At 39.6% G+C, this 54,742-nt stretch overlaps 5 protein-coding genes across 5 annotated transcripts; 3 read left to right on the forward strand and 2 right to left on the reverse strand.

Annotated features, from left to right (window-relative positions):
* Window positions 1-2,176: 2,176 nt before the first annotated feature.
* Window positions 2,177-4,466, reverse strand: LOC125247460 (olfactomedin-like). The gene is made up of 5 exons (XM_048158775.1): window positions 4,214-4,466; window positions 3,939-4,097; window positions 3,612-3,824; window positions 3,351-3,483; window positions 2,177-3,208 (listed from the first exon to the last, which is right to left on the reverse strand). Exons 1-5 carry the CDS (start codon window positions 4,244-4,246, stop codon window positions 2,400-2,402), a joined length of 1,347 nt encoding a protein of 448 aa, XP_048014732.1. The 5' UTR covers window positions 4,247-4,466; the 3' UTR covers window positions 2,177-2,399.
* An 8,526-nt stretch (window positions 4,467-12,992) lies between these two features.
* LOC125247497 (olfactomedin-4-like) lies at window positions 12,993-17,989 on the forward strand. Its single transcript, XM_048158829.1, has 5 exons — window positions 12,993-13,256; window positions 13,401-13,523; window positions 13,612-13,830; window positions 15,888-16,041; window positions 16,133-17,989. The coding sequence occupies exons 1-5, from the start codon at window positions 13,200-13,202 to the stop codon at window positions 16,960-16,962; spliced, it is 1,383 nt and encodes a 460-aa protein (XP_048014786.1). The 5' UTR covers window positions 12,993-13,199; the 3' UTR covers window positions 16,963-17,989.
* Window positions 17,990-22,465: 4,476 nt separating this feature from the next.
* Window positions 22,466-27,692, reverse strand: LOC125247732 (olfactomedin-like). The gene is made up of 5 exons (XM_048159183.1): window positions 27,516-27,692; window positions 26,897-27,055; window positions 26,608-26,820; window positions 23,657-23,789; window positions 22,466-23,500 (listed from the first exon to the last, which is right to left on the reverse strand). Exons 1-5 carry the CDS (start codon window positions 27,657-27,659, stop codon window positions 22,689-22,691), a joined length of 1,461 nt encoding a protein of 486 aa, XP_048015140.1. The 5' UTR covers window positions 27,660-27,692; the 3' UTR covers window positions 22,466-22,688.
* A 107-nt stretch (window positions 27,693-27,799) lies between these two features.
* Window positions 27,800-33,633, forward strand: LOC125247733 (olfactomedin-4-like). Its single transcript, XM_048159184.1, has 5 exons — window positions 27,800-27,982; window positions 28,101-28,235; window positions 28,345-28,563; window positions 30,160-30,313; window positions 31,933-33,633. Exons 1-5 carry the CDS (start codon window positions 27,926-27,928, stop codon window positions 32,760-32,762), a joined length of 1,395 nt encoding a protein of 464 aa, XP_048015141.1. The 5' UTR covers window positions 27,800-27,925; the 3' UTR covers window positions 32,763-33,633.
* Window positions 33,634-36,508: 2,875 nt separating this feature from the next.
* LOC125247008 lies at window positions 36,509-50,964 on the forward strand. The gene is made up of 3 exons (XM_048158173.1): window positions 36,509-40,891; window positions 44,438-45,134; window positions 45,263-50,964. The coding sequence occupies exons 1-3, from the start codon at window positions 36,516-36,518 to the stop codon at window positions 49,715-49,717; spliced, it is 9,528 nt and encodes a 3,175-aa protein (XP_048014130.1). The 5' UTR covers window positions 36,509-36,515; the 3' UTR covers window positions 49,718-50,964.
* The last annotated feature ends 3,778 nt before the right edge of the window (window positions 50,965-54,742 follow it).

Below are 54,742 nucleotides of genomic sequence, written 5' to 3' on the forward strand. Positions count from 1 at the left end.
CCTTCAATTAAACAAAGACAAAACTGAAATCATTGCGTTTGGAAACAAAGATGAAGTTCTCAAAGTGAACATGTACCTTCACTCTAGGGGTCAAAGAACTAAAAATCAAGTCAGGAATCTTGGTGTGATTTTGGAGTCAGACCTGAGTTTCGTTAGCCATGTAAAGACAATAACTAAATCAGCAGATTATCATCTCAAAAATATTGCAAGAATTAGATGCTTTGTCTCCAGTCAAGACTTAGAGAAACTTGTTCATGCTTTCATCACCAGCTGGGTGGATTATTGTAATGGGCTCCTCAGTGGTCTTCCCAAAAAGACCATAAGACAGCTGCAGCTCGTACAGAACACTGCTGCCAGGATTCTGAGCAGAACCCGAAAACATGAACACATCACACCAGTCCTCAGGTCCTTGCACTGACTTCCAGTTGCATTTAGAATTGATTTTAAAGTACTGTTACTTGTTTATAAATCACTCAGTGGTCTAGGACCTCAACACATTGCAGATATGCTCATAGAATATAAACCTAACAGATCACTCAGATTATCAGAATCAAGTCATTTAGAAATACCAAGGGTTCACTCAAAGCAAGGAGAGTCTGCTTTTAGCTGTTACGCCAGCCGCAGCTGGAACCACCTTCCAGAAGAGATCAGGTGTGCTCCAACAGTAGCCACATTCAAATCCAGACTCAAAACACATCTTTTTATCTATGCATTTGCTGATTGAGCACTGTGCTATGTCCAAACTGTTTGCACTTTATTTTATACGTATTATCTTTTTATTCTTTTAATTCATTTTCCTGTTTTTATTTTCATTTTTAATGTATTTTATATCTTTTATGTATCATCTTGTTATTCTGACTTTTAATGCATTTTAAATATTGCTGTCTGGTTGAAAGAGCTGGGAGAATTAGGAAGAAAGTGATTAGGTTAAAATTTGGTAAATTTGGATAAAGGGACAAACCATGGGGAAATTTAAGCTGTAGTGCATGGTTAAGATATCTCTGGATTACAGTCAGGACACTTTCCAAAGGGGGAAATTTGAACTGCGTTGCATAGATAAGATATCTCCGGAAGAGGGATTAGGGCTGTGTGGTGCAGTTTGAGGTGTCTTGGCAAAAGGGGAGATTGAAACTGTGTTTATCAGTTTGAAGTGCCTTAATAGGTAGCAGTCCTGTCGTGTGAGGAAGATCCATTCTGATCCGCTCTGATGGACAGATCTGTTTAGATCCACTCTGATAGACAACAACAACAACAAACTCTCTGAGACTTCCTAGCTCTTCCATCCAGATAGCAAAATTCTCTGTTTTTACTGTTATTTCTATTCCTTATGTTCTATTTTTATTATTCTTTTTTTATGTAAAGCACTTTGAATTACCATTGTATATGAAATGTGCTATACAAATAAAATTGCCTTGCCTAATCAATAACGTAAATCTAACTCAGAGATTGGGCTCTAAAAGAGTTCCATGATTCAGATCAAATGATGATGTGAAAACATAACCAACACCACCTGATCATCTCTTAACTTTGCTTGTCTGGTTGGTTTTAACTCAGTTAAAACAACCCAAACAAAATTTAATATTAAAAAGACAAGGGTCAAGAGCTCAACTAAAACAAACCCTGACCTCGATGATGGTAACTTAAAAATAGTGATTTTCTCCATTGGTGATTCTGCTTGTTATCATCAGGTGTCTTCAATAATGGTCAATCATCACTCAATTAATAACTTATTTATCTCATTAATGCTTCAGTGGGTGGAATAAAAATATGGCAGGACTTTTACTCTCTGACCCCTGGACTTCCCACCTCTGAGGCCTACAACATACAGTAGCAGTTCTGGAACTTTTCTCTTCACACTCTGGGATCTCGAGTTTATTTTTAAGAAAAATAGCGCCAGGTCGTATGCAATAAAATTATGGCACAAATGCTAAAATGAACTTTGATTGAAAAATTAATTTTGATTGAGCAAATTAAAAGGCCTTTCTTTTTGCAGCAGTGTCATATATGATAATGACCATCGACTATAAGGTATTAAACTGATGAGATCGCATTTTGTCTCTTACCAGTAGCTTAGGCCTATGTGACGTTATAGTACTGAAAGAAAGTGTGGAGTTCGCAGCAAAGTTTTTATTAAAGTTATAGAAAAGGTGAGTTAAAAAAAACACTGTCAGAGAAGTGCTGTATAAGAGCATTTATTGTAATAACCAAAAAATAATAAAATTAGACAAAACACTCCAAAAGTCTCGCAGTCGCATAATGATATAGCGCAACAATTTAGTTTAACCACTGCTCATATTTTGAGATTTTCTGCATGCTGTGCAATTTGGACTGACATAAACTATAAACTACAGCATATGATAGGCTACTGCATTTTTTTCTTAGCTGAGTATGAAAGACCCTCAGTTGAAGGTGTTATATGCTAACAGATAACCATCATTATACATGTAAAGTCTCCTATCAACAGGATTGTAGTTGAGATTGGCTATTCCAGCAGAAACCTTCTCAAAAGGCAAAGAAAGAGTGTTTATCTCTTGGCCAGTGGTTGTATCGAAAGCATAAAATACCTCTTCTTGGTAAGTACTAACAAAGCGTGTAGCGTACAGGACCCCGCACACCATAAACGTGCTGGTGACAGACCTCTTAAAGAGATGTGTCTTCCAGGTATGTGTGATATTGAGCTCCAGCGGATCTAAGCGACTCACAACAATGTTGCCGTGATTCTCCTCTGTGGCATATATCACCCACACGGCGTCTTGATCAGCCTCCAGGTCGATGTCTGTCCAGTCACGGCAGCTATAGTAGCAGAAAGGGAACTTGTTGTCGATTCCGGCACCATCCAGTTTCATACGTTTGGTTGATTGTGATGTAATGTTGAAGCTGCAGATCTCAGCAGTTTCATAGCACTGGTAAAATACGGTATTGTCATACAGTATAGTGCCAGAGCCCTGAACGGCATTTTCGTCACTGTAGGATGATGCTATCTCCTCATCCTTGTCGTTCTTGCTGGCCATGAAGTCTTCATATGAGTTGTACATCCTGATTATGTTCCCATGCTTGTTTTCACTCTCCAGACAATGTTCCCAATAAAGGTTATTGGTTAGTAGGGCATCACGACCCCAGGCACCAGAAATATAGGACTTGCTAAAGGAATTGAGCTTGGTGACACTTGGAGAACTTATTCTGGTCATGATGCGCTGATGACAAGTGCCTGCAAGTAATTGCAGTAACACATTTTAAGATTTTTCTTAGTTTTTTAGAAACTTTTTGAACTTCATAATTCAGAAAATGGCATTACATTCTTTAAAAGTTCCTATATCGTATAACTCACAGATAATCAGTAATGTACTTACTTCTGAAATCATTTGGTATGGTTTTGCAAGCCTGTGCTCGGTTGTTGAGGTCTTGTAACCTCTTCTTCATGGTCTCTAGGTTGAAGAAATCATCTTTGTACATCCTTTGGACATCATTTTTTGCCTTATTTAACTGAGAACAACACAGATGTATCATAAAAAATGTTTTTATATTGTTTAAATAGTTCTGTCAGTTCTGATCACTAAAGAAAAGAGTTATTAGAAAAGAACATTTGTTTGTATTCATGTTGCCATGTCTACCTCACTTAGCAGGTTATGTGTCTCGTTGTTGGGGTTCTCCATGTGTGCTTCATTGACAATTTGATGGATTTCCTCGAGTTCCTGGTTCAGCTGTCGCAGGTGAAGGCTGTTGTACAGTCCACTTGTGTGAAGGTAATTAAATGCTTTCAGACGGGCTGTGATGTTCTGAAGAGTGGCTCCCATCGACGGCAGTTCTGCATCTGTGTTCCTCAACTGGAAGTAATTAATTGATATAATTCAAGATTCTTCTCAATTTAAATGAACAACATCTAAAAATCAATGCAGTGTAGTTGCAACTGTTATAAATAAGCTTAACTGATACCTTACCTTTTCCTCAAATTCATTCAGATTCTCCTCACAGGTCTGGACCTCTTTTGTGACTTCCACAAACTGTACAGCAGGGAAGGTCCAGATAGAGCTGTTTATTTTGCACAAACATGAATCTGTCTTCTGTAGACCTGGAATTCTCTGAGCTTCAACAGTCGCCTTATGTACAAACACAATCAGATTACTATATCATACATACATACATTCTCTCATATTTTTTACATATTTTTTTAGAGATGTTGTCAGCTAATTCAAGACACAAAGAGAAAACTTACAATGACTGTGAGGAGCAGCAGGTAGATGAACATGCTGACAGAATGGGGTGAAAGACTAAAGATCTGCTTTAAACCACATACAAACACTAAGGTGATGCAATTATGTTATGCAAGTTATACAAATTTGCCGTTTTGGGGATCTGTTGAAGAGGATGTTAAAATTGCACATATGGCTGATATCAGAAATTCACGAAGAAATTTGGTTAAAAAAAACTTCATCCACCAAAAAAAAAAAAAAAAAATCAACCACATGTTCCCCCTAAATATTTTTACAACCCCATCTGTTTTATCAATGCAAAAATGTTTTACCGCAATTGCTGATAAAAAAAAAAAGCTCAACAAAGGTTCAAGAGTTCAACTAAAGCAAACACTGATCTAAAACTGAGCAAACACTAAAACTAAACATTTTTAATAAAACATCTAAACCTCTGTTAATTCTGAATAAGAACTTAAGAACTTCTGTAGACGTGTGACAGAAAAAAAAGTCATTCTGGTTAGTAATAAATGAAGCTGTAATGCTGTTTGTGGAGTTGTTTAGTCAGATCTTGAGATATTTAATGTCTTTTATCTTCAGTTCATCTAAGGCTGTGGCTGAAGAAAGTTATTTGTGTTCTTATTTCTCTTTCTTTTAGTGCTTGTTCACAGCAGGTGTTTGAATGATTGAAAGAATGTTTCAGAAACATCAAACTAACCTATAATTATTTTTCTATTAACATTAAGGAAGGATATTTTTATGTTCTTGGCATGTTACAAATCAACGCTCCTAGAATGCTGAATGATTAATCAAAGTTAAGTTGAAAGAACGTTTGAGGAACATCATAAAACACATTCCTCTAACGTCAAGGAAAACTGACATTTTTTACTTTCCCAGAACCAACACTGAATATTTTGAGAACGTTCTTATAACAAAATTCTGTTAGCTTGGTAGGTTAATACATGTTCAAAATAATCAATTTAACAAAGTTTGTACTATTTTCTGTTTATTTTGGCAAATAAAAGAAATCATTTTTGCTCAATAAATATACTGTCATTAAAATATGTTAATATAAAAATACATTTTAAAAATACAGAAACAAAATTAGTTTTAAGAGTAAAGATTCTGAAAGCATTGAAGGAGATCCCATAACATTTAATATAGATGTACAGTAGTAACAATAAATTATATTTTAATATATGATATGATTAATATCATATTTTTAAATATGATTGTTTCATTATAAATATGGGTATTATCTCTAAGGTGGATACCCAATTTGATATATATTTACCATCTGAATCTAACCATATGTCAACAAATGGAAAAGTTAGACAGCTGTTTATTATCATGTTAATTATTGTGTCTTGCAGCAGGTGCGCTTTTTACCTCATATGCCATACTTACACATATTCTTCCGTTATTGAAAAACTGTTGCTTGAATTACCTTGAATAAAACTGAAACTGAACTTAACATTGTGATGTCTGTCACACATCGGCAATGGACAATGGCATCATCTATTGGCCCAACCCAACTGACAGGTGAAGTGAATAACATTGATTATATTGTTACAATGGCACCAGTCAAGGAATGGGATATATTAGGCAGCAAGTAAACAATTCTTAAATTTGGCCAAATAGTGATGGCTAGATGACTGGATTAGATCATCTCCAAAATGGCTTGTGGGGTGTCCCCATTATGAAATGGTTAGTATCTAAAAAAAAAAAAGTGGTACACTCATTGATTGAGCTGAAAGACTAACCCACGTAGAAGGCGACGTTCTCAGGACCTTGCGCAACGTTCCCTAAAAGTTATCTAAAGGTGACGAAGATTCCGAACCTTTACAGAACATTCAGGACGTTCCTAAAATGTCCTCTTTTGATAATGAAAGTGCTGCAGTTTAAGGTTCCTTGACTTTAGAGGGACGTTCCATTTTGGTTATTTTATGGTCAAAAAAGAATGTTACAGTACTTTCAGAGACGGTCACGATGTGGAGTTCTTTTAAGAGTTGGGGGACGTCATTTGATGGACCTTCAGGAAACATTTAGGACGTTCTGGGAATATTTAGAGGACTATTAATAGGACCTTCTGTTAACTTCCCAAATGTCCTCTTTGTTACGTTCTCACATGACCATAAAATAACCAAAATATAACGTCCCCCTAAACTAATTTCAGGAACGTTATTAAATGACCAACAGAGGACCGTATGGGAACGTTCAGTTAATGTCCCAAATATCCTCATTGTAACATTCCTATGTGACCATAAAATTAACCAAATTGGAATGTCCCCCTAAAGTCATATAAGGAACCTTGAACTGCAGCACTTTCATTACCAAAAGAAGACATTTTAGGAACATCCCTAATGTTCTGTAAAGGTTCAGAATTTTCGTAACCTTTAGAAAACTTTTAGGGAACGTTCCGCAAGGTCACGAGAATGTCGCCTTCTACGTGGGTGTTTTAGAGAAAATAATAAAGTTTTAGGTGAGCGTTTGCTTTAGATAGGCTCTTGATTCTTGATGTTTTAATGTTAGATTTTCTCTGGCTGCTTTAACTGTGTTTTCAAAACATGCCTCTTACAGCAAAAATTGCAAAAGAAATTCTGATCAGATGATTTTGATTATTTAATGATGGTGTTTCAATCATCACGGAGTGTCCTGATTCACTAATTCTCCACAGAATCTAAATTATAGTGTGATCACTGTTAGTTTTGCATTAATTAATGGTTAATTTTTTCTTTTTTTAAATTCATTATACTGACAGAGTCTTGATCAGTGTCTTTTAGATACACACAGACATCATGAATCAGCGTATGAACCTCAACAATGGTGACAATAAACAAAAATCTTTTAGTAGCTTGTTTTGTGATGCCCAGAGCTGATCTGTTTATCTGAAAATTTTGTCACCATTGTTGAGGTTCACACACAGAATCTTGATGTCTGTGTGAGTCTGCACAATACTGTCTGAATAAGTACTGTACAATAATAAAAACGTTCAAAATATCAAAGCAAGATGGGGTTTTAAGTATCACAGGACAATAGCATGAAAAGAATATAATATTCAGGGATTACACAAGGCTACTGGCTGATCTTGAAAACCACAAGCAACCAAATCCAATTGATCAGATTTTTTTTTTTATTTATTTTTTGTTTTGTAACAAAAAACACCTCATTAAGAAGATTTGAATGAAAGAAACAAAGTCAGAGTGGTTTGTAATAAGTGAAGATGCTGACATCTAGAGAGATCCGTTAGTGTTTAATGTTTCTGTTATCTGAGTTTTGTGAGGTTATCATTGAGCTGGAGAGTAGATCCTGTGATTCAGTCAGTGATGATCCAGAAACACTGATGTTCTGCTGCATGTTGCTTTATGTGTAGTTGCTGATGCAGTGATACAGCAGTTACATTAGCTCATGCATGTGCTGTTGTCAGCTAATGACTTACTGCAAGAGATTTGCATTTTAAAGAAAAGGTTTCATAATATTAATCCAGGAATTACCTGTAAAGAGCTTTTTTTTAGTAAGACATTTAAGAAAAAATTGTTTTTGTTTGAATAGAGCTAAAGTTAGTCAATTTAGCTCTAATTTTCAATTCAATTCTTTGACAAGGGCAGCAGGGACATTCTGAGAACTTTTCCAAATAAAATATGTTTCCATAAACGTTCAGAGAACGTCCTGAATCTTCTGTGAAGGTCTGCCAAATAACGTCCCCCAACCCTTAAAAGATCTCCACATGGTGACCGTCTTTGAACATCCTAGGATCGTTACTACACAACGTCCTTAACACCAGTGGGGACGTTCTGAGAATGTTCTGGGAACGTACAATTTCTAGCGGGGAAAGATCTGCTTTAAACCACCATGCAAACACTAAGTGGTGGCAATTTTAGTCATTTTTAGTCAAATTTGCAGTTTGGGGTTGTCTTTTGAAGAGGATGTGAAAATTGAACTTATGGCTAATTTCAGAAATTCAGCAAGAAATTCAGTTGAGAAACTTCATCCACAAAAATATCCAACCACAAGTTCCCCCCCCCCTTTAAATGTCCAACCTCAGTTCATCAATTTTTTCTTCTTTTTTCTTTCTTTTTTTCTTTTCTTGCAAATGCCCAGATGCAGATATAATTCAGGCCCTAATACTGAAAAAGACAAGAATAGTAGGCCTATATTTTGGAAAGGAGCAGCATATCCCTCTGAAATAGTAGAGACTTGGGGCAGCATGTCCCTTACAGGATAACAATGGCAGCAAAGGGGTGCTCTTCTGTTATAAGCAGAGAAATGGCCATGCCCCTTTAATTGAATCAGAATCAGAATCAGAATCAGAAAGAGCTTTATTGCCAGGTATGTTGTTTACACATACTAGGAATTTGTTTTAGTGACAGAAGCTCCACAGTGCAACAGAGTAACAGCGACAAGACAAGACACATAATAAAAAGAATAAAATAATAATATACAAATTTACAAGATAGACAAAGTGCAAAAAAAGCAAAAGACAATATATATTATAGACAATTGTATGTACAATTATGTGTGCAAATTGAGATATAAATAAGTGTTTTAAGTAAATAATGTGCAATAGTGTTATGTGTTCCGTGTTCCGTGTTTGTCAAGTGTTCATGAGATGGATTGCTTGAGGGAAGAAACTGTTCCTGTGTCTGGTCGTTCTGGTGCTCAGGGCTCTGTAGCGTCGACCGGATGGCAACAGTTCAAAGAGGGAGTGTGCTGGATGTGAGGGGTCCAGAGTGATCTTCTTTGCCCTTTTTCTCACTCTGGATAAGTACAGTTCTTGGAGAGTGGGGAGGGTTGTGCCAATGATTCGCTCAGCAGACCGGACTACCCTCTGTAGTCTTCTGAGGTCAGATTTGGTAGCTGATCTGAACCAGACGGTAATTGAAGTGCAGAGGATGGATTCAATGATGGCAGAGTAGAACTGTTTCAGCAGCTCCTGTGGTAGGTTGAACCACTGCTGCCACAGTGCTGTTCATGATGGTGAGTGTGGGAAGAGCAGGGGGGTTTCTCCTGAAGTCCACGGTCATCTCCACTGTCTTGAGCAGAGGTGTATAGTCCAGGGGTCAGAAAGTAGAAGTCCTGCCATATTTTTCATTCCACCCACTGAAGCTGTGTTAAAGTTAATGAGATAATTAAGTGATAAATTGAGTGATGATTGACCATTATTGAAGACACCTGATGATAACAAGCAGAATCACCAAAGGAGAAAATCACTATTTTTAAGCCACCATCGTGGAGATGAGTGTTTGCTTTAGTTGAGCTCTTGACCCTTGACTGTTAACATTAGATCTTGTTTGGGCTGTTGACTGAGTTATAACAACCAGACAAGCAAAGAGAAAAAAATTATCAGGAGTTGGTTATATTTTCACATAATAGTAATTTGACCTGAATTCATTTAGAGCTCAATCTTTGAGTTAGATTTACATTATTGAACTGTGGTTCAACAGCAGATCATCAGCTTTATCAATATAATCTGATGGATTTTGCAAAAGATGTTCTGATAAAAAAAAAAAAAAAAAAAAATGCTTTCATATAGAGACACAGACATCAAGAATCATCCTGTGAATCTCAACAGTGGTGACCATCAAAAAGCATGTTGCAGTGCATTCTGGGTGCCACCAATCAAAATTCATCCATGGCTCCCATCATGCATTTCTGCATGAATAAATTATGAGCTTAATTGTTTTAGTAATTTCCTTTATTCTCACTATTTTATTTTTTTCTGTTTTTCTGTGACTTTTTAGTAGCTTGTTTTCTAGTGTTCAGAGTTGATCTGTTGATCAGAATATGTTGCTTGTCACCGTCGTTGAGATTCATATGTTGATTCTTGATGTCTGTGTGTGCCTAAAGGATTTCTTTTTTTTTTGTTTTATTCAGAACAACTTTTGTGAAATCCTTTGGATTATATTGATTGGACTGTATTATAGTTGATCTTCTGCTGTAGAATCACAGTGTTGCTGTAATCAATAATGTAAATCTAACTCAGAGATTGGGCTTTAAATGAGTTCAGTGATTTAGATCAAATAATGATTATGTGAAAACATAACCAACACCACTTGATTTTCTTTTTTCTTTGCTTGTCTAGTTGTTACAACTCAGTTAAAAGCCCAAACAAGATCTAATATTAAGAGTCAAGGGTCAAGAGCCAAACTAAAGCAAACACTCATCTCCACGATGGTGGCTTAAAAATAGTGATTTTCTCCTTTGGTGATTCTGCTTGTTATCATCAGGTGTCTTCAATAATGGTCAATCATCACTCAATTTATCACTTAATTATCTCATTAACTTTAACACTGCTTCAGTGGGTGGAATGAAAAATATGGCAGGACTTCTACTTTCTGACCCCTGGACTATACACCTCTGGTCTTGAGCGTGTTGAGCTCCAGGTTGTTAAGACTGCACCAGACAGCCAGCTGTTCAACCTCCAGTCTGTAAGCAGACTCGTCACCATCCTGGATGAGGCCGATCAGTGTGGTGTCATCTGCAAACTTCAGGAGCTTGACAGAGGGGTCTTTAGAGGTGCAGTCATTGGTGTAGAATAACCGAATGAGCTTAAGCACAAAAAAGCATGTTGCCAATACCAAAAACCTTAAGCAACAAGCATGTTGCCAATAATAACCAGAAAGCCTTAAGCAACAAGCATTTTGCCCATAACAACCAAAAGCTTAAAGCAACAAGCATGTTGCCGATAATAACCAAAAAAGCCTATGCAACAAGCATTTTGCCAATATGCGGACAGAGGTGGGAAGTCCAGGGGTCAAAGAGTAAAAGTCCTGCCATATTTTTATTCCACCCACTGAAGCATTAATAAGATAAATAAGTGTTTAAATGAGTGATGATTGACCATTATTGAAGACAGAGTAACAAGCAGAATCACCAAAGGAGAAAATCACAATTTTTAAGTTACCATCATCGAGGTCAGGGTTTGTTTTAGTTGAGCTCTTGACCCTTGAGTTTTTAATGTTAGATTTTTTTAGGTGGTTTTAACTGCATTAAAACCAACCAGATAAGCAAAGCTAAAAGATGATCAGGTGGTGTTGGTTATGTTTTCACATAATCATTATTTGATCTGAATCACTGAACTCATTTAAAGCCCAATCTCTGAGTTAGATTTACATTATTGATTACAGCAGCACTGTCATTCTACAGAATTCTTCAATCTAAAGTTGTTCTGATTTAAAAAAAAAAAAAAAAGTTTCATTTAAGCACACAGACATCAAGAATCAGTCTGTGAATCTCAACAGTGGTGAGAGTAATAAAGCATGTTGCAATGCATTCTGGGTGCCACCAATCAAAATTCATCAATGCCTCCCATCATGCATTGCTGCATGAATAAATTATGAGCTGAATTGTCTTAGTAATTTTCTTTATTCTCACTATTTAAATTTTGCTGTTTTTCTGTGACTTTTTAGTAGCTTGTTTTCTAATGTTCAGAGTTGATCTGTTTATCAGAATATGTTGCTTGTCACCGTTGTTGAGATTCATGCGCTGATTCTTGATGTCTGTGTGTGCCTGTAATGAATTTATTTTTGTGACAAGAATAACTTTCAAAAAAAATAATTTGTATTGATAAAGTTGATCTTCTGCTGTAGAATCACAGTGCTGCTGTAATCAATAATGTAACTCTAACTCAGAGATTGGGCTCTAAATGAGTTCAGTAATTCAGATCAAATAATGATTATGTGAAAACATGACCAACACCACCTGATCATCTTCTAACTTTCCCTGTCTGGCTGGTTTCAATGCAGTTAAAGCTGCCCAAACAAAATCTAATGTCTAATGTCGATGATGGTGAAAATAGTGATTTTCTCCTTTGGTGATTCTGCTTGTTATCATCAGGTGTCTTCAATAATGGTCAATCATCACTCAATTAAACACTTATTTATCTCATTAATGCTTCAGTGGGTGGAATAAAAATATGGCAGGACTTTTACTCTCTGACCCCTGGACTTCCCACCTCTGAAAACAAGCAACTAAAAAAAAAAAAAAAAAAAAATCTTTTTGTTGATTCTCACCGTTGTTGAGGTTCATACGCTGATTCACGATGTTGTTAGAATTGTAGAACTCTGTGAAAATATTAAAGAAAGACAAAAGCTCTTACAGTGGTATTCTGCAGTTCCGTTAACTTAAAATTATTGAATCTAAGTAACGGTCAGACTCTGGAACTAAGCCACTACATGATGACTGAATCATCAGGTTAGTTTTTCTCTTTACAACTTCTACTATAACAAATGTGCTTCAAAAGCACAGTTATAACAGCCAGAAAAACAATGTTATGAAGTCAAGGGACAGGAGCCAAACTAAAGCAAACGATTACCTCCATTACGGTGACTTCAAACTTTATTATTTTCAATAAAACAGCGCTATTGCTTCCTGGAGGCTCAGTGAGGACTGCCTATCAGAGGTAGAAAGTCCAGGGGTCAGAAAGTAAAAGTCCTGCCATATTTTTATTCCACCCACTGAAGCATTAATAAGATAAATAAGTGTTTAATTGAGTGATGATTGACCGTTATTGAAGACACCTGAAGTTAACATCAGGTATCTTCAATAACAGTCAATCATCACAAACAATTATTTATCAATTATTATCAAATACTGCTTATTTTGTGTTTTTTACTTCCAGCCCTCGTTAACAATTATATATAATTTATAAATGATTATATACAAAATTAATAGTTTTATTGAGATTGATGTGGATTGGAATTGGTCACGTGCTTGGAAAAAGAATTCAGAAAATCGACTTTCCTAATTATGCATGCATTGTGTGCGTGTATATATGATATGAACTATAATTTTTGTCATTTTCATATATAGGACTAAATTAGTTCATATCATGTCTCATTCAAAGTATTTAAAAAATTTGTAAATGAACTTCCTTATTTTGTTATTTTTCTCATGTCAGCACTGTTGGCTCAGTGACCAATCCTGTTTTTTGGCTTTAAATGTCTCCTTCTGTGATGCGAAACTGCTTTTCATAATCAAGGCTATCAGGATCCTAATCTTTCCATCTCAAACATGAGTGAGTCAAACATATTCGGTTTGATGGTCATCATTCCTCTAATTTTATCACAGGTAAAATTAAACTGTCCTTTTATTAGAATTATTATTTTTTACATTGTTTCTGACACTATTTTCAAAAAAAATATTTATATATCATAAGGTGTAATTTTGCTTGTATGTTGGAAATACTTACGCCCTGTTATTTCATCTCCACAGTCAGCGAGAGGGAAGGACTGTGTGTGTGAGCTGCAAAATTCTGATCCTGCTTTCCCTGAGAATAAACTCAAGAACGTTGAGTTCACTGCTTTACAATGCACTGGGAACATCACTTCAGAAAAGGTAGAAAAATTGTGCTGCCTACAGTTGCCATATAATTCTGTACAATCTGTTATCGAAGCAAAACTTTTTCCTCTTCAACTGTGTGCAGATGACAGAGATTGACAGCCTTTTGTTGGGTCTACAACACCGTATCTGGCAGCTTCTGGATAATGTGTCCATGCTGGAAAAAGAAGACAACGGAAATCTGTACGCAGCCGTGTCTCTACGCATTATTGAATTGGAGTTAGCGGAGATTCAAGACCTTCTGGATAAACTCAACAGGACCGCTAACAATTACAAGCAGCTTAGTGTAGAGGCTGCTGCAGAGGTGAATTCATCTACACCACAGAACTTTTACATTTCTAGAATAATTTTATGCATACTGTAAAACCTAACAGATCTTCTAACTAACCTTTTTTAGTAAACTTTACTTAATGTCAAAGAATTTGTTGAACTTACTTAAAACAATTTAGTAATCATTACTGTTTGCATGCTATGCTTTGTTACTCAGAAAACTCAAGTAAAAATTACTTGACTGGTTTGAGTACCATTTCGTCAAGCAAAAAAAAAAAGGGCGGGGCAAAAGGTTTTTCAGGCTATCAGGATCCTAATCCTGATAGTCAATTCTTAATAGACTTTTCATTAATTTTCTCCACTTCTACAGTTATCTTTCTTTAGTTGTATTCACTCATTTTCTTAAAGTGATCTTGAATGTTAAATTATCAGTACAACTAAAACGTTTGGGATAACATCACGTAAGTTGACCATAAATTCATGTTGATTTCCTAAAATTTCTTTTCACCATTTTAGTGATTAGCATTTCCTTTGGTTGTGCACTTGGAAATTCACTTATATTAATATAAGTCTCTTCTAGTTGTTTCCAATTGATTTCCAAACAGAACATTAGTGATTTGTGGTTTCAAAGGAAAAGCTATATTAAATAGATTGCTTTTAAAAAGTAATGTAATTTAGACTTTATGTTGAATTTATTAGTTTATAAATAGCATCTCTTGCTTGAGTCACACACAGACATCAATATTCAGCATGCAAAACACAACAATGGTAACAATGTTTTCTTGTTTTTTTTAATTAATAAGACCATTACAGTTGTATTTGCTGTCATTGTTGGGGTAACACTGACACAAGACAGCAAATAAAATTGTAAAATAAAGCCACAAACAGTAAAACAAAGCCATTACTTTATTTGTGCCGCAATGCACTCTACACTTGCACAATACACTTTCTCGGATCAGAATTAAGTTGACAAAACTGGTTTAAGTTAAAAATGTACTTAAAAATGGTTTAAGTAAGATCAACTTAATACAATTAAGTAAAGCTTACTTAATTGAATTAAAGGGTTAGTTCACCCAAAAATAAAAATTCTGTCATTTATTACTTACCCTCATGCCGTTCCACACCCGTAAGACCTTTGTTGATCTTCAGAACACAAATTAAGATGTTTTAGTTGAAATCCGATGGCTCCGTGAAGCCTTCATAGGAATCAATCACATTTTCTCTCACAAGATCCATTAATGTACTAAAAACATATTTAAATCAGTTCATGTGAGTACAGTGGTTCAATATTAATATTATAAAGTGACGAGAATGTTTTTGGAGCGCCCAAAAAAACTAAATAAACACTTATATAGAGATGGCCGATTTCAAAACACTGCTTCAGGAAGCTTCGGAGCATAAATGAATCAGTGTATCTAATCATGATTCAGATCACGTGTCAAACTGCCAACGGCTGAAATCACGTGACTTTGGCGCTCCGAACAGCAGATTCGACACACTGATTCATTTGTGCTCTGATGCTTCCTGAAGCAGTGTTTTGAAATCGGCCATCACTAAATAAGTCGTTATTTAGTTTTTTTTGGCGCACCAAAAATATTCTCATCGCTTTATAATATTAATATTGAACCACTGTACTCACATGAACTGAATTAAATATATTTTTAGTACCTTAATGGATCTTGAGTGAGAAAGTGTCATTGCTGGCTATGGAGGCTTCACTGAGCCATCGGATTTCAACTAAAATATCTTAATTTGTGTTCCGAAGATGAACGAAGGTCTTACGGGTGTGGAACGGCATGAGGGTGAGTAATAAATGACAGAATTTTCATTTTTGGGTGAACTAACCCTTTAAGGCAACTAGTTTGCACAATTGAATTGTCAACTGAACAAATTTGTCTTTTTTATTATTAGTATAGTATTTTTACGTTTCATGTCCTCAATTCCTCAATACTATTTTCCTGGGACATTTAGTGAATTAACTGGCCACGCTGGGATAGGCTGCAGAGGATAAAGCGATTTGGAGAATGGATGGATGGATTTTGTGAATTCTGTGCATTTTGTTAATTCTTATTTAATTCCTCATTCCTACAGCTTCAGGATATGAAGGAAAAGATGGTGGAGCTGGAGAAGTTTGACCACACACAGGTGATGGTGAGAGAGCGTGAAAACCAGCGTATAAAGAGCGACCTGGAACGCTGCGCAGATGTGCTCAATAGTACATCACCAGCCCCTACACTTTCCCCTGGTACATATAAACTAGTTTATCATGATTATGTAGCCACAGCTAAAGCGTTAACATATTACACTTACATTTTTGCTTTATTTTTATTTTTTAGGCCGCTGTGGTCTGGGTCATATTGTCAGTGTGGCGGGACCTAGAACGTATTCCCTCACTGTGTATGGAACTTCTTATTCTTACGGTGCTTGGGGTCGAGATGCAAATCCTGCTCCAGGAGACGAGAACAAGTACTGGCTGGTGGTGCTGTCAAGTAGTGATGTGTATGGCCACTATGTCCGCCAGTTCAATAGTATGGGTACTTTTATATTAGGTATAAAATCAACAGATACATATATATCAAGTTCCAACCCCACAACAAACACAATTCAGGGCCCAAACATGGTCATGTACGGCAATGCGCTCTACTATAACTGTTACGACATATACTCCGTCTGTCAGTTCAACATGGCGACTCGTGCTGTCAGTACTGTGGCTTTACCTAAAGATGCAGGTTACAACGACATGTTTCCTTTCGCACACCTCGACACCACATACAGCTATACAGATATGGATTTTGCCACAGATGAATCAGGCGTCTATGTTATATACGCGTCCACAAGCAACTTTGGAAATGTGATTATCAGTAAAGTTGAGACTAGCAACCCGCCTGCTTTGAACCAAACATGGTTCACTTCTCTTCACAAAAGGACCGTCACAAACACCTTCATGGTGTGTGGTGTGCTTTATGCTACTCGTTACCTGGATGAAGAAAGAGAAGAGATTTTTTACTCTTATGACACCAAAACCAATGTAGAGCGCTATGATTTGAGAATTCACATTAAGAAGATGCAGACTAATATTGAGTTTCTAAACTATGACCCCAGAGATCATCTGCTGTATGTCTACAGTGATGCCTACATTCTAACTTATGAGCTCATCTTTCAGTAAATCTCCAATGAACTTGATTTGAGACATTAGAGTATGGCTGCATCCCATTTCACATACTGTCTGTACTAGCATATATAGCATGCAAAATTAGATGCAACACAAATGATTATATGTTGAATGATTGTATCCTAAATGAAGGATTCTCAATAGCAACCTGTGTGTGTGTGTGTGTGTGTGTGTGTGTGTGTGTGTGTGTGTGTGTGTGTGTGTGTGTTACTTCAAGAGAACAACCATACATGTGTTTTCTTTTCTTTTCTTTTTGTGTTTAAATTTTAAAAATCATGTATAATCATTAGCCATTTATGTAGCTTTCTATTGATTGATCATTTATTCATATTATTATTATTTGATTTACATCATTTATAATTTGATCATTTATGTGTCATTTTATGTTTTAATATTTTGTATCTATATATTCCTTTCAATTGTTGTTTAATCCTATGATTGTGTGGTTTCAAGGGAGGTTTGTCTTCATAGAAGAGACAAAAGAATGTCTTTTTTTTAAATCACAGGACGATGTTGTGAAGCAGTAATTTTCCATTGCTTGTCATTGGTATAATAACAGTTGTTGGATTTGTACTGGTTAGATGAAGTCTGAGCATTGAAACATTTGAAACTAAGATTATTCAATAAACTGTGCTCCTTTTAATATCATTACTTTTACTCCTGCTTCAGGCTGAAAGAAGAATTTTGGGTTCAACACAAAATTTTATGAAATTATGTCCGATACTAGTTTCCTATTTATACAAAAGTATGTATTCAAAACTGCTTGTTTTGTGGGGGGAAATCATGTATATACTACAGATTTACTTAAATAAAATTCCTGCGTATTAAGGATGATTGGGGCAGTTTTTTCCACTTCGTCTAACCTTGCTAGTAATTTTACGTTCCCAGAACATTCTCAGAACGTCCCCACTGGTGTTAAGGACGTTGCCTAGTAACGTTCCCAGTACTTTTAAGGTCCCAGTCCCAGATCTTTTAAAGGGTTAGTTCACCCAAAAATGAAAATTCTGTCATTTATTACTTACCCTCATGCCGTTTCACACCCTTAAGACCTTCGTTCATCTTCGGAACACAAATTAAGATATTTTACTTGAAATCCGATGGCTCCGTGAGGCCTCCATAGGAAGCAATGTCACTTCCTCTCTCAAGATCCATAAAGGTACTAAAAACATATTTAAATCGGTTCGTGTGAGTACAGTGGTTCAATATTAATATTATAAAGCGATGAGAATATTTTTGGAGCGCCAAAAATAACAAAATAACGACTTATTTAGTGATGGCCGATTTCAAAACAATGCTTCAGGAAGCATCATGCTGCGTTCACACCGAACGCGTCTGGGGCGTCAAATTCGCGCCAGACGCGTCTAGTTGGACGCTTAAACATTTTGAAGTCAGACGCCTCAGACGCGCGTAAAATTCGCTCAATTCGCGCGTCTAAACAAAGTGTGTTCAGACGCGAATTCGCGTCATAGGAGGGGCTTTCATCTCTTTCTGCACAGATCCTCTGAATAAACACATAATCTCGTCAGTTGGAAACCTGTAGCGGCAATTTAACTCGGTTATGCCGGCCGGCTTTTGCTAGCTAGAAGGTGGGCTAGTATCAACGGCTAAAATCATGCAAAAAGTTGTACAACTAACCAGATTTCGCTTATTCTCTTCCAGGCAAGGTCCTTTTTATTCCTGTCTCGATAAAAATATATATCATAGAGCTCAGGGTGGCCTCACACAGCGACTATTATCTATTATATATATATATTATCTTTGTCTGGTATATATCTTTGTTCTGGTCTCCACCGCTGATCACGTCATAAACACGTTACTACCAAAGCAGAGTCCCTAATTGGTTAACGCGCCGCGAATTTACGCCAAAGTTCAGATTTTTCAACTCGGGCGTTTGGGCGTCAGACGCTCAATTCGCGCGTCAGCCGCGTGAACGCTCAATTCGCGCCGCGCCATTCGCGCGTCAACGGCCGATTCGCGCCGCGCTAGACGCTTGATTCGCGCCGCAGGACACCTAGACGCGCGTTTACATTGACTTAACATGTAAATCAGACGCCTCAGACGCCCCAGACGCGTTCGGTGTGAACGCAGCATCAGAGCACAGTGAATCAGTGTGTCGAATCTGCTGTTCGGAACGCCAAAGTCACGTGATTTCAGCCGTTGGCATCTCCGATGCTTCATGAAGCAGGGATTTGAAATCGCCCATCACTAAATAAATCGTTATTTTGTTATTTTTGGCGCTCCAAAAATATTTTACAACAACACTTTGTTTGCAACAAAAGTGCTTTAGAAACACACAGTTAAAACAACTGGAAAAAAATTAAAGTTAAATTGACAAGGGTCAGGAGCCCAACTAAAGCAAGTGTTTACCTCTGTAAGTTACAGACTGTAACGGTGACATTTATTCATTTTGATAAAACATCAGCACCTCATTGAGAAGATTTGATTGAAAGAAATAAAGTCAGAGTGGTTTGTAATAAGTGAAGATGCAGAGATCTAGAAAGATCTGTTATTGTTTAATGTTGTTTCTCTTATCTGAGTTTTGTGAGGTTATCATTGTGCTGGAGAGTAGAGCCTGTGCTTCAGTCAGTGATGATCCAGAAACACTGATGTTCTGCTGCATGTTGCTTTATTTAAAGACAGTAATTGTGTAGTTGCTGATGCAGTGATACAGCAGTTACATTAGATCATGCATGTGCTGTTGTCAGCTAATGACTTACTGCAAGAGATTTGCATTTTAAAGAAAAGGTTTCATAATAATAATACAGGAAATACCTGTAAAACATCTTGAATGTTCTGTGAAGGTCTGCCAAAAAAAGTCCCCCAAACCTTAAAAGAACTATCGTGACCGTCTCTGAACTTACTGGGAACTGTACTGGAAACGTACTGTACTTTTAAGAGTTGGGGGATGTTATTTGGTGGAACATTCAGGACGTTCTGGGAATGTTTAGGGGACTATTACTATAGGACATTCTGTTAACTTCCCAAATGTCCTCTTTGTAATGTTCTTATGTGACCAAAAATAACCAAAATAGAACGTCCCCCTAAACTCATATCGGGAATGTTATTAAATGACCAACAGTTAATGTCCCAAATGTCCTCTTTGTAATGTTCTTTTTTGACCATAAAATAACCAAATTGGAACGTCCCCCTAAAGTCATATAAGGAACCTTGAACTGCAGCACTTTCATTACCAAAAGAGGACGTTTTAGGAATGTCCCGAATGTTCTGTAAAGGTTTGGAATTTTAGTCACCTTTAGAGAACTTTTAGGGAATGTTGCGCAAGGTCATGAGAATGTCGCCTTCTACGTGGGCAGGTTTCTTGCCATAAATTTAAAACATAAAAGGCCTGTTGTATGAATCTGGTGTCAGTTCCTACCCAGGTAGGTTTGAGAATAGTTTGAGCAAACACTGTTTTTGTTGGATTTTATTTTAGCAGTGTTTGACACCGCTAAATTAGGTTGTTTTATTTTAGCAACATCCAGCTAGTCTAAGGAGATTTTTGTGGTTGATTAGGGGTTGCACAAAAGAAGAGGATGGGAACCACCAATTAAGAACAATTAAAAAAAAAAAATTACAAAAAAATGTAAGCTATTGTTGTTGAAGAAGAGTGACTCAGACAGTGTCTAGACTATAGAGCATATTTCCATTGTAATGTAGATTGTGTGCTGACGCTGCCCTCTGTTGTTTGCATGCAGTGCTGTCATTTCAGTTAAAAGTTGTTTTAACTGTAAAGGTGGTCAAAAAACGCTGAATGAAGTTTCCCTAGCAGACGAGTACTTCAAAACTTTAAATTAGCTTTTCAATACTCGGTCTATGGCAAGAAAATGTGGCATTCTACAACTACTAAAGCGAGATTTCGACATTATTAGTAATTATTATTAATGTACAATATTCGTGTTTAATAATATCACTTTAAAGCAGAGGTGGGAAGTCCAGGGATCAGAGAGTAAAAGTCCTGCCATATTTTTATTCCACCCACTGAAGCATTAATGAGATAATTAAGTGTTTAATTGAGTGATGATTGACCATTATTGAAGACACCTGATGATAACAAGCAGAATCACCAAAGGAGAAAATCACTATTTTTAAGTTACTATCATCGAGGTCAGGGTTTGTTTTAGTTGAGCTCTTGACCATTGATATTCACATACTAGATTTTTTTGAGGCAGTTTTAACTGCATTAAAACCAACCAGAGAAGCAAAGGTGAGCCTAGAGCCTAATCTCTGAGTTAGATTTCCATTATTGATTACAGCAGCACTGTGATTCTACAGCAGAAGATCAACTTTAACCATACAAAAATATTAAAAAAAAAAAAAAAAAAAAAAATGTTTCATTTAAACACACAGACATCAAGAATCAGTCTGTGAATCTCAACAGTGGTGAGAGTAATGAAGCATGTTGCAATGCATTCTGGGTGCCACCAATCAAAATTCATCCATGCCTCCCATCATGCATTGCTGCATGAATAAATTATGAGCTGAATTGTCTTAATAATTTTCTTTATTCTCACTATTTAAATTTTGCTGTTTTTCTGTGACTTTTTAGTAGCTTGTTTTCTAATGTTCAGAGTTGATCTGTTTATCAGAATATGTTGCTTGTCACCGTTGTTGAGATTTATACGCTGATTCTTGATGTCAGTGTGTGCCTAAAATAAATCTCTTTTTTTTGTGATAAGGACAACTTTCAAAAAAAAAATTTGTGTTGATAAAGTTGATCTTCTGTTGTAGCATCACAGTGCTGCTGTAATCAATAATGTAAATCTAACTCAGAGATTGGGCTCTAAATGAGTTCAGTGATTCAGATCAAATGATGATGTGAAAACATAACAAACACCACCTGATCATTTCTTAATTTTGCTTGTCTGATTGGTTTTAATTCAGATAAATCTACCCAAACAAAATCTAACATTAAAAACTCAAGGGTCAAGAACTCAACTAAAACAAACCCTGACCTCGATAATGGTAACTTAAAAATAGTGATTTTCTCCATTGGTGATTCTGCTTGTTATCGTCAGGTGTCTTCAATAATGGTCAATCATCACTCAATTAAACACTTATTTATCTCATTAATGCTTCAGTGGGTGGAATAAAAATATGGCAGGACTTTTACTCTCTGACCCCTGGACTATACACCTCTGAGGCCTACAACATACAGTAGCAGTTCTGGAACTTTTCTCTTCACACTCTGGGATCTCGAGTTTATTTTTATGAAAAATAGCGCCAGGTCGTATGCAATAAAATGATGGCACAAATGCTAAAATGAACTTTGAAAAATTAATTTTGATTGAGCAAATTAAAAGGCATTTCTTTTTGCAGCAGTGTCGTATATGATAATGACCATCGACTATAAGGTATTAAACTGATGAGATCGCATTTTGTCTCTTACCAGTAGCTTAGGCCTATGTGACGTTATAGTACTGAAAGAAAGTGTGGAGTTCGCAGCAAAGTTTTTATTAAAGTTATAGAAAAGGTGAGTTAAAAAACACTGTCAGAGAAGTGCTGTATAAGAACATTTATTGTGATAACCAAAAAATAATAAAATTAGACAAAACACTCCAAAAGTCTTGCAGTCGCATAATGATATAGCGCAACAATTTAGTTTAACCACTGCTCATATTTTGAGATTTTCTGCATGCTGTGCAATTTGGACTGACATAAACTATAAACTACAGCATATGATAGGCTACTGCATTTTTTTCTTAGCTGAGTATGAAAGACCCTCAGTTGAAGGTGTTATATGCTAACAGATAGCCATCATTATACATGTAAAGTCTCCTATCAACAGGATTGTAGTTGAGATTGGCTATTCCAGCAGAAACCTTCTCAAAAGGCAAAGAAAGAGTGTTTATCTCTTGGCCAGTGGTTGTATCAAAGGCATAAAACACCTCTTCTTGGTAAGTACTAACAAAGCGTGTAGCGTATAGGACCCCGCACACCATAAACGTGCTGGTGACAGACCTCTTAAAGAGATGTGTCTTCCAGGTATGTGTGATATTGAGCTCCAGCGGATCTAAGCGACTCACAACAATGTTGCCGTGGTTCTCCTCGGTGGCATATATGACCCACACAGCGTCTTGATCAGCCTCCAGGTCGATGTCTGTCCAGTCACGGCAGCTGTAGTAGCAGAAAGGGAACTTGTTGTTGATTCCGGCATCATCCAGTTTTACACGCTTGGTTGCTTTTGTCGCAATGTTGAAGCTGCAGATCTCAGCGGTGCTGTAGCATTGGTAATATACGGTACTGTTGTACAGTATAGTGCCAGAGCCCTGAACAGCATTTGTGTGGCTGTAGGATGATGCAATGTATTCATCCTTGTAGTTCTTGCTGCCCATGAAATCTTCATACGAGTTGTACACCCTGATTGTGTTTCCATTCTTGTTTCCACTCACCAGACAGTGTTCCCAATAAACTTCCTTGCTGTTCAGTTTGGCATCCCTACCCCAAGCACCTGAGATATAGGAACTGTGGATGGAATTGAGCTTGGTGACAACTGGAGAACTTATGTTGGACATAATACGCTGATGACAAGTGCCTGCAAGTGGAATTGCATTAATTGGTCATATGTTCAGTAATCAGGTAAACATAGTTTACCGTCTCTTTCATGAAAAAATCAAACCAATTTTCACCTTACTGTTGAAGACATCAATGAAGACATAATTTCTCCACTCACTGAGAGTTGTGTACTTACTTCTGAAGTCTTCAGGTATAGTTTTGCAGGTCTGTGCTCTGTTGTTGAGGTCGCGTAGCCTCGTTTTCATTGTCTCTAGATTGAAGACATCGCTTTTGTACATTTTCTGGATCTCCTTCTTTGCGTTAGTCAACTGAGAGAAACAGAAACATTGTCATCATATCATTGAATCAATTCGGAAATCTGTTTTTTGTATTCCATTTTTTGGCGAATGTTTTCAATTAATCTATTTTCAATTCATGGAACTTCAGTGAGGAGTAAACCGTAATCAGAAGTCATTTTCTGCCACTTTTGATTTTGGATACAATGCAGACTAAACATGAGCTTCATGGAACAGCAGTTATCATTAACAATGACTTAAATTTAAGTGTTTCTCACACAAAACTATCATATTCAGAAGACTTGTAGCGACCATTGTCATTTTTAAAGGGGCTCTATGTAGGAATAAGAATGACAGCCAGTGGTCGAAATAGGTACTGCAGTCCAAATTCAAAATATTGTTTGCCCCACCCCCTCCTTCAAAGACGCGGGTTGCCAGCTTGAGGATGTGCAACAAGAGGGAGCGCAAATGACAATGAAAGCTGAGGATTTACACACTGTAAGCTGATGAGTTGATTTATCTGTTTTAATATGCTGTCGTTCATAGAGATTTTTAGATGGATGCAGAGGCTTTTTAGGTCAGGTAGAATCTGCGATTCTCTGACCCAGTTTGTTTGCTGGTTTCCATGCCCTGACAGCAACATAATGTGGCCCAGATCTGGTACATGTGGATTACATGCGGACCAGATGTGGGCCAGATCTGGGCTGACACTATGTTGCTGTCAGGGTGGCTACAATACGCAGTGTTTTCCACCAACTGGCAACCTGTGATGTCGAAATACTATTGGATAAACTGACAGCACACAGTTTCGCACAGACCAAAACAAAGACAGACATTCCGACACGGAACGCGCATTTCAAAGTAGAATATCTGACTGTAGCAATGTTTTTCTGAGAAAAACGTAGGTGAACTTAGCATGTTTCCTAAATATCTGCAAACATATTGGGGTATTTTTATGCTTTATTAAAATGAAAATCTTACATATAGCCCCTTTAAATAAAACTGCCAAAAATTGTTATTGGTATTGAATTAAAACTGATCAAAACTGAAGCACTAAATAAAATAACACTGGTAGTGACAAATCATGTGGACTACTTTTATGGTGCTTTTTCATGTTGTTTGGGCATTTTTTGGAGACCTGGGGCCTCATTCATAAAATGTTGCACCGTCCTAAATTTGATCTTGCGATCATTTCTCAGATGTGCGTATACGTGTGATTCACAGAATAAACGTATGCGCAGAAAACGAGCGTACGCCTCTCTTTAAGATGTGAAATCTATAAATCGCAAATGATCTTGAACTTGCGCGCAGCTGGATGGTTTTAGTTCGCTGCCTTGTAAACGACACCTAATTCATGTCATTTACATATGAAAGATCACCAGTCATCGTCCAAATCCTTTAATTTAGAATTGCGGGCTGCAAGAATAACTTATTTACAAAAACCTGCAGTACACTGACAAAGAAAATTTCGTATGTCTGCTCAGACCCTGATGTGGCGCTAAAAACTTTTCCATGTCAAAAACCTTTTTTATAAATACAGTGGCATGAAAAAGTATGTGAACCCCTTGCAGAATCTGTGAAAATGAGAATTATTTTAATAAAATAAGAGGGATAATAAAAAAAATGCATGTTATTTTCTGTTTAGTACTGTCCTGAGTAAGATATTTTACATAAAAGATGTTTGCATTTAGTTCACAAGACAAAACAATAGCTGAATTTATTAAAATAACCCCATTCATAAGTATGTGAACCATTGATTCTCAATACTGTGTGTGGTTACCTGATTATCCACGACTGTTTTTTTGTTTTGTGATGGTTGTTCATGAGTCTCTTGTTTGTCCTGAGCAGTTAAACTGAGCTCTGTTCTTCAGAAAAATCCTCCAGCTCCTGCAGATTCATCAGTTTTCAAGCATTTTTGCATATTTGAACCCTTTCCAGCAGTGGCTGTAGGATTTTGAGATCTGTGTTTTCACACTGAGGACAACTGAGGGACTCAAACACAACTATTAAAAAGGGTTCAAACATTCACTGATGCTCCAGAAGGAAACACGATGCATTAAGAGTCGGGGGGTGAAAACTTATGAACAGGATGAAGATGTCACAATTTTTCTTATTTTGTTTAAATATCGTCGTTTTTAATTTAGTACTCCCCTTCGGAAACCAACAGAAGATACTTGCATGTTTCCCGGCAGAAAAATTAAGTACAATTTACCTTGATATTTGAATTCAAAAGTTTTCACCCCCGACTCTTAATTCATTGTGTTTCCTTCTGGAGCATCAGTGAATGTTTGAACCTTTTTTAATAGTTGAGTTTGAGTCCCTCAATTGTCCTCAGTGTGAAAAGATGAATCTCAAAATCATACAGCCACTGCTGGAAAGGGTTCAAATATGCAAAAATGCTTGAAAACTGATGAATCTGCAGGACCTGGAGGAATTTTCTGAAGAACAGAGCTCAGTTTAACTGCTCAGGACAAACAAGAGACTCATGAACAACCATCACAAAACAAAAAACAGTCGTGGATCATCAGGTAACCACACACAGTATTGAAATCAATGGTTCACATACTTATGAATGGGGTTATTTTATAAATTCAGCTATTGTTTTGTCTTGTGAACTAAATGCAAACATCTTTTATGTAAAATATCTTACTCAGGACGGTACTAAACAAAAAATAACATGCATTTTTTATTATCCCTCTTATTTTATTAAAATAATTCTCATTTTCACAGATTCTGCAAGGGGTTCACATACTTTTTCATGCCACTGTATGAGCGTTGGCGTGGATTTAAGTGTACGCACACTCACGCTTTATAAATGAGGCCCCTGGTGACTATTTTAAGGAAGATTTACCTCTTTCAGAAGGTCATTGGTCTCTTTGCTGGGGCTTTTCTTGTGAGCATCACTGGCAGTATAATAGATTTCGTCAACTTCCTTCAGCAGCTGTTGCAGGTGAAGGGCGTTGTACAGGCCGTTTGTGTTCAGATACTCGAACGGTTTCAGGCGGGCTGTGATGTCCTTAAGAGCGCGTTCCATCTTTGGCAGTTGTACATTTCTGTTCTTCACCTGAAAGTTACAATGCAAATTAGTTCACTGACATACTTCAAGAATGAATCTACAGTATGACTTTAAAGGATCTCACCTTTGCATGAAACTTTTCAAGGTTGTTCTCACAGGTCTGGACTTGTTTTGCGACTCCCTCGAACTTCACAGTGGGGAAAGCCCAGAGAGAGCTGCTTAATTCACACACACAGGAACCATCCTTCAGTTCACCTGTAATTTTCTGAGCCTGGACAGTCGCCTGATTACACACATACACACAACATAATACAATAATTTCTCGTTTTCATCCTGTTGTTTACTACATTTATTTTCTTGGTGTCGTTGTGGGTTTTGTTTCTTTTGCGGTTGTAAGCTGTAAGGACCTATTGAAATAACTGAAAATATTTGGCGAAATTATATGGAACTGCAATGCCTTCAAAACCTGCTTGCCGTGTGTTTCCCTGAAAATAATTGCACACCTTAGAACACTGATCAACCAATCAGATTTCAGCATTCAACAGCGCTGTAGTATAGTGAGATCTATTATATAACCACTGCAATATGTACATGTAAATAAATATAAATAAGCTATAATATATATTTCTATTTATATAATAAAGATATATAGACATATGCAGTTCATTTAACTAACATATTCAAATTCATTTTATTCCATTAAAAAAACATTCCAGTTAAAACAGATAAAAGAAGGGACTTACTGTGACTGTGAGGACCAACAAGTAGGAGAGCATGATGAGCAAATGACCCCGAAAGGCTAAAAGTCTTGCTTTAAACAACACAATCATTTTGATGTTGCAAAAACTTAAAGTATTACAAAAGAATTTTGTAAGACAAAAACACATCTCTCAACAAATCTGCAGTTTCACCATTATGGTCAAGACAGTGAGGCAAAACAAATGTTGAAAATTTGTCAATTCATGATAGGCAAAGCGTGAATTTTCCATTACTCATGGACCGACTGAAGGTGTTCACAAAGATAAGATTGCAACAAACTGTTCCAACTAAAGACATGAAAAAAATCATTATTTCACAATAATGATTTGGCTTTAAAACTCTGCTGTTGCTACCAATCGTTGTTTATTATAAGGTCCCCTTTCTATCTTCAGACATGAGTCTGTCTAATATATTCATTTTTTTGATCCTCATTCCTCTAACTTTCCCTCAGGTAAGAAAAAATCAACGCTATATATAAAATAAAATAAACTGTTTTTTTGTGTCATGACTATAAAATACAAAATGACATGTTTTTGCTTGTTTTATATCATTTAATTTTCTGTCATTAGGCCATCACACAGTCAGCGAGAAGGAAGGACTGCGTGTGCGATCTAAAAAATTCAGATGCTGTTTTCCCTATGAATAAACTAAAGAAAGTAGAGACTGATGCCTTACAATGCACTGGAACCATCACTTCAGAAAAGGTAGGGTGGAAAAAAAAATTTCTCTACCATTTTATCTGTTGTTCAAATATATTCTAAATAACTAAATGAAATGAAATGAAAGTTAATTGTGTTAATGTAAATTCTGCAGATGACAGAATTAGACAGACTTGTGCTGGGTCTACAACAACGCATCAAGCAGCTGGAGGACAACGTGGTCATGCTTGAAAAGGAGGATAACAAGAATATTTATGGGGCCGTGTCTCTGCGCATCATCGAGTTAGAGATTGCCGAGATTCAGGACCTCGTCGACAAACTCAACAGGACCACCAAAAATTACCAGCATCTCAGTGTACAGACTGCAGCTCAGGTGACTTGCTGTACAAAAAAAGGGATTTGTCATTATTATTATTTTCTAATATTCATTTATTTGGTTCTTTTGTGTTTCTGTAATAATAGCGTTTTGCATAAATTAAATAATATTCAAGTTTTAATAGGAGCATCACGAGAAAGTACTAAATAAAGTAATAACATTTTAAAGGGCACCTATTATGCAAAATTCACTTTTACATGGTGTTTGACCATAAATGTGTGTTGGCAGTGTGTGAGCAAAACCACCCTAGAATGAGAAAAATCCACCCAGTGGTTTTTTTACAATCCCAATAATTCATAAGCACTGTCTCAGAACGCCCTGTTCTAAGATTGCTCTCACTGTGACGTAGAATTGCGCTAAGCCCCAGCCACGTGGTTTGATTGACAATCTGGTTTTGGCATAGACCCCGCCCTCGGTGATCGGTCAACCATCCTCCATTGTTTCAACGACAGCCGGTAATGTCTCCTAAGAAACATAAGTGTTCTGTTGTGGGATGTAATAATGAACATAGTAGTTTTCACTTCCGACATCAGAGCCACTGAAAACGCAGTGGATGGATTTTATTTACGAAGGAAAGGCGCCACTCAAAATTCCAAAATCAGTTATGTTTGCACGAATCATTTTTTGACTGACTGTTTTGAGAAAGAGGGTCAATTCAAAGCAGGTCTTGCTTCAAAGTTAATCCTCAAGTGTGGATCGTTGCCTACTGTTCGCGATCCAACGTCACCTCCAGAAGAAGTAAGTGTATTTAATGTTTTTTGAGCAAATAGTCATTTCAGTCGATGTCAGCCAGTTCAATAACAAATGCGTCTAAAGTTGTTGTCGTCGTCGTAGAATGTCTGTGTATATAATTTAAACCTTGTTTGTATAGTGTGTATCCACACGTATATATATATATATATTTTTTAAAGATATTGTATTAAAAACTGTGTATGTTTACTTAGCAAACGTTATCACAGTATTTGTGTTTGTAGTTTCAAAAAAATGCGCGAACGTTATCACAGTGTGTGTGTGTGTGTTGCACATCCATAATTGCAAAGGGGACGCGATTAAAACTCTATAAGTACATAAATGTATCAAATAACCATTCAGAGACGTCCTGCTCCATTCTCAATTGTGTTTCTTCTGCCGGAGTCTCTTCATCATCTGGGTCTGATTCCGGTTCAAACATGTACGGCTGAATGCCATTCAAAACAGCGGGTCTCTCACTCTCAGCCATTCTGCTTCTACCGACTGTTTATTGGCATAGGTATGCAAGTTACGCCCTCATCCAAAGGCAGGGCGGGGATATGCAGCTCATTTATATTTAAGGTGGTACACACCAAAACAGCTCTTTTTAAAACAGGCCCCAAAAATGACATTTTCAAATGGTTATAATAAATTAACTGTGGGGTATTTTGTGCTGAAACTTCACAAATACATTCTGGGGACACCCAAGACCAATATTACATCTTGTAAAAAGGGGCATAATAGGTGCCCTTTAAATAATAATAATTGTAAAAAGGAAATATGGCATAAAAACAACCTCAAAAACTATAAAAATAAGTAGTATACAGGTAAATATTAATAATAAATGTGATATTTTTCTAAAAGCTTGAGGATATGAAAGACACAATGGTGGAGCTGGAGAAGTTTGACAACATGCTGGTGATAAAGAAAGATCGAGAGAACCAGCGCATTAAGAGGGAACTGGAACAGTGTAAAGAAGAGATCAAGGCCACGGCACCACCTCCTACAGTTCCCCCAGGTACGCTAAAGATCCCAATAATCCCTTAAAGGATTAGTTCACTTTCAAATAAAATTTTCCTGATAATTTACTCACCCCCATGTCAATCAAGATGTTCATGTCTTTCTTTCTTCAGTCGAAAAGAAATGAAGGTTTTTGATGAAAACATTCCAGGATTATTCTCCTTATAGTAGACTTCAATGCCCTCCAAGCGGTTGAAGGTCAAAATTACAGTTTTAGTGCAGCTTCAAATGGCGATACTAGATTAGGAATACGATCGAAACGATCGGTCATTTTCGAAAAAAAAAAAAGTAAATGTATATGCTTTATATAAACAAATGATCACCTTCCAAGTGGTTCCGCCAAAACTGCACATTGTAAAAAAAAAAACAGTAAAATTTACGGTAAAAAAACGGCAGCTATGGTTGCCAGAACTTTACCGTACAAAATACAGTAGCAACGTAAAAAAAATATGTTAAATTTACGGTAAAATAACATATTTCATTAACTGATATAATGTTAATTTAACAACCTAATGAAGTACTAATATCTGTTTTGCACCTTTATAATACACTGACAGTCACCAAACACAGTGGTGATAAGAGTCACATGATGAATCAAAGTTCATCACAAGCTGAGAAGGACAGCACTAATATATAGAAGATGCACACAGTGTCATTCACACACACACTAAACACCATCATGGTAACATGCATGAAATTTTAAAAATGCAATAAACATTAATTTAACAACATTAGATGTAACATAAAACCCTAATGTACATAACTGATTAGAAAAAAATGAGAAAAACTAAGAAGAAACAGAGTTATTTCAACGAAAATATATCAAATGTGAAGTGTCACGCAGGAAATTGTGGCAATGTCAATTTACGGTTTTTCACTGTAAATTTTACAATGAATTGTTATTTTTCACTTCCAAAATCTGTGAATTTAACGGTATTTTACCATAAAATTACATTAAATGTAAGATCTATTACAGTTATTCACCGTATATAGTATGGAAACTTTCTGTAAACCAATTGACAGTTTTTCACTGCAGCATTTTTACAGTCTTTTACTGTTAAAATCACGGTCATTTTTTACAGCTTCAAATGGCTTTAAACAATACCAGATTAGGAATACGATCGAAACGATCGCACTTTTGTATTCTTCAAAATGCTTACGCTGTATGTCCTATGCCTTCCCTATTCTACTTACGGAACGAACGCAGCGGCAGTTCCTTTTTTTCCATAAGTAGACTTGGAAGGCGATCATTTGTTTATATAAAACAATATACATTTACATTTTTTTTTCGAAAATGACAGATCGTTTTGCTAGATAAGACCCTTATTCATTGTCTGGTATCGTTTAAAACCATTTGAGGCTGCACTGAAACTGTAATTTTGACCTTGAAGTCCACTATAAGGAGAATAATCCTGGAATGTTTTCATCAAAAACATTCATTTCTTTTCGACTGAAGAAAGAAGGACATGGAAAGGCATGGGCGTGAGTAAATTATCAGGAACATTTTATTTGAAAGTGAACTAATCCTTTAACTCAAGCTTCCTGAGTGTTTTCATTATTAATCTCAGCCGAAATCCACTCAAGTCTTATATATTTTTTTCTCCTTTATCTTTGTAGCCCGCTGTGGTCTGGGTCGTTTGGTCAGTGTGGCGGGACCTAGAACGTATTCCCTCACGGTATACAGCACCTCCTATCCTTACGGTGCTTGGGGTCGAGATGCAAATCCTGCTCCAGGAGACGAGAACAAGTACTGGCTGGTGGTGCTGTCAAGTAGTAATGTGTATGGTCACTTTGTCCGCCAATACGGTACTTTGAGTACTCTTTTATTAGGTATAGGACCAAAAGATACTTATATATCAAGCTCCAACCCCGCAACAAACACAATTCAGGGCTCAAACATGGTCATGTACGGCAATATGCTCTACTATAACTGTTACTACACATACTCCGTCTGTCAGTTCAACATGGCGACTCGTGCTGTCAGTACTGTGGCTTTACCTAAAGATGCAGGTTACAACAACAAGTTTCCTTTCGCACACCTCGGCACCACATACAGCTATACAGATATGGATTTTGCCACAGATGAATCAGGCGTCTATGTTATATACGCAACCACAAGCAACTTTGGAAATGTGGTTATCAGTAAAGTTGAGACTAGCAACCCGCCAGCTTTGAACCAAACATGGTCCACTTCTCTTCACAAAAGGACCGTCACAAACACCTTCATGGTGTGTGGTGTGCTTTATGCTACTCGTTACGTGAATACAGAAACAGAAGAGATCTTTTACTCTTATGACACCAAAACCAAAGTAGAGCGATATGATTTGAAAATTAATATTAAGAAGATGCAGACTAATATTGAGTTTCTAAACTATGACCCCAGAGATCATCTGCTGTATGTCTACAGTGATGCCTACATTCTAACTTATGAGCTCATCTTTCAGTAAATCTCCAATGAACTTGATTTGAGACATGAGAGTATGGCTGCATCCCATTTCACATACTGTCTGTACTAAATAGCATGCATGATTAGAATTGGTACATTGCAAATGATTGTACGTATCGTAAAGATAGAAAATTTTAAGTGTGTATTTGCAGGGTTTTTAAGCATGAACCCAATTAACTTTAAGATAATTAAGTTAAATGCTAATGCAAAACAATGAATCTATTGGTTGCTATTTATTAGTTTTTACATTTAAAACTAACAGATTACAACTACTTTCAAAGGGTTTGTGGTATCAGTAAAATTTGGTCCCACTTTATATTAGGTGCCTTTAACTAATATGTACTAATATTTAAATTAATCGTTTGATACAATACACTTATTGTGTACATATATGTTTTCACATTGTACTTATATTATACATTTACATTTATAATTACCCCATTTACCCTTCCCTTACCTCTTAACCAAACAATGCCACCAAACCTGTCCCTAAACTTACCCGTATCTCACCTCATTAGCAGCAAAAGTGTTTTGCAATACAATATGAACATAACTACATTGTACTAATTTTTTGAGGTAAGTGCATAGTAGGTAACGACACCTAACATAAAGTGTGACCGGAAATTGTATTGAATTTTGTAGTATTATGTGCAATTGCTAGTGTCATCTTATTATACATTCAAAAATATATACATTCCCATCACCAGTGAAATGTGTAAATTTACTATATAGAAGTATGTTAACTGAAATGCAGCCTATGGATTCTTTTCACACTGCATACATCTTTACTGCTTAGCTTTGTTACATGAGGTGAAGAAATTCACAAATGTATTGCAAATTTTGTTTCTTGAAATAAATTACAGCAAAGTCTATAACGAGTGTGTGCTGGATTACTTCCATTTGCAAAAAAAAGTATGTGAACCACTTTCAGAGTCTGAAAATGTGAAAAAATTTAAAAAAATGAGAGATCATACAAAATGTATGTTATTTTTTATTTAGTACTGTCCTGACTAAGATATTTTACATAAAAGATGTTTACATATATGTAACCAGGTTGAAAAGTTGTGTCAAACACAAAACTGTTTTTACCCCCCCCCCCCTGGGTTAAATGTACTGCACACACAGTATGTTTTCATGCTTTTCTCATCTGTTGCCATAAGGTGATGCTGGCCCTTTAAGAAATACGGCTGTGTGAGTGTCGTGAAGTGCCGCGAGAGCTACAAATGAGCAGCACGAGTTATATTAGTGCAGGGTGAATGTTCCGCCTAAAATAGATGTTCGTCATCATTAAAATCACAAAATACCGAGAAATATGCACAGGCAGTGAATTATATACTCGTTCTCAGTGTGATGTGAGTTCGGATGGCTGTGTAGTTTTGCATACCGACAACTATTGCTGACGAACTGTTCAGTGTGGGGGAGCTAACTGTTTCTCAAGATATTTCAAGCGTAAGTGTTGACGATATAATCTGTATCGGTGTACTGTTAAAAAAGAACTTCTTTTGTGCATAATCTAATGCAAACCAGTGTTACTGAAACATGGTTATTTTGTTTAGAGGGGAGAAAAGTGCTCCATAGGCCCTTTGTGTTTCCGGTGCGAGTGTAAAGCATCCAAGTGAGTGTTCACTTTTATTGATTGTAACAGTGTTTATTAGTGCTTCCTTGGAATGAGTGTAATAGTATCATTGTTCTAATTCAATGTGTTCCAAATGTTAAGGAAAAGTTTGAATGTTGTCCCTTTATCATCTGCAGAGGGAAATCGAGTCAGCAACTGGCCCTGTTAATGTGTACATGTGTTTAAGAGGTGATGAGTTGTAAGTTTGAATCATCAAATTCATTTTTGAAGTCCTCTTAGTACTCATTTACGAATGTAAGGTTACCTGAGTGTGAAATGCTGCAGTAGTGTTTGTGGTGTATTAAGGAATACCCCAAAAATGCAACTAATTTCCTTCCATGTACTTTTCATGTAACTTGAGTAGCCTTGTTTGATTTGACAACTTTGATTTGTTGACAGCTGTCATGTTACAACTGTGTGTCTATTTGTTTTCCAGCATGAAAGGCTACTACCGTTGTCTTTGTTAGCAAATATTGTGGTGGAAAAGAAGTGCACTCATTTTTGATGTGAAGATCAAACTTTATTTTTTCCTACTGGCTGTAATCACATTTATATTTTTCTGTCACTATTTTCCAAAGTTTTCATACTTAATGCTGCACTGCTCCAAGTGCAGTCTGGAATAAAAGACCCCATTTAAATTTTTCATCCTGTGTCCGGCGTCACAAATCCATATCCCGGGCCACAGAGATTTTGGTACCAGGAGTGGGGTTTCCATTGATAATTTTGGGACATTTTTGACAGTCAGGTAGAGTAGTGGGAACATAGACAACGGTAGTAGTGAAGAGGGGTCGTGTAACAGTGCCAAAGAGGTCAACGACGTGAAGTGTAACATACCTGGAGAAGCAAAGGAGCCGGCTTTCGGGAACGCAGGAAGGTGTTCACTTCTACGTTGAGATCGTTGTCAAAGGAAACGGCAAGGAATCGCCCCTTCAGGTTGGACTGCAGTGACTGCGATTGTTTTTTTTTGACTGTATACCATTCAAGATAGAGACATTGCCAGAGCATGGACCAGGACGACGTTGTGCCAGCTGCTCAGGCTGGAACCAGCCGTGAAATGGACAGTGCAGGGACTGTGACTCATGGTGATGAAGGTAATCCCGTAGCGCAGCTGCAGACACAAATTTTTGAGTTAGGTCGAAGACACGACCAAGTAATGTCAACCCTTGCTAATATGAGTAATGTTGCCACTAGATCTTATGTTTACATTCCAAGGGAACGTCAAATTGTGCCATTCAGTGGCGATCATGTCAAAGATGGTCAGTCTGTAGATGAGTTCATTGACGAGGTTGAACGTGTAATACGGGTGAGGGGTTTGAACACTGATGACCAAGTGGACTTTATTCTGTCCCATTTAAGAGGTTCAGCCTTAGACGAAGTCAAGCTGTGTATGGGGGGAGAGACTAAACAACCCAGTGATCTGTTTTCATATCTGCGTGGGGCCTTTAGGGAGAAACGTACCACACCTCAGTTGTTGCACGCTTTTTATGCACGCAGACAGTCAGAGGGAGAAGATTTCCGTGACTTTTCCCATGCTCTCTCTCAGCTTCTTAGCGCTGCTCAACAACAGTCCCCCAATGCTGTGTCTAATCCCCAGATTGCTTTAAGAGATCAATTCATTGAAGGCATAAGGGATGCGTCCCTGCGTAGAGAGCTGCGCAAACTTATTAGAGAAAAGCCTCAATCCACCCTGTTTGATGTCCGTGAAGAGGCCATGATGTGGGTTGTGGAAGACAGACCCCGTGGTGCTAATGTGGCCAGGAGTCGAAATATCATGAGCACGAGCTCTGAGGAGACCTCAGAACGTACAACCTCAGTCAGTGCAGCACAAAATGACATAGCTGTGGCCTTGCAGGAGGTAGTGAAAATAATCACTCAGCAGGGTAAAGCTATTGGGGAACTCACTAATGCAGTTCGAGAACTCACCGTACAAAAGGTTAGTTCAGGGGGTAGCCAGAGTGTAAAGCCCAAAGTCCAGCCCAGGTATACAGAAAATGGCCAACCCATCTGTTTAAGGTGTGAAGGGGTGGGACATGTAGCTCGACAGTGTCCTGTTCCACGTAGTTCCAAGAGCCAGTCCACTGCCAACTCAAGCTCTGGGGTGCAGGGAAACGGGGTCCCTCCGTTGCTGTGAGCCGAGCAATGCGAGGAAAACCCGAAGGCTCAAGATGCAGCACGTTAACAAAGGAACGGTTCTTGGAGCGTGCAGTTGGCAAGTGCCCTGAAGTTGATGTTCAAATTGGCGGTGTTCTAGTTAGATGTCTGCTAGACACAGGAAGTAATGTGAGCACCTTAACAGAAAGTTTCTTCAGGAAAAACCTCCATGGAGAAGACAAAGACCTTCACCGCACCTCTAAGTGGTTGAGAATAACTGCAGCAAACAAGCTACCACTTCCATACCTGGGCTATGTTGAACTGGATATACAAGTGATGGGGCTAACTATACCTGAGTGTGGGTTTCTAATAGTCCGAGATGGGGATGCTGCAGAACTAGATCCATCTCCCCCTGGTATCATAGGCATGAATATCACCCAGAGATGCAGAGAGTTTGCACTGACTGAGTTTGACACCACTTTAGGAGGAAAGCTGGACTCTGTGTGGAGAGAAGCCTTCAATCATGTACAGGACATTGAACTGGAAAAAACGACGTCCACAGTCAAAGTTAGCGGTAAGGGCAAAACCCATGTACCAGCATCCTCTGTAGCCACGGTCTATGCCAGAGTAAACAAGAGAGCCACTGACACCAGTGCTTGGCTGCTGCTGGAACCCGGGAGCACCCCATTACCAGGTGGACTGATCCCCATGCCCACCTTAGTGTCGCCCAAAAGTCAAGTGCTTCCAGTTCAAGTAGTCAACCTCTCCCAAGAAGATGTTTGGCTGCCCCCTAATGTTCGGCTTGGCGTACTTACCCCCTGTCAGTGCGTTGAGAGTGACGTTTGTGAGGTGAGGTTTCACAGCATCTCTGCCGAACACGAAGAAGTGAGTATTGACCAGAGAGACAAACCAGAGTCCAATACTAGCCCAAGGAATCTGTTAAGTAGACTGCACATAGGAGGTACCCCAGAACAGCAAGCAAGGCTCTGTGAGCTACTAACAAAGTATGCAGATGTGTTTGCAGAGTGCGACGAAGACCTGGGTTATACAGATCGAGTGAAACATGAAATCCACTTGACAGATGATGCCCCCGTTGCCCAGCCATATCGCAGGATACCACCGACTCAGTTTGAAGAGGTCAAAGAGCACATCTCGGGTTTACTCAGGAAGGGTGTCATCCAGGAAAGCTCGAGTTCCTACGCCTCACCCATCGTTCTGGTGCGCAAAGGCGATGGAAGCCTAAGGCTGTGCGTGGATTATAGAAGACTAAATTCCAAGACTAAACGTGATGCTTTTCCATTGCCACGTATTGATGAGAGTTTGGATGCGTTGGGTGGAGCTCAAGTGTTTTCGACAATAGACCTTGCTAGCGGTTACCATCAAGTTGCCGTCCATGAAAAGGACAGATATAAGACAGCATTCACTACACCTTTTGGCCTCTATGAGTACCGGCGGATGCCCTTCGGGCTGTGCAATGCGCCCGCAACGTTCCAGCGGCTCATGCAGGCCATCATGAGTGACTTTGTGTTCCGAATTGTGCTTGTCTACTTGGATGACTTGTTAGTGTACTCATCCACCTTTCACGAACATCTGGTGCGACTTGAAACTGTATTTAGAAGGTTGAAGGAAACTGGGCTGAAGATTAAAATAGAGAAGTGTCATTTCTTGCAGCCAGAAGTGAGATTCCTTGGCCATCAAGTTTCGTCGCAAGGTGTGAGTACAGACCCTGACAAGATAAGTGCAGTTCGGGAGTGGCCAGTCCCCAGTACTCTCAAAGAACTGAGATCATTCTTGGGGTTTTGTAGCTATTACCGGAGATTTATCGAAGGTTTCTCTCAGATAGCCGGGCCATTGCACGATCTAGTGAATGTGTGCCTTAGAGATACAAGCCCCATCAAGGCAGCTCAGCTGTATAAAAGGTCTTGGACTCCCCAGTGCCAAACGGCCTTTGAGCGTCTCAAAGACAAACTTACCAGTGCACCAATGCTGGGGTATGCTGATTTCACTCTTCCCTTTGTGCTTGAGACTGATGCAAGTAACCTCGGGTTGGGAGCGGTCTTGTACCAACATCAAAAGGGTGAGAGGACTGTAATCGCTTATGCCAGTAGGAGGCTGAGAGGGGCTGAGAAAAACGATCAGAACTACAGCAGCATGAAGCTGGAGCTGTTAGCACTTAAGTGGGCGGTCACTGAAAAGTTCCGAAGTTATCTGCTGGGGTCCAAATTCACCATCATAACAGACAACAACCCCCTCTGCCACCTCACGACCGCCAAATTAGGAGCCATTGAACAGCGCTGGGCTGCCCAGCTCGCTGTTTTTGATTTTGAAATCAAGTACCGCCCTGGACGATGCAACACTGCAGCTGATGCTCTTTCTAGGAGACCAGGATCCAATGAACCACACTCTGAGAGTGAAGATGCAGAGTATGATGGCTGTGTGGCAATCTGTAATTCGCTCAGGACAGGAACAGCTTTGGGACCGGAGCTGTTAGCAGCAGGAGTTGAGTGCAGCCGAGTCAGGCAGTTACAAACCGCCTTGGCTGGAGAAGGTGATCTTGGGTGTGAGAATACTCCCACTTTGCCCGGGTATTCCAAGGCAGAGCTTCGTCAGTTTCAGGAGTCTGATCCAACACTCAGTGTGTTCAAGAGATTCTGGAGCCGGCAAAGGAAACCTACCAAGCAGGAGAGATTAGTCCTGTCCAGATCAGTGAGTTCCCTGCTCAAACAGTGGCCAAGGATCATTGAAAAGGATGGTCTCTTATACCGTGTAATCAAGGATGTCCACACTGGAGAATGTCACCAGTTATTGTTACCCACCTGCCTGACAGATCAAGTCCTGAAAAATGTCCACGATCAGATGGGTCATCAGGGGATTGAGAGAACCTTAGCCCTGTTGAGACAGAGATGTTTTTGGGGAGGAATGTATGAGGATGTGGAACAGTGGGTGAAGCAATGTCAACGCTGCGTGTTAGCAAAGATGCCGCAACCCAAGATTAAGGCACCGTGGGCTTCATTCTTGGCCTCCCGGCCACTGGAGGTTGTAGCAGTTGACTTTACAACTCTTGAACCAGCCACGGATGGGCGAGAAAATGTTCTAGTAGTGACTGATGTGTTTACAAAGTTCAGTCAAGCATTTCCCACTCGTGACCAGAAGGCCGAGACCACCGCCAAGATCCTCCTCAGAGAATGGTTCCTGAAGTATGGAGTTCCCGAACGCTTACACTCTGATCAGGGCAGGAATTTCGAAAGCGCTGTTATCGCGGAGCTCTGCAAGTTGTATGGGGTCAAGAAAACTCGTACAACCCCACATCACCCCCAGGGTAATCCGCAATGTGAAAGGTTCAACAGAACCCTTCATGACCTCTTGAAGTCTCTCCCGCCTGAAAAGAAGCGCAGATGGCCGGACCATTTATCTGAGCTTGTTTATGCATATAACGTAACACCGCACTCGTCGACAGGGTACTCACCATACTATCTGTTGTTCGGGGTCCAGCCACATCTGCCTGTTGATGCTCTATTGGGCCAGGAGCCTGTAACAGATGATAAGCCTGACTGGTTAAAAGTGCATCAAGAACGTCTCCGAGATGCCCATGTTCGAGCAAAGGAATATGCTGAACGGAGGGCGGTGGAAAGAGCAAGGCAGCATGAGGAGAAGGTATATTGCCCAGCTGTAGAGGTGGGGCAACATGTGTACCTGCGACACCGCCCGCCTGGACGAAACAAGATTCAGGACGCTTGGTCTTCCATCGTGTACCGGGTGTTGGAGGTACAGGGGACCACCTACACCGTGGAGCCTGTTGAAGGAGGCACAGTAAAAAGAGTGCACAGATCCAATCTCAGGCCCTGCAATAATCCAGTACCAGTGCCCATGCCAAGGAATTGGAAGCCCCCTATAAAAGAAGTGTGTACCTCAGCTCCTGAGTCAGAGATGCCCTCGCTGGAAGCAGAGTGCGTTCTTGTGGAGGAAGTTCTTTGTCCTGTGGAGAAACTGACAGTAGCCCAGACATCTGAGTGTCCAAGGCAACCGGTTCCTGATCATTTCTATGATCATGTGGAGCAATCTGATACGAGTGGTGACGGTTCAGGACCAGAGAGCCATGGGATACCTGAAGGTGCCCGGGAAGTGACTCCAACATCGGTGGATTCAGGAAAAGAAAGTGTCCACTTACCTGCTGGGGATCCAGTGATGAGACCTGTGCCTGCTCCTAGAAATAAAAGAGGAGAGTGTGTTAAGTTGGAAGTGCCTTGTCCTGCAGTACGTAAAACACAGAGAACAACTGCAGGAGCACATAGTAACCCGTATCGACTGCCCAGGTCTGCGTGCAATGCAGTGTCTTTCAGTCCTGATGTGCTCTCTCAGGTGCTAGCTGGAATGGTCCTTTATACCACTGGGCAGCTTCAAGGGGGGCAAGATGATCAGATATAGTAGTCACCGGGGACGTTGACATTCAGCAGGGGAGAGTGTAACCAGGTTGAAAAGTTGTGTCAAACACAAAACTGTTTTTACCCCCCCCCCTGGGTTAAATGTACTGCACACACAGTATGTTTTCATGCTTTTCTCATCTGTTGCCATAAGGTGATGCTGGCCCTTTAAGAAACACGGCTGTGTGAGTGTCGTGAAGTGCTGCGAGAGCTACAAATGAGCAGCACGAGTTATATTAGTGCAGGGTGAATGTTCCGCCTAAAATAGATGTTCGTCATCATTAAAATCACAAAATACCGAGAAATATGCACAGGCAGTGAATTATATACTCGTTCTCAGTGTGATGTGAGTTCGGATGGCTGTGTAGTTTTGCATACCGACAACTATTGCTGACGAACTGTTCAGTGTGGGGGAGCTAACTGTTTCTCAAGATATTTCAAGCGTAAGTGTTGACGATATAATCTGTATCGGTGTACTGTTAAAAAAGAACTTCTTTTGTGCATAATCTAATGCAAACCAGTGTTACTGAAACATGGTTATTTTGTTTAGAGGGGAGAAAAGTGCTCCATAGGCCCTTTGTGTTTCCGGTGCGAGTGTAAAGCATCCAAGTGAGTGTTCACTTTTATTGATTGTAACAGTGTTTATTAGTGCTTCCTTGGAATGAGTGTAATAGTATCATTGTTCTAATTCAATGTGTTCCAAATGTTAAGGAAAAGTTTGAATGTTGTCCCTTTATCATCTGCAGAGGGAAATCGAGTCAGCAACTGGCCCTGTTAATGTGTACATGTGTTTAAGAGGTGATGAGTTGTAAGTTTGAATCATCAAATTCATTTTTGAAGTCCTCTTAGTACTCATTTACGAATGTAAGGTTACCTGAGTGTGAAATGCTGCAGTAGTGTTTGTGGTGTATTAAGGAATACCCCAAAAATGCAACTAATTTCCTTCCATGTACTTTTCATGTAACTTGAGTAGCCTTGTTTGATTTGACAACTTTGATTTGTTGACAGCTGTCATGTTACAACTGTGTGTCTATTTGTTTTCCAGCATGAAAGGCTACTACCGTTGTCTTTGTTAGCAAATATTGTGGTGGAAAAGAAGTGCACTCATTTTTGATGTGAAGATCAAACTTTATTTTTTCCTACTGGCTGTAATCACATTTATATTTTTCTGTCACTATTTTCCAAAGTTTTCATACTTAATGCTGCACTGCTCCAAGTGCAGTCTGGAATAAAAGACCCCATTTAAATTTTTCATCCTGTGTCCGGCGTCACAAATCCATATCCCGGGCCACATATAAGTTGTTTATGAGTCCCTTGTTTGTTCTGAGCAGTTAAATTGCCCAGTATTCCAAAAGAAATCCTCCAGGTCCCAAAAATTATTTGATTTTCCAGCATCTTTTGCATATTTGAACCTTTTCCAGCAGTGACTGTATGATTTTGAGATCCATCTTTTCACACTGAGGACAATTGAGGGACTCAAACTCAACTATTAAAAAAGGTTCAAACATTCACTGATTCTCCAGAAGGAAACACGATGCATTAAGAGTCGGGGGGTGAAAACTTTTTGAATTTGAAGATAACGGTAAATTGTACTTAATTTGTTTTCTGGGAAACATGTAAGTATCTTCTGCTGCTTCCTAAGGGCAGTACAAAATGAAAAAAAAAAAAAAAAATTTAAAGGTGCCCTAGAACTTTTTTTTTAAAAGATGTAATATAAGTCTAAGGTGTCCCCTGAATGTGTCTGTGAAGTTTCAGCTCAAAATACCCCATAGATTTTTTTAATTCATTTTTTTAACTGCCTATTTTGGGGCATCATTAGAAACGAGCCGATTCAGGGTGTGTGGCCCTTTAAATCTGGTGCTCCACGCCCCAAGAGCTCGCGCTTGCCTTAAACAACATAAAAAAAGTTCACACAGCTAATATAACCCTCAAAATGGTTCTTTACAAAGTGTTCGTCATGCAGCATGTCTAATCGCGTAAGTATAGTGTTTATTTTGATTTTTACATTTGATTCTGAATGAGTTTGAGGCTATGCTCGGTGGCTAACGGCTAATGCTACACTATTGGAGAGATTTATAAAGAGTGAAGTTGTGTTTATGAATTGAAAATAGCGACGGCTCTTGTCTCCGTGAATACAGTAAGAAACAATGGTAACTTTAACCACATTTAACAGTACATTAGCAACATGCTAACGAAACATTTAGAAAGACAATTTACAAATATCACTAAAAATATCATGTTATATTTTGTTTAGAGGGGAGAAAAGTGCTCCATAGGCCCTTTGTGTTTCCGGTGCGAGTGTAAAGCATCCAAGTGAGTGTTCACTTTTATTGATTGTAACAGTGTTTATTAGTGCTTCCTTGGAATGAGTGTAATAGTATCATTGTTCTAATTCAATGTGTTCCAAATGTTAAGGAAAAGTTTGAATGTTGTCCCTTTATCATCTGCAGAGGGAAATCGAGTCAGCAACTGGCCCTGTTAATGTGTACATGTGTTTAAGAGGTGATGAGTTGTAAGTTTGAATCATCAAATTCATTTTTGAAGTCCTCTTAGTACTCATTTACGAATGTAAGGTTACCTGAGTGTGAAATGCTGCAGTAGTGTTTGTGGTGTATTAAGGAATACCCCAAAAATGCAACTAATTTCCTTCCATGTACTTTTCATGTAACTTGAGTAGCCTTGTTTGATTTGACAACTTTGATTTGTTGACAGCTGTCATGTTACAACTGTGTGTCTATTTGTTTTCCAGCATGAAAGGCTACTACCGTTGTCTTTGTTAGCAAATATTGTGGTGGAAAAGAAGTGCACTCATTTTTGATGTGAAGATCAAACTTTATTTTTTCCTACTGGCTGTAATCACATTTATATTTTTCTGTCACTATTTTCCAAAGTTTTCATACTTAATGCTGCACTGCTCCAAGTGCAGTCTGGAATAAAAGACCCCATTTAAATTTTTCATCCTGTGTCCGGCGTCACAAATCCATATCCCGGGCCACAGAGATTTTGGTACCAGGAGTGGGGTTTCCATTGATAATTTTGGGACATTTTTGACAGTCAGGTAGAGTAGTGGGAACATAGACAACGGTAGTAGTGAAGAGGGGTCGTGTAACAGTGCCAAAGAGGTCAACGACGTGAAGTGTAACATACCTGGAGAAGCAAAGGAGCCGGCTTTCGGGAACGCAGGAAGGTGTTCACTTCTACGTTGAGATCGTTGTCAAAGGAAACGGCAAGGAATCGCCCCTTCAGGTTGGACTGCAGTGACTGCGATTGTTTTTTTTTGACTGTATACCATTCAAGATAGAGACATTGCCAGAGCATGGACCAGGACGACGTTGTGCCAGCTGCTCAGGCTGGAACCAGCCGTGAAATGGACAGTGCAGGGACTGTGACTCATGGTGATGAAGGTAATCCCGTAGCGCAGCTGCAGACACAAATTTTTGAGTTAGGTCGAAGACACGACCAAGTAATGTCAACCCTTGCTAATATGAGTAATGTTGCCACTAGATCTTATGTTTACATTCCAAGGGAACGTCAAATTGTGCCATTCAGTGGCGATCATGTCAAAGATGGTCAGTCTGTAGATGAGTTCATTGACGAGGTTGAACGTGTAATACGGGTGAGGGGTTTGAACACTGATGACCAAGTGGACTTTATTCTGTCCCATTTAAGAGGTTCAGCCTTAGACGAAGTCAAGCTGTGTATGGGGGGAGAGACTAAACAACCCAGTGATCTGTTTTCATATCTGCGTGGGGCCTTTAGGGAGAAACGTACCACACCTCAGTTGTTGCACGCTTTTTATGCACGCAGACAGTCAGAGGGAGAAGATTTCCGTGACTTTTCCCATGCTCTCTCTCAGCTTCTTAGCGCTGCTCAACAACAGTCCCCCAATGCTGTGTCTAATCCCCAGATTGCTTTAAGAGATCAATTCATTGAAGGCATAAGGGATGCGTCCCTGCGTAGAGAGCTGCGCAAACTTATTAGAGAAAAGCCTCAATCCACCCTGTTTGATGTCCGTGAAGAGGCCATGATGTGGGTTGTGGAAGACAGACCCCGTGGTGCTAATGTGGCCAGGAGTCGAAATATCATGAGCACGAGCTCTGAGGAGACCTCAGAACGTACAACCTCAGTCAGTGCAGCACAAAATGACATAGCTGTGGCCTTGCAGGAGGTAGTGAAAATAATCACTCAGCAGGGTAAAGCTATTGGGGAACTCACTAATGCAGTTCGAGAACTCACCGTACAAAAGGTTAGTTCAGGGGGTAGCCAGAGTGTAAAGCCCAAAGTCCAGCCCAGGTATACAGAAAATGGCCAACCCATCTGTTTAAGGTGTGAAGGGGTGGGACATGTAGCTCGACAGTGTCCTGTTCCACGTAGTTCCAAGAGCCAGTCCACTGCCAACTCAAGCTCTGGGGTGCAGGGAAACGGGGTCCCTCCGTTGCTGTGAGCCGAGCAATGCGAGGAAAACCCGAAGGCTCAAGATGCAGCACGTTAACAAAGGAACGGTTCTTGGAGCGTGCAGTTGGCAAGTGCCCTGAAGTTGATGTTCAAATTGGCGGTGTTCTAGTTAGATGTCTGCTAGACACAGGAAGTAATGTGAGCACCTTAACAGAAAGTTTCTTCAGGAAAAACCTCCATGGAGAAGACAAAGACCTTCACCGCACCTCTAAGTGGTTGAGAATAACTGCAGCAAACAAGCTACCACTTCCATACCTGGGCTATGTTGAACTGGATATACAAGTGATGGGGCTAACTATACCTGAGTGTGGGTTTCTAATAGTCCGAGATGGGGATGCTGCAGAACTAGATCCATCTCCCCCTGGTATCATAGGCATGAATATCACCCAGAGATGCAGAGAGTTTGCACTGACTGAGTTTGACACCACTTTAGGAGGAAAGCTGGACTCTGTGTGGAGAGAAGCCTTCAATCATGTACAGGACATTGAACTGGAAAAAACGACGTCCACAGTCAAAGTTAGCGGTAAGGGCAAAACCCATGTACCAGCATCCTCTGTAGCCACGGTCTATGCCAGAGTAAACAAGAGAGCCACTGACACCAGTGCTTGGCTGCTGCTGGAACCCGGGAGCACCCCATTACCAGGTGGACTGATCCCCATGCCCACCTTAGTGTCGCCCAAAAGTCAAGTGCTTCCAGTTCAAGTAGTCAACCTCTCCCAAGAAGATGTTTGGCTGCCCCCTAATGTTCGGCTTGGCGTACTTACCCCCTGTCAGTGCGTTGAGAGTGACGTTTGTGAGGTGAGGTTTCACAGCATCTCTGCCGAACACGAAGAAGTGAGTATTGACCAGAGAGACAAACCAGAGTCCAATACTAGCCCAAGGAATCTGTTAAGTAGACTGCACATAGGAGGTACCCCAGAACAGCAAGCAAGGCTCTGTGAGCTACTAACAAAGTATGCAGATGTGTTTGCAGAGTGCGACGAAGACCTGGGTTATACAGATCGAGTGAAACATGAAATCCACTTGACAGATGATGCCCCCGTTGCCCAGCCATATCGCAGGATACCACCGACTCAGTTTGAAGAGGTCAAAGAGCACATCTCGGGTTTACTCAGGAAGGGTGTCATCCAGGAAAGCTCGAGTTCCTACGCCTCACCCATCGTTCTGGTGCGCAAAGGCGATGGAAGCCTAAGGCTGTGCGTGGATTATAGAAGACTAAATTCCAAGACTAAACGTGATGCTTTTCCATTGCCACGTATTGATGAGAGTTTGGATGCGTTGGGTGGAGCTCAAGTGTTTTCGACAATAGACCTTGCTAGCGGTTACCATCAAGTTGCCGTCCATGAAAAGGACAGATATAAGACAGCATTCACTACACCTTTTGGCCTCTATGAGTACCGGCGGATGCCCTTCGGGCTGTGCAATGCGCCCGCAACGTTCCAGCGGCTCATGCAGGCCATCATGAGTGACTTTGTGTTCCGAATTGTGCTTGTCTACTTGGATGACTTGTTAGTGTACTCATCCACCTTTCACGAACATCTGGTGCGACTTGAAACTGTATTTAGAAGGTTGAAGGAAACTGGGCTGAAGATTAAAATAGAGAAGTGTCATTTCTTGCAGCCAGAAGTGAGATTCCTTGGCCATCAAGTTTCGTCGCAAGGTGTGAGTACAGACCCTGACAAGATAAGTGCAGTTCGGGAGTGGCCAGTCCCCAGTACTCTCAAAGAACTGAGATCATTCTTGGGGTTTTGTAGCTATTACCGGAGATTTATCGAAGGTTTCTCTCAGATAGCCGGGCCATTGCACGATCTAGTGAATGTGTGCCTTAGAGATACAAGCCCCATCAAGGCAGCTCAGCTGTATAAAAGGTCTTGGACTCCCCAGTGCCAAACGGCCTTTGAGCGTCTCAAAGACAAACTTACCAGTGCACCAATGCTGGGGTATGCTGATTTCACTCTTCCCTTTGTGCTTGAGACTGATGCAAGTAACCTCGGGTTGGGAGCGGTCTTGTACCAACATCAAAAGGGTGAGAGGACTGTAATCGCTTATGCCAGTAGGAGGCTGAGAGGGGCTGAGAAAAACGATCAGAACTACAGCAGCATGAAGCTGGAGCTGTTAGCACTTAAGTGGGCGGTCACTGAAAAGTTCCGAAGTTATCTGCTGGGGTCCAAATTCACCATCATAACAGACAACAACCCCCTCTGCCACCTCACGACCGCCAAATTAGGAGCCATTGAACAGCGCTGGGCTGCCCAGCTCGCTGTTTTTGATTTTGAAATCAAGTACCGCCCTGGACGATGCAACACTGCAGCTGATGCTCTTTCTAGGAGACCAGGATCCAATGAACCACACTCTGAGAGTGAAGATGCAGAGTATGATGGCTGTGTGGCAATCTGTAATTCGCTCAGGACAGGAACAGCTTTGGGACCGGAGCTGTTAGCAGCAGGAGTTGAGTGCAGCCGAGTCAGGCAGTTACAAACCGCCTTGGCTGGAGAAGGTGATCTTGGGTGTGAGAATACTCCCACTTTGCCCGGGTATTCCAAGGCAGAGCTTCGTCAGTTTCAGGAGTCTGATCCAACACTCAGTGTGTTCAAGAGATTCTGGAGCCGGCAAAGGAAACCTACCAAGCAGGAGAGATTAGTCCTGTCCAGATCAGTGAGTTCCCTGCTCAAACAGTGGCCAAGGATCATTGAAAAGGATGGTCTCTTATACCGTGTAATCAAGGATGTCCACACTGGAGAATGTCACCAGTTATTGTTACCCACCTGCCTGACAGATCAAGTCCTGAAAAATGTCCACGATCAGATGGGTCATCAGGGGATTGAGAGAACCTTAGCCCTGTTGAGACAGAGATGTTTTTGGGGAGGAATGTATGAGGATGTGGAACAGTGGGTGAAGCAATGTCAACGCTGCGTGTTAGCAAAGATGCCGCAACCCAAGATTAAGGCACCGTGGGCTTCATTCTTGGCCTCCCGGCCACTGGAGGTTGTAGCAGTTGACTTTACAACTCTTGAACCAGCCACGGATGGGCGAGAAAATGTTCTAGTAGTGACTGATGTGTTTACAAAGTTCAGTCAAGCATTTCCCACTCGTGACCAGAAGGCCGAGACCACCGCCAAGATCCTCCTCAGAGAATGGTTCCTGAAGTATGGAGTTCCCGAACGCTTACACTCTGATCAGGGCAGGAATTTCGAAAGCGCTGTTATCGCGGAGCTCTGCAAGTTGTATGGGGTCAAGAAAACTCGTACAACCCCACATCACCCCCAGGGTAATCCGCAATGTGAAAGGTTCAACAGAACCCTTCATGACCTCTTGAAGTCTCTCCCGCCTGAAAAGAAGCGCAGATGGCCGGACCATTTATCTGAGCTTGTTTATGCATATAACGTAACACCGCACTCGTCGACAGGGTACTCACCATACTATCTGTTGTTCGGGGTCCAGCCACATCTGCCTGTTGATGCTCTATTGGGCCAGGAGCCTGTAACAGATGATAAGCCTGACTGGTTAAAAGTGCATCAAGAACGTCTCCGAGATGCCCATGTTCGAGCAAAGGAATATGCTGAACGGAGGGCGGTGGAAAGAGCAAGGCAGCATGAGGAGAAGGTATATTGCCCAGCTGTAGAGGTGGGGCAACATGTGTACCTGCGACACCGCCCGCCTGGACGAAACAAGATTCAGGACGCTTGGTCTTCCATCGTGTACCGGGTGTTGGAGGTACAGGGGACCACCTACACCGTGGAGCCTGTTGAAGGAGGCACAGTAAAAAGAGTGCACAGATCCAATCTCAGGCCCTGCAATAATCCAGTACCAGTGCCCATGCCAAGGAATTGGAAGCCCCCTATAAAAGAAGTGTGTACCTCAGCTCCTGAGTCAGAGATGCCCTCGCTGGAAGCAGAGTGCGTTCTTGTGGAGGAAGTTCTTTGTCCTGTGGAGAAACTGACAGTAGCCCAGACATCTGAGTGTCCAAGGCAACCGGTTCCTGATCATTTCTATGATCATGTGGAGCAATCTGATACGAGTGGTGACGGTTCAGGACCAGAGAGCCATGGGATACCTGAAGGTGCCCGGGAAGTGACTCCAACATCGGTGGATTCAGGAAAAGAAAGTGTCCACTTACCTGCTGGGGATCCAGTGATGAGACCTGTGCCTGCTCCTAGAAATAAAAGAGGAGAGTGTGTTAAGTTGGAAGTGCCTTGTCCTGCAGTACGTAAAACACAGAGAACAACTGCAGGAGCACATAGTAACCCGTATCGACTGCCCAGGTCTGCGTGCAATGCAGTGTCTTTCAGTCCTGATGTGCTCTCTCAGGTGCTAGCTGGAATGGTCCTTTATACCACTGGGCAGCTTCAAGGGGGGCAAGATGATCAGATATAGTAGTCACCGGGGACGTTGACATTCAGCAGGGGAGAGTGTAACCAGGTTGAAAAGTTGTGTCAAACACAAAACTGTTTTTACCCCCCCCCCTGGGTTAAATGTACTGCACACACAGTATGTTTTCATGCTTTTCTCATCTGTTGCCATAAGGTGATGCTGGCCCTTTAAGAAACACGGCTGTGTGAGTGTCGTGAAGTGCTGCGAGAGCTACAAATGAGCAGCACGAGTTATATTAGTGCAGGGTGAATGTTCCGCCTAAAATAGATGTTCGTCATCATTAAAATCACAAAATACCGAGAAATATGCACAGGCAGTGAATTATATACTCGTTCTCAGTGTGATGTGAGTTCGGATGGCTGTGTAGTTTTGCATACCGACAACTATTGCTGACGAACTGTTCAGTGTGGGGGAGCTAACTGTTTCTCAAGATATTTCAAGCGTAAGTGTTGACGATATAATCTGTATCGGTGTACTGTTAAAAAAGAACTTCTTTTGTGCATAATCTAATGCAAACCAGTGTTACTGAAACATGGTTATTTTGTTTAGAGGGGAGAAAAGTGCTCCATAGGCCCTTTGTGTTTCCGGTGCGAGTGTAAAGCATCCAAGTGAGTGTTCACTTTTATTGATTGTAACAGTGTTTATTAGTGCTTCCTTGGAATGAGTGTAATAGTATCATTGTTCTAATTCAATGTGTTCCAAATGTTAAGGAAAAGTTTGAATGTTGTCCCTTTATCATCTGCAGAGGGAAATCGAGTCAGCAACTGGCCCTGTTAATGTGTACATGTGTTTAAGAGGTGATGAGTTGTAAGTTTGAATCATCAAATTCATTTTTGAAGTCCTCTTAGTACTCATTTACGAATGTAAGGTTACCTGAGTGTGAAATGCTGCAGTAGTGTTTGTGGTGTATTAAGGAATACCCCAAAAATGCAACTAATTTCCTTCCATGTACTTTTCATGTAACTTGAGTAGCCTTGTTTGATTTGACAACTTTGATTTGTTGACAGCTGTCATGTTACAACTGTGTGTCTATTTGTTTTCCAGCATGAAAGGCTACTACCGTTGTCTTTGTTAGCAAATATTGTGGTGGAAAAGAAGTGCACTCATTTTGATGTGAAGATCAAACTTTATTTTTTCCTACTGGCTGTAATCACATTTATATTTTTCTGTCACTATTTTCCAAAGTTTTCATACTTAATGCTGCACTGCTCCAAGTGCAGTCTGGAATAAAAGACCCCATTTAAATTTTTCATCCTGTGTCCGGCGTCACAAATCCATATCCCGGGCCACATATAAGTTGTTTATGAGTCCCTTGTTTGTTCTGAGCAGTTAAATTGCCCAGTATTCCAAAAGAAATCCTCCAGGTCCCAAAAATTATTTGATTTTCCAGCATCTTTTGCATATTTGAACCTTTTCCAGCAGTGACTGTATGATTTTGAGATCCATCTTTTCACACTGAGGACAATTGAGGGACTCAAACTCAACTATTAAAAAAGGTTCAAACATTCACTGATTCTCCAGAAGGAAACACGATGCATTAAGAGTCGGGGGGTGAAAACTTTTTGAATTTGAAGATAACGGTAAATTGTACTTAATTTGTTTTCTGGGAAACATGTAAGTATCTTCTGCTGCTTCCTAAGGGCAGTACAAAATGAAAAAAAAAAAAAAAAATTTAAAGGTGCCCTAGAACTTTTTTTTTAAAAGATGTAATATAAGTCTAAGGTGTCCCCTGAATGTGTCTGTGAAGTTTCAGCTCAAAATACCCCATAGATTTTTTTTAATTCATTTTTTTAACTGCCTATTTTGGGGCATCATTAGAAACGAGCCGATTCAGGGTGTGTGGCCCTTTAAATCTGGTGCTCCACGCCCCAAGAGCTCGCGCTTGCCTTAAACAACATAAAAAAAGTTCACACAGCTAATATAACCCTCAAAATGGTTCTTTACAAAGTGTTCGTCATGCAGCATGTCTAATCGCGTAAGTATAGTGTTTATTTTGATTTTTACATTTGATTCTGAATGAGTTTGAGGCTATGCTCGGTGGCTAACGGCTAATGCTACACTATTGGAGAGATTTATAAAGAGTGAAGTTGTGTTTATGAATTGAAAATAGCGACGGCTCTTGTCTCCGTGAATACAGTAAGAAACAATGGTAACTTTAACCACATTTAACAGTACATTAGCAACATGCTAACGAAACATTTAGAAAGACAATTTACAAATATCACTAAAAATATCATGTTATCATGGATCATGTCAGTTATTATTGCTCCATCTGCCATTTTTCACTATTGTTCTTGCTTGCTTACCTAGTCTGATGATTCAGCTGTGCACAGATCCAGACGTTAATACTGGCTGCCCTTGTCTAATGCCTCGATCATAGGCTGGCATATGCAAATATTGGGGGCATACACCCCGAATGTTACGTAACAGTCGGTATTATGTTGAGATTCGCCTGTTCTTCGGAGGTCTTTTAAACAAATGAGATTTATATAAGAAGGAGGAAACAATGGAGTTTGAGACTCACTGTATGTCTTTTCCATGTACTGAACTCTTGTTATTTAACTATGCCGAGGTAAATTCAATTTTTGAATCTAGGGCACCTTTAAACAACATAAGAAAAATTTGGACATCTTCATCCTGTTCAAAAGTTTTCACCCCCCGGCTCTTAATGCATCATGTTTCCTTCTGGAGCATCAGTGAATGTTTGAACCTTTTTTAATAGTTGTGTTTGAGTCCCTTAATTGTCCTCAGTGTGAAAAGATGGATCTCAAAATCATACAGTCACTACTGGAAAGGGTTCAAATGTGCAAAAGATGCTGGAAAATCAAAGAATTTTTGGGACCTGGAGGATTTTTCTAAAGAACATTGGGCAGTTTAACTGCTCAGGACAAACATGCAACTCATGAACAGCCATCACAAGATGGAGATCATCCAGGTAACCACACACAGTATGAATAATCAAGGGTTCACAAACTTTTGAATGGGGTAATTTTCATAAATTCATACATATATCTTGGGAGTCAATACAAGTCAAGCTGCAAGAAAATAAATCAAAAGAACTTATCCTGTTTGTATCCTTTTTTATTTGTTGCACGTTCAGATTTTTAGTACACAGACAGTGACAGCTTGTATATAGATGTACATATTACATAAACACATTATTTTTTGTAGTTGTCTTATGGCAAAGCAGGTTAAGAGTGACTCCTACTGTATCTTTAGACATATTTGTAACAACCACCCCCTTCCAGAAAGAAAACATCAACAACTTATTGCTTAATATAAAACAATGGCTAATCGTAACAATTGTAATCATATTATTAATAATAATACTCATTGAATCCTCACAAGAAGAGATGCAACACATGGTTAAATAAGAACTACTATATTATTTAAAAAAAAAGGAACTCAAGGGAAATCAAAAGTATAACAGTTCCACATGACAAGGCTAGTGGTACAGATCTATTTTTAGATTTACGCCCTAAAAACAGCGAATATCTACAGCATAGAACATAGATCGAGAAGGTAAGGGGTGCAAGGGAAGGCAGGTGTGGCAGGTCAAACTGGTGCGAGCCCTGATTTGAGTAAAGGTGATATGGGGCCACATTGACAATACTGTACAGCACTTTCAAAGGACATTATACATTCAGGGCCCCCAGGCAGAGATCAGGGATCGGGAAAAAAATGCACCTTCGAAAGGTGGGCATGCTCTTTATCTCTTATTAAGAGCTAACGACTGCATACTTCAGACAGGAAATCAAGGAAAACGACACAAACACGAGGTTGCATTATCAAAACTCATGCAAATCAATACTGGGGAAGAACGTGTTTGTCCATTCAGTCTTTAGGAGGAAACCTGTCGCTATTTTGAATTTGACTTTCACCCTCCCACTTTGAACACCCTCCATGTGTCCTTTCGCTCCATCTCTCCCTCTCTTTCCTTTTTCACATTCACCGTTTATTCCGTTTCACGCATTCATCTTTCTCTTTGTACAGTATCTACAGTACTGCGCCCAGCTTTGCATGAAGTGAGGTCGATCACGATGCGTTGCCTGGGTCGATAGCCCTTTGGGGGCGACTGGAAGTGTCTGTGAGGGGTGGGGCACCTTGTTTTTGGGGGGTGGGTTTGTTGGGGGGTGGGATTTGCCCTACATTCCGAGCTTGGAGCGACATGCTCCAGAAAGCCCCGCCCCTTACAGACAAACACACATGAAACGCCCCTGAAAAGTTGTAATTGTGTGCTTCCCGTTTGAGGAAGCCGCAGGAAATCTGACATTCAATAAGACAGAAAAGAGCGAGTGTGGAATGTAAAATCAATGGTTGCTCCGCCCCCGTAAGTCCCACATTAGCTGCGTCGGCCAATCGGATCTGAGCTCATGTCAGTCACCTCTGGAACTTAATTCCATTTCATTCATTTATTTGTTCATCATTCATTTGCTCATTTATTCGTTCATTCATTTGCTCATTTTTTTGTTTGTTCACTGATTTGTTCATTCATTCATTTTTTCGTTCATTCATGTGATTGTTGGTGTTGCTTTTTTATAATTTGTTTTTTAAAGCTGCAGTCTGTAAGATCGGCCTCTTTGTCGCCATCTCTGTTTGAAACCCGTTATTTTGGGGAATTATCATTTTTACGTGGCTTGTGGATCGGCACGGCTCCTCAGCGCAGATGAATCTAATTTTTGTTGCCAATCACCACATCGGTGTGGATTCTGTACTTCAGAATCACAGATTCTACATCTTGGAAGTATGACCAAAATAAGAATTTTCACCAGAAAATGTCATCTGAAGAAATAAGTAACAAATCTGCGACTTTTGTTCCGACCAACTGGGGAAAAAAGCATGAAAATAGTGCTGCCAGTGGTGATTAAATCTAACGATCGTTTAGCTCGGATCACGTCAAGTCGTACAAATTATTATTGTTATACTTTGTTCTCAAATTATAATCAGCATTGCGTGACTATGTGTATTTAGTGTGTTTTAGCGTTACTTGTAGATTTCAATTTCTGTAGCCACTCCGCAGTCCGAATT

Source organism: Megalobrama amblycephala, linkage group LG15 (assembly GCF_018812025.1).
Source record: "Megalobrama amblycephala isolate DHTTF-2021 linkage group LG15, ASM1881202v1, whole genome shotgun sequence".
NCBI classification, from domain to species: domain Eukaryota; kingdom Metazoa; phylum Chordata; class Actinopteri; order Cypriniformes; family Xenocyprididae; genus Megalobrama; species Megalobrama amblycephala.

Bases quoted from the DNA above. Each gene is read 5' to 3' on its own strand.
- LOC125247497 (XM_048158829.1), top strand. From the start codon at position 13,200: ATGAGTGAGTCAAACATATTCGGTTTGATGGTCATCATTCCTCTAATT. The intron at 13,524-13,611 runs GTAGAAAAATTG...AACTGTGTGCAG, and splicing joins GGAACATCACTTCAGAAAAG to ATGACAGAGATTGACAGCCT. The intron at 16,042-16,132 runs GTACATATAAAC...TTTATTTTTTAG, and splicing joins AGCCCCTACACTTTCCCCTG to GCCGCTGTGGTCTGGGTCAT.
- LOC125247460 (XM_048158775.1), bottom strand. From the start codon at position 4,246: ATGTTCATCTACCTGCTGCTCCTCACAGTCATT. The intron at 3,825-3,938 runs GTAAGGTATCAG...AATTACTTCCAG, and splicing joins TGAATGAATTTGAGGAAAAG to TTGAGGAACACAGATGCAGA. The intron at 3,209-3,350 runs GTAAGTACATTA...AATTACTTGCAG, and splicing joins CATACCAAATGATTTCAGAA to GCACTTGTCATCAGCGCATC.
- LOC125247733 (XM_048159184.1), top strand. From the start codon at position 27,926: ATGAGTCTGTCTAATATATTCATTTTTTTGATCCTCATTCCTCTAACT. The intron at 27,983-28,100 runs GTAAGAAAAAAT...TTCTGTCATTAG, and splicing joins TTCCTCTAACTTTCCCTCAG to GCCATCACACAGTCAGCGAG. The intron at 28,564-30,159 runs GTGACTTGCTGT...TTTTTCTAAAAG, and splicing joins GTGTACAGACTGCAGCTCAG to CTTGAGGATATGAAAGACAC.
- LOC125247732 (XM_048159183.1), bottom strand. From the start codon at position 27,659: ATGTGTTTTTGTCTTACAAAATTCTTTTGTAATACTTTAAGTTTTTGC. The intron at 27,056-27,515 runs GTAAGTCCCTTC...GTGTGTAATCAG, and splicing joins TGTTGGTCCTCACAGTCACA to GCGACTGTCCAGGCTCAGAA. The intron at 23,501-23,656 runs GTAAGTACACAA...TTCCACTTGCAG, and splicing joins TATACCTGAAGACTTCAGAA to GCACTTGTCATCAGCGTATT.
- LOC125247008 (XM_048158173.1), top strand. From the start codon at position 36,516: ATGCGAGGAAAACCCGAAGGCTCAAGATGCAGCACGTTAACAAAGGAA. The intron at 40,892-44,437 runs GTAGTCACCGGG...TGTGCCATTCAG, and splicing joins GGGCAAGATGATCAGATATA to TGGCGATCATGTCAAAGATG. The intron at 45,135-45,262 runs GTTAGTTCAGGG...TGTTCCACGTAG, and splicing joins GAGAACTCACCGTACAAAAG to TTCCAAGAGCCAGTCCACTG.